Below are 72089 nucleotides of genomic sequence, written 5' to 3'. Positions count from 1 at the left end.
TGTCTGAAAGGAAAAATTTGTTCTTTCGATATTATACACATTTCTACGGTCTGTATATCTATAAATTTTTGTTTGTCTGTACTAGTAGTTTTTTTCTTTGCCCATCTAGTCTATGTGCTTCATGTATCAACGTCGTTTAAGCTTGAAGGAAGAATAACTGGGAAGTATTATATATTTGAACTTCAATTATAGCAATATTCATTTGAAGTTGAATCAATGCTCTCATACGCTAACCGGACAGAAGGATGACAGATCTCTTTTAAATTCACTAGAAAACACTTAAGTTGGTTAGGATGACAGATCTCTTTTCTATTCTACGTTTGATGAAAAGTACGAGATTTTTTTAGGCTACTACTTTTATAATTCGTTATAGCATGCATTTAGTCGATGTAGTCATGGTTCAGCTTCTACCCCTCTTTATAATAAAGTTTGATTCGGAAGTTATTATATCAAGAATGTAAAAATAAATATATAAATACCCAGTACTTCTACTTTTCATTTACGGATATTGCTTTTGTTAATATCGTTTATTGAACTAATAATAAGTGCTTATAGAGTTCAATTTACGTCCAAATTCTATGACAACGCGAGAAAAGAGCGAGTAAAATTATCCAACTTGTGATCTTTGTCTCATCGAAAAGAGGTTTTTGACTCTCATCGTACAAGAAAAGTAAACTAGGAGGTTTTTGACTTTACTAAGAGGTTTTTGACTCTCATCGTACAAGAAAAGTAAACTAAGAGAGGGCATAGCAATTTCTTCTGACACAGCCAATTGATGCTCAACATTGGTATTTATGCTATATATGTGAGGCGGAGTGCTCATCTGAGAGAGAGAGAGAGAGAGAGAGAGAGAGAGAGAGAGAGAGAGCTTACTTTAAACTTGTTCTAGGGTTATTTTTAGACGAAGCGAGGTGTTTGAGAGGACTCGAGTGGACCAAAGAAGGGCACAAGACTAGAAGAAAAGAGGGAAGGTCAGTCTTTGATGCACGAGGACGGTCCTTTTAACCTTGAGGACGCATGGCCCTTAGCACGAGGGTCTTGCGCTAGACCACCCCTCGACGCGAGTGATCGGCCCTAGGCGCATGGCCAACCTTGATGTGCGAGGCCGCGCTATAACAAAAACTTTTAGAAGTGACATTCATTGCCTCGAAAAGCCAAAAATCGATTTTAAAAGTCAATTAGAAGTGACTTTTAGAAGCGATAAACTTCTTATAAAAGTCCGTTTCGAATGACTCGTATACAAATAAATTGGAAACGACTTGTCACTTCTACATCTATTCCAGCCATATAGCGGCAGAAGCAATAAGCCACTTCTAAATCCATTCCCATCAGAAACAAAATTTAAAAGCAACCTTTTGTTTTTAAAGTAATTACTTCTAACATTGTTTATGCGGTATGGTGGTAGTAGATTTAGAAGCGACTTGTTAGGTCAGAGACAAAACCTGGTTGAAAAGATGTAAACTCTTTGAAGCCGAGGTACAATTGATAAATGCGATTCATTCACACTTAGCGATGCTTTTCGAGAGTGAATCGAGACTTGTTCTTAAAGCTTATGATATTATTTTGTAGTTTTTGTGTGTGAATATTTCAGGTTTTTGGGCCAGAGAGAGTATTTGGAGTTTTTGGAGCAAAAATGGGGCAATTGGGAGCTAAACAGCAACGTTTGGGACTTCACAGAACACCAAAAGAACTAAAAGGAAGCACAGTGTACCACGCGTATCAGACAAAAGCTTCTAGAACTGAAGTGGAGAAGTAGATGCACCATGCGAGCCTTATGGTGCAGCACACCCGTATGTTTTCTTTAATTGGCGCAGCGTGCCATACAAGTGGCGCGACGCGCAAGTTCGCAGTCCAACAAATTTTTTCCGCCTTTTTAGTGTTTTTGACCTTAGATCAAATCCAATGGCCTACATTGCTCCGAAAACACCAATTTACTTTAGGTTTATGTTCAGTTGGAGATAAACTTGATTTTGGAGAGAGAGAGAGAGAGAGAGAGAGAGAGAGAGAGAGAGAGAGAGAGAGAGAGAGAGAGAGCATTGAAGCTTTTTTTGGAGAAGAGGAAGAAAGAGAGAGCTAGTTACAAGCATCTCCAACCCATTCCTCACCACCATTTTCTCCATAATTTTATCCATCTATCCCTTCCTCTTTTTCATTACTTGTTCTTGAACTCTATTTTGTTTATTTTGTTTTTCCATTTTAGCTTGAATTTGTGTAGTTGATTTGAGATAAGTTTTGTTGATCTTGATTGAGACTTTGGATTTCTTGTTGAATTGGTTTTGATTGTTGATTATTGAATGAATAGTCTCGGTTTGTGTTTATATGCTCATGCTCATTTTAATATTGCTTTGCTTAATCATATTTATGAGTGGTTAAATACATATGAGGGGTGCAAAGTAATTGGGTGAATTGATTCGGTTATTAGATGATTCTAGGTTTATGCTTAAATGTTGTTTGGTTTGGGGTAATCAAGAGAATTGGGATGATCAATATCATTACTTGGCTTAACTAACTATGTAGTGAATCTCTAGACTCATTTAGACACCGAGATGTTGTAATTGAGTGTGCTCAATCCGTTCTCTCATCCACCTACCTAGCTCAATAGAAAGACTGGGGGTTTGTGTAGTTGTTTGAGCTCCCGTAACAAATGCAATTGTTTGTTTTAATATGATCCAAGCCGAGGCGTTTAAATTAGTAAAAAATTAGGCCCGTTTTTACCCGAGAGAGATTAAATGGGTATTCAAGAGGGTATTATGCTAGGTTTACCCAAACAATAGCCGTTACTAGAATCCTTAGAACCGACCGAATCGAACAAGACATCGAAGTTGCACCCCTTCGCTCTCTTTATCACTTGTCAAGTCTTTGTTTAAATGCTTTTGGTCATTTTTGCATTTAATTAGTTTCAAATAAAAAATAATCAAAAACCTATTTTTTTTTTACGTTTTGCACAACTCTTAAAGATTTTCAAGTTATTTTACATCGAAAAATAGAACGAGTTTCTCGTGGGATCGACAGCCGTGTCTTGTGCACATCTACTATTTGACGACACCCGCGCTTGGGTCGTGTGAGTTTTTCTTTGAAAAAGAAATCTCCACTAACGATTCCGCTTCAAACTCAGCGAAGAGGTCCTCCATTTTCTCTTCACTCTGGGTCGGACTACAACATCACCAAAATTCTTGTGATTCATAATATTGTGCAAAGATTCGTGCAATCCTTCAAAGTCTTTTTCACCAAGGGCCTCCTCTTCTGTAACACGCAAAAATCATGACTCGCCATGATAATTCATTGAGTGTAGCGTTGCATAAACTACTTGGTTATAAGATGCAACTTAACAACTCTAATGTCATGGTATCTTGCGTAGTAGTAATTCTTCCGAGGACACTATATTTCCATCATCCTTTATACTCCAAACTCATTGTCCTAGAACATAGAGTCTTTTACTTCGATTTTCCATTTAGCTAAATGAAGGGAACAACAAAATAAAGTATTATATTTAAAGATAGATTAAGACCGAGAGCAAAGAGAGAGAGATGACAATTGTGATCTTAGAAACACTTGCACATTATTTTTGAATTTCCGATTGTGGAAAGTTATATCGAATACAAGACCAGTCTAGTTGTGAGAGTATGTCATTTTAAATACTACTACTAAAGAAGCATTCGCAAAGTTGGAATACCATTTTACCCTCTATTTTTTTTAACCGTCTGTCCCCGTGATATACAGATATGGTTTTATGGTCATAGTAACACAATAGAACATGTACTAGTTTAATTTAATTGGTTTTATTAGTTCGTTATTGCTCTATTCTCTCTTCAACGTGTTTATTTTTCCAATTGAAATAAAAAGTTTCTATTTTTGTTCCCTTTTGTCTTCTATAACTATGACCGACTTGCTATATTACTTTAAAGTTCAAATAAAAATACTGTGTTCACATCTGAAGTTTTGAGAATTTGTAAGCCTCACTATATTACTTTACAATATGTATGTGATATAAGAAAACACACTCTTTTAGCATAATATAAATATCTCTTAACTTAATTAGCAATTCTTTTTAGGTAATACCTTTAGCTAGATGTATCTATAACAACTATATCACTTACATGTTTAAAAAAAATTGAGATAGTTGCTTTAGTGTATTTTAAACCTTAACCCAAAGAAAATGTAACAATTCATTCCAAAATTTAATTTAAAGTATTTTATTAGTATTTTAAATAGAATAAACGTATAAGTAAACTATATCCCATACATCTTAAACGTTTTGAGATAATTTTACTAACAAAATAGTAACTAATGTATTTTAAACAAATAATGTCATTTTATTATAATTTATGGTCAGAGATAAGATTAATACTTTTTTATTATTATTTATCTTTATCTATATTATTGGTTCATCTTAATGACTTGACAAATAGATTGACAAATTTCTCGCAGCAACGCGCGGGTTGCGCGGGTTTACTTACTCGTTTAGACTAAAGTTAATAGAAATTCTGCAAAAATTAATTTCTCATGTGTTATAAAAAACCAAATACATGTAGTTTCATAAACACTTTTATAACATATCTATAACAACTAGAACTATCCTACTCATCAACTACGAGAAAGCAAAACCTCTCGGTCAAAATATTTTAAGACTAAAATGTATTCATCACAATCAAATAGCTTTTTTTTTTAGGGAAACCTTGCTTTCATTAAACACGAACTGGGCTATTAGCATCCCCAGCAATACAGTCTTTGAGCCACTCTGGGCAAATATAAATCTGAAAAGCAGAAATTACAAGGTTTGCACGATATTTAGCAGCAACTATAGGGCCTTGGAAGCCCATGGTTTGTGTCCCATTAATCATCTGGAGATTGCCCGGGAGCAGTCTGATTCCACCATCGCAACCTGCCAACCATGTTGACGAGCGAATGAGTGGCCCTCTCGGATCGCGCGGCACTCCGCCGTCAGCACTGAATCCACATCAACCACACCCATGGCCAGGATTCCCACCACGTCACCTATATGATCTCAGACCACAACCCCAAGCGCCGCCTGACGTGAGTCCGCTTCCCAAGCCGCGTCCACGCACTAGTGCAAAAAACATCATTGGGTGCGACTTTTTTCGCACCTAAAAGTCAAAAGTCGCACCCAATGATACCTTTAGGTGCGACTTTGGGTGCGACTTTTCCGCACCCAAAAGTTCGCACCTAAAGGTCCTGGGTGCGAAAAGTCGCACCCGATGGTCATGACTTTCAAGTGCGACTTTTTTAGGTGCGGATTTTCGCACCCACAGTCGCACCCATAAGTCAGAAAAGTAATGATAAAAAGTCCGCGGAAAGACCATTGGGTGTGACATTTCGCACCCAATAGTTTGGCGGGTAGGTCTTTGGGTGCGAAATTTCGCACCCAATGATCTTCCCGCCAAACTATTGGGTGCGAAATGTCGCACCCAATGGTCTTTCCGCCAAAGTTTGGAGGGGAATTTCGACCTTTGGGTGCTACAAGTCGCACCCAATGGTATTCCCGCCATAATTTGGCGGGGAATATTGACCTTTGGGTGCGACTTTTCGCACCCAAAGGGCTAGCCGCTTCATTTTTGGGTGCGGATAGTCGCACCCGATAGTATTTTTTTTTACTTTTTTTTTGTTTTGTTATGCTTATAAATTCTATTATTGTAATTAAATAATATGTACTAAATAGTTTATTGATTAGAAAATTCATTAATTAATATGTATAATTATAATAAAAATTATCAGTTTGTTCTTCGATTACAATAATAATTATAATGTACGACAAATAATTAAAAAAATGTTCATTCTTTTCCCTTTCCCTTTCCTCGGTTTGTAAACCACTCCTTGAATGTTTTACTTCCTCTTCCGCCAAATCTTCCTCCGGAACTGCTGCTACCTCCTCGTGCATTGCCGCTCGTACGCTGGTACTCTGCTGAAGCTGGCGGTGTCGTCTCAGCATCTGCCATTGAAACTGATGGCGGCGTTGTCTGATGCATAGGGTGCATCTGAGGCGACGGCGTCGTCTGAGGCATCTGTGGCATCATGCCGGGCGACATCTGAGGCATCTGTGGCATCATGCCGGGTGACATCTGAGGCATATTTGGCATCATGCCGGGCGACATCTGAGGCAAGGGCGAAAACTGCTGCGTGAACGCGAAATAATTTAAAAGTATATACAAATCATCCAAAACTATCCTAATAATCAACTAAACCCTAAACAGAACCTCCGTGGCTCGTTTACAACAAAAATACAATAATCTCAACTCATTTATACAATAACTTAACTAATTTTAATTTCATGATTAATAATTTAACACATATTATTAAACTAATTACAATTTCAATTTGACAATTTCAATTAACCTAAACTAATCAAAACTAAACAATCTAAACATATTATTAAACTAATTATTGTGGGGGTATAAAAACTCAAATATTAAAATATCATTTTAAATGGGCTTAGGCCCAATTGAAGCCCACGATCCATTTGAAGAACGGCCCGCGATATCAATTATGGACCTGGCTTGCTCTCGACAGATCGGCACAAGCCCAACAAGCATTTCCCGGCTCGATGAAGGACTCCAGTTCGACCACGTCTTCTTGATCAGAAGGATCAGTCAAAGAGTAGACCGCGCCGCGAAGAACGGTTCTCGGACGAGTACGACCTCGGCGACGAGGAGTGTGGATCGAGGAACACGTGTCTTCGGCCAGAAGGTTCCATCTCGCCTATAAATAGAAGGGGAGATGACGATTTTCGCACATTCAAGCTCCATATCTCATTTTCCACTGAATTCAATTTTGTACTCTTTTATTTACAGTCTTGAGCTCGACCTGTTGAGTTCGTCACCTCGTCCATTTGTAACCTTCTCCCAAATAATAAAAGTAATTAATATTCGTATATTATTATATAATTCTTTATTATTAACTTGTTTTTATACGACGTCTTTCTAAACCCTTCTTAAATACTTGTCGTTTCATTCTTTATTTGTGATTGTTGATCGATCTGAAAATCGACATCAACAATTTGGCGCCGTCTGTGGGAAAATTCAGAAAGACCAATCTCGGAAGGAGCAGTTCGTAATTTTTTTTTTTTATCATGTCTTCCTCTCCGGCTCATCACGAATCCGGAGAGGAGATCCCCTCGGGGATCAGGGCAATCCTGGATATGCTGACCAAAAAGATAGATGAGCAAGCCGCGACCAACCGCGCTCTTAATGACCGGTTGAATACTCTATCGACTCCTCGAAACATCCCAGATCCTCAAGTGGGATCCAGAGATATGACCGCCTCTGAGTCAGCTCGCCAAGCAACCTCGGTTGCGCAAACAAGCCGAGCTATCCCTCCCGAAGTCCGTCTGGATTTCTCTGGGATACAGGTCGCCCGAGGAGCAGACTAGTCTCCCATCACAAGCTTTCAGCTTGGGGGAACTGCTGACAATTCTTCCGCGGGTCTTTTTATGTTGGGGGCATGGCGTTGGCATTGATCGCAGCGGCGCAAGTGCGCCTCGCAGTCTGCCAGCATGGTCAGCCAAAAGTAGCATTGTCTCTTTATTTTGATGGCGAGCGCTCGTCCGCCTGCGTGATTTCCGCATTCCCCTTCGTGTACGTCTTCCAGGATTCGTTTAGACTCCTCTGTCCCGACGCACTTGAGGTAGGGTCCTGCGAAGCTTCTTTTAAACAGGCTTCCATCTATGATGCAAAATCTCGCGCTTCTCAGCACGAGCTTGCGTTTTGCCATCTTATCGGATGGGACCGTACCAGTTGTGATGTAATGTAGTATTTCATCTCTCCAATCCCCTCCCCTTCTATTGTTATGACTGCGGCGATGGTCGTGGCAATAGAAGGATGTTTGATTGTTTCGACTGGTATAACCCTCTTGAGGCCCGGGTCCGAGGTAGATGCCAGGGCAGCCAATGCGTCGGCCGAAGTATTCTCGCCTCGAGGGATCCTTGTCAGGGAGAATTCTTCGAAGTTTTTGTTAGTTCTTTTACGACTTTTAGGTAGGCTTCCATTCGCTCATCCCTGGTCTCGTATTCCCTAGAGTATTGGTTTGCTACGAGTTGGGAGTCGCAGAAAGCTTCCAGTTTCTTTGATCCAACTGCAGTGGCCAACTTAAGTCCGGCGATTAGTGCTTCGTACTCGGCTTCGTTTTTTGATGCGACGAAGTCGAGCCTGAATGACTGTTCTATAGTCTCACCGTGGGGGGAGGTTAGGTGTATTCCTACTCCAGCCCCTTGTTTCGATGATGCCCCGTCCACTTTGAGTGTCCAGGTGCCTTCGACTTCGGTCACGGTGGGACTTTCCCTCGGGAGTTCGATGATGAAATCCGCTAAAACTTGCGATTTTGCGGATGTCTTCACTCGGTACTCGATGTCGTATTCGCTCAGCTCCACGGCCCACTTGGTTAACCTTCCTGATTGGTTAGGGCTATGTAGGAAACTTCTGAGCGGATGTGATGTCATTACTATTATGGTGTGAGATTGGAAATATGGTCGAAGTTTTCGCACGGCGAAAACGACGGCTAAGGCCAGTTTTTCCATAATAGGGTATCGAGTTTCAGCATCGACTAACGACTTGCTTGTATAAAAGATCGGTCGTTGATCCCCTTGCTCTTCCCTGACGAGTACTCCACTAACTGCCGCTTGAGATACTGCGACGTATAGATAGAGTGGCTCCCCCGCAACGGGTTTTGCCAGGATTGGGGGTGTCGATAGATACTCTTTCAATTTTTTGAACGCTTCTTCGCATTTGTCGTCCCATTCAAGCTTCTTATTTCCTTTAAAGAGCCGGTAGAAAGGGAGACATTTATCTGTTGACCGAGAGATGAAGCGATTGAGGGCAGCGATGCGTTCCGTCAACCTTTGAACTTCACGCCTATTACGGGGCGAAGGCATCTCTCGTAAGGCATGTAATTGATCCGGGTTAGCCTCAATTCCTCGTTGGGTAACTAAATACCCCAGGAACTTGCCAGATGATACTCTGAATGAACATTTGGTGGGATTGAGTTTCATGGCATATTTATTCAATACCTCGAAACATTCCTCCAAATGCCTTATGTGGTCGTTCTCCCTTAGGGATTTTACTAGCATATCGTCGATATACACTTCCATCGTCTTCCCTATCTTTTCCTTGAACATTTCGTTGACTAACCTTTGATAGGTGGCGCCAGCGTTCTTTAGTCCAAAGGGCATGACCTTATAGCAATGCGTGCCACGGTCGGTGATGAAAGCTGTATTTTCTTGGTCATCTGGATGCATCAGGATTTGGTTATATCCTGAGAATGCGTCCATGAATGAGAGTACTTTATACCCCGCGGTTGCTTCGACTAGCTGGTCGATGTGCGGCAACGGGAAGCTGTCTTTGGGGCATGCTTTATTCAGATCGGTGAAATCGACGCATACCCTCCATTTCCCCATTTTTTTTCTTTAAGACGACAGTGTTTGCCAACCAATCCGGGTATTTCATTTCGCGGATTGAATCTGCACTGAGCAGTCTTTCGACTTCGTCGTTGACTACCCGTGCCCTGTCGGGACCGAGCTTTCGTCTTTTTTGTTTTATTGGTTTAAAACTGGGATCGACGTTAAGTTGGTGAGACGTGACGTCGATGCTTATTCCTGGCATATCTTTGGTTGACCAGACAAAGGTGGATTTGTTTCGTTTTAAGAAACAGATCAGTTCTCGCCTGATGCTACCTTTAAGCTTAGTTCTGATTCCTACACACTTGGAAGGGTCGGAGCCATCGAGCTGTACTTGGACCGTTGATTCAGTGTTTGGCGCGTCGAGGGAGTCGGGGTCCTCTAGTGTGAGAACGCTCTTGGCCGACTCCACGCTCATTAATTGCTATTGCTCTTCTTTAATTGTCTTGGCACAATGTTTGTGACTAGTGAGATAGCAAGTGCGGGAGGTTGCCTGATTACCTCGGATCTCTCCTATTCCCTCAGGCGTAGGGAAACGAATACATTGATGAAAGGTTGAAGGCACAACCCTCATCATATGTATCCATGGTATTCCCAAGATAATGTTGTAGGGAAAGAGACAGTCTAGTACTTGAAACTCTACTATTTTGTTGATTCCATGTGTTTTTACGGGCAACCTGATTGTTCCCAAGGATGGAGTAGTGGACCCATTGAAACCTGTTAAATGGGTTCGTTCTCTTTCAATCTCGTCTTCATCGATTCCCATCCTTGATAGGGTATCCTTGAAAATAAGATCTACGGAGCTGCCTCCATCGATTAGAACTCTCGCAACCTCCTAATTAGACACGTCGATCGTGATCACGAGTGCGTCGTCGTGTGGTTCGGTTGTCCTAATTGCTTCTTTTTCGGAGAACGAGATTTGAACATCTTGTTCTAGTCTGATTTTGGTTGTTTGGTTACTCAATCGTCTTTGATGTGTTTTGATGGAGTTAACCGTTTCGTTGCAAAACTTTGAGCCGCCCATTATGAAGTCAACTCTGTGTTTTGCGACAGTCGGCGGGGAGTTTGGTTCCCCCTCCTCCTCGGGTCTTGCTCTCTTGGGGGAGGGGTTGCCCCTTCCCCTATTGTTGCTATTGAAGATTTTCTTCTTCGGCGGGGGTCCTAGATCGACATCTTTCAGTTCCCCCTTCGCATATTTCTCGGCTAAAGCCTTACGCATGGTTTCGCAGTTAACCGTGTCGTGACCGTTAGCCTTGTGGAAACTGTAATACGCATTGGGGTCCCGTGTCCATTTCTTAGCCTGGGGGCCTCCCTCCTTAATGTCATCGTTGACATTGAGCATATAATTAGGAGGGGCGTGTTGCTTTTTGGCCTGAGGTACGGCGTCATGGGGATTAGTCATGCGAGGGTTATTCCCAGCGTTTACGGGCCTCACCCAAGTGTTGGAGGGTGGTTTCTTTTCGGCCACGCGTTGCCTCTCGTAGGAAGCAAATTCTTCTTCGGCCTTTGCATAATTTGCGGCCTTATGAATTGCATCCTCTAGTGTGAGGGGGCGGTTAACAGTCATCTCCAGTTTCAGCTTTGAATCGTGCCTTAACCCGTTCCTCAAAGAGGTTATGGCAGACTCGTGGCAGACGTTAGAGATTTTCGAGAGTACGTCCTTGTAACGGATCATGAAATCCTTCAAAGATTCGTTCTCTCTCTATTGGATCCCCCATAAGTCTGCTATGGTCAGGTCGTCCTCCACGAACATTGAATAATGTTTCAGGAATGCAGCCGATAGCTTATCGAAACCATCAATTGAGTTTGGTTCGAGTTTGGAGAACCATTCCAAGGCAGGTCCGAACAAGCTCTCGGCGAATAGTTGGCAGTATCCTGCCTCTAATTCTCTCTCAGAGAGCATAACTCGTCCCATGGCGACTCTGAAGGACAATATGAAAGTCTTCGGACTTGAGGTGCCGTTGTACCGTAGGAGGTGAACCTTTCCGGTATCTCCCAGTTGCACTTCAGTGATGTTTCTGGCGAAAGGAGTTCGCCTTGTTTATTCTACGAGACGATCTATCTCGGGAGCCGAACTGGTCGCAGAATGAAATTCTGAACGAACAGCTCTCAGCTCGGCCGTTATAGATTCCTTGAACCTGTCTAGTTCGATCATACTGGGTTCGCCACCGTGAAAGAGACGAGGTCCCGATTGTGCCGGACTGACCGCGGTTACATTGGCCGGGCCCTGACGGGTCTGATTCACCCCGCCAAAACGCTGGGGAGTGAATGTTTGATAGATCGCTTGAGGGCGAAGTCCCGCATCAGTCGGGAAAGATCCAGACGGTGCTCCCCCGAGCGGAGGTGGAGGGAGTCCGGAAGGATCAATCGTGACTTCTGTCGCGACCTCACCAGCAGTTCCCCCAAGCTGAAAGCTTGTGATGGCAGACTGGTCTGCTCCTCGGGCGACCTGTATCCCAGAGAAATCCAAACGGACTCCGGGAGGGATAGCTCGGCTTGTTTGCGCAACCGAGTTTGCTTGGCGAGCTGACTCAGAGGCGGTCATATCTCCGGATCCCACTTGAGGATCTGGGATGTTTCGAGGAGTTGAGAGAGTATTCAACCGGTCATTAAGAGCGCAGTTGGTCTCGGCTTGCTCATCTATTTTTTTGGTCAGCATATCCAGGATTGCCCTGATCCCCGAGGGCATCTCCTCTCCGGATTCGTAATGAGTCCGAGTGGAAGACATGATAATTTTTTTTTACGAACTGCTCCTTCCGAGGTTAGTCTTTCTGAAGTTTCCCACAGACGGCGCCAAATTGTTGATGTCGATTTTCGGACTGATCAACAATCACCAATGAAGAATGAAATTATAAAATATTTTTAAGGGGGTTTAGAAAGACGTCGTATAAGGAACGATTTAATAATAAAGAGCTATAATAATGTTACGAATATTAATTAATTTTATTGATATAGAGAAGGTTACAAACGGGCGAGGTGACGAACTCAACATGCCGAGCTCAATGCAATAAACGTAAGAATACAATATAGAGTGTCCAAAACTGAGAAAATAAGAGCTTACGTGTATAAAAATCGTCCTTTCCTCTTCTATTTATAGACGAGATGGAACCTTCTGGCCGAAGACACGTGTTCCCCGATCCACTCTCCTCGCCGAGGTCGTAGTCGTTCGAGATCCGGTCTTCGCGGCGTAGTCTCCTCTTTGACTGATCCTTCTGATTAGGAAGACGTGGACGAACTGGAGTCTATCGAACCGGGAAGTGTTGCTGGACTTGGGCCGACCTGCGGAGAGCGAGTCAGGTCCAAAATTGATTTCGCGGGCCGCTTCTCAAATGGATCGTGGGCTTCAATCGGGCCTAAGCCCATCTGAAGCGATATTTTAATATTTGAGTTTTTATACCCCCACAACTATCAGATGCAACTAGTCACATCTGATACCTTTTTACCCGCATATATAAAGCGTTTTGGAGACATTTTGGGTGCGATTTTAGGTGCGAAAAGTCGCACCTACCTGATAGTCAAGACTTTCAGGTGCGACTTTTCGCACCGACGAGCATTAGGTGCGGAATTTCGGGTGCGACTTTGTCGCACCTAAAGTCGCACCTAAAAGTACTTTCAGGTGCGACTTTTACACTTTCAGGTGCGAAAAAAGTCGCACCTAATGCCTTTTTTTGTACTAGTGGACGGCCCGGAACAAAAGTGCTTTGCGATTCGGAGATAATCAAAGGGAGCATCCCTTTGATCCTATTAGCCAACACCTTTGTCATCACAATCAAATAGCTAAAGCTTACTTTTTGGGAGGAAAAATCAAGAGGGTGAGGAGCCACGAGCGGCTAGGAAGACGAACACCATACAATGAAGTCAAATTACAAAATCAAACCCAACTTTGCAAAATGAAAACTATTCAAACATAATTCCAAAATCAAATTTCAAATCCCAAATCAAAACTAAAAATTAAATATATATATATATATATATATATATATATATATATATATATATATTCTAAAAATCACAATTTCTTAAGCACTAATTAATAAGATCATAATTAAATTAAATTCAATGAAATGAGTTAAACGTGAAATCCATATTAAATGAAATTAAAAAAAATAATAGAATAAAAAGAATTGAATTAAACATTAATAGTAGAAGCAAAAATTTTAAAAATTACTACCTCACAGTGGGCGGCTAGCTGTGGAGGCAGAGCATGGGGGTGTTGGAATTGATCTAGGGTTTAAGAAAAAGTTCAACGCTTCGGGTAAGCGGTGGAAATTTAAAAATTTTCTTTTTAAGTAAAACGATTTTACTAACCTAGACAAAGAGCAGGCACATGTAAATAAAAAATTTTATGAGCATTATAAATTTACTAACCTTTTTAGAAGCTTGATCGTTGAGAAGCTTTTGGAAAGTTGTAACGTTCGTCTCCCCTCGCAACACGTCTCTCTTCTTTCCTCGGCAACACGAACAACCACGATAGTTTCTATCACAAGAATCACTCGAGAGAAAATGAATGAGTGAATGGGCACTTTTAAACACAACGACTCGAGAACAAGTCTCAAAGTCGAAGAGCTAAAAACGCTAGGTCAAATGAGGACCTAGGTGCCAAAACAAAAACAAAAAGAACTTAGAGAGAGAGAGAGAGAGAAAGGATGGGCGGCCAAGCTAGAGAGAGAAGCTCTCAATTTCTAAAACTTGGGATGAATGAAATGAGAAGAATAAGACCCCTATTTATAGGAGAGACTTTACCTTCAATAAGGTAGTTTCCTTTTCTATAGAATATCACATATTCATGAGGAAATATTCCTTATTTCCCTTTCTCATTTGGGCGTGTGACTTGAGCCTGCTAGAAGCAAAATTGTTTCCTCTTTTGCTTGCCTTGGCCGCCCATCATAGTTTCCTCCTAGAGGAAATTTGTTTCCTCTTTTTCTTTGGGCAAGTATCTTCATACATTAATGCACAAAATAAACTCTCTTTCACACTATGGCATGAACGAAATTCAGCCTTCTTTTCCTAGGGCTGGACGTACAAGGCTTCTAGAATAGGTTTCTAGATTTTTCTTCATTTGTTCATGACAATATAAGAAAAGCCCATTAAGAATTTTCAAGTAAAATTCTATGAAATGAAATTAATCTTCAAGGCCCAATAAACTCTTCATGGCCGAGTGTTTTAAGTTTCATTTGTCATCATATGACAATGTCAAAAATATTTATTGACATTCATTTCGTCCTATGTCTAAAAAGACAAAAATACAAAAGAAATATTAAGTGCATGTACATCACACCTCCTACGGTGGTTGCCAAAGCTCCGAGTGAACCCTTGTTTAAGAAAAAGAATCCTAATATTTTTCTTTCTGCCGGTATTCTGTATTTGTATTGGAATTCTTTGTGCTGTTATCAGAGGTTTGGAACATACTGTTATACAGGGAATCAAACCTCTCTTGTTCGAAAGAATCACTTTAGACAATTTTCGTAAAACTTGTCTCGTTCTTGTTTTGACTTAGCTTCTAGTTTGACTATTCATACTCGATATAATTTGTGACAGTGACCTCATGGATCCAAATGAACAAAGCTTGAGCTAAATACTTGGACTCAAAAGTTCACGAACCTTTTCCAAGTTTAGCTTAATGTCAACTGACTCCACTAAAGAGTTGACACTGAAAATCTCTCGGTTCAAATGAATTTATTTTCTACTCAAGAATTCAACCTAATTGTAATGAGTGGATCCATTGAATATTATCTATGTTTACCCTTCATGAATATCATCAGCTAGTCGGGATTTACAAAATTACCATTTTACCCTTCTAGCTGTTATTTCCTCAACTCTTTTGTCGCTTGTGAATAAGTTAGAAACAATGTATTGACGAGGAGCTAACAAGTCACATTGTTTCATCCAAAAGAGTCAAGACTCAATTTGGACACTGGCCAGTTCATTTATTCATATTCCAAGTAAGAAAGCATGAGGTGATATACATTGCATTTCAGCAATCTTGTACATGAATTCCATATCTATGAGAACTTCACAAAGTTACTCATGACATCTTCACAACTTAGTACTTCACCAATAGGTTCTGTTCAGAATCACATAGTGAGTCCGAACTCTGACTTTCTCAAATGAGAATACGTAAGTTTGTGAAATGGCATGTCTCATTTCAGAATTAAGGTAAGCACGATGCAATTCATACGTAGTGACTTCGAGACATAAGAGGTTAAATGGTTTGTTCTTATTTTGTCTCTAGAAGTGCACTGGTCAATTCAGTACCTTCGGAAGATACCTAGAAGAACTATAGAGTCTCCAACTCTCAATGCCCCATAACCAGACATCATAGATTCTCCTAACAATCGTACTGAGGTCAATAGTCCTTTGACCCTTAGATTGCGAATATATCGTTTTAAGCAAACTACGAAGAGTTTGTTAATGCAAATCTACATTTGTCTCTTCGTAAGTTGTTAAGTTTGTTTATGGACTAAATACTAATGTTTTATCATAAAGCTTTAAACAGACAAGGAAGAATGAATGAACGTTTCAACTTTTTATTAATGAATAAGAAATTACAAGCAAGAGTCTTCGTGAGACTTTATTACATCAAATGTACAAAATAAAGACTATAACTCTTCTTGTTGGCACCATTGACAACATGGGGGATGTCGGGTGAGTATGGTTGGGTGGAGGTCAGTGGTTCTTGTTAGGAATCATTTCTCACGAGAAGATTTATTTTTAATCTTTGAGACGTTGAAATTATCAATAAAATTAAGTTATGACATTTTTTATATATATGAATCAAAAGCTTTATTTCTATTATAGATTTATCAACATTCATCTAATTGTTACTCTCCATATCAAATTGAATTACATGCTGGACATCTAAGTTCGGACGGTGAACTAAAACTTGGTCGGTGATTAATCCATGTCTGGATAGCTGGATCTAAAATCGCATATGTGGAACACAAGTGAAGGTTGATCACTTGGGAGGAGCATTCTACACAGGTGATCTGTGTACGGCCTGGAAAGACTTTGATTGTTGATGTATCATTTAAAAGACCGTTACAACACACTAACCAGGGTCGCTATGATGGTCACAGTGAGACTTGATCTAAATCATGAAATGGTCACAGACTTCTAGGTTGTATTACCAGATTTTTTGACTCATTCTTTAATGTATACTTGAAGATGCCTAAATACATGGAATTTGAGATATGATCTGAGCGGAAAGTGATTAATATATACGGAAAACAATCTTCTTGAAAAAAGGTCAATGTTCACTTACCCAAGGGTTAATTCCAGAACCAGTTGATTGCATGCACTTTCGTAGTTAATACGTATGGAAGAATTTTTCGCTGGGGAAGCAACGGTGCTTAGGACTTATATGTATCAAGAAAGGTATAACAGATTATTTGAACTTTCTCGGTACGGGTTGAACCTGTAGGTCTGAGCTCATGAACTGACTATATCAATGGACACTCCTATAATGACTAAAATATAATTCTAATAATAAGAAGAGTGCAATCACGACTTATGTGGTGGAGTGACGACGAGATTGACGAATAGTTTAAATATTAGAAATGACTTTTTTTTTGTCTATTTATTTGGATTTGTGGGAGCTTTTGTTACTAGATCCATAGTCCCCGAGTCGGCTCTGGCAAAGATGAATAAAAACTCTCATGTAGTAATAAGAATTATTGATTACAATCTCACAACTGTAAATTGTCTAGCAGCATTCATTCGATTTTTTTTAGCCGAATTAATTATTTATGGTGGAATTGATTAATTATTGTTGGATCAAGTAATTAATTAATTATTTAATTAAATTGAATTTTAAGTTAAGCTTTTTTGACACTGTAATTCATCCTTTTAATTTTAGGGAGGGAGCGCCAAGTTTTGAAATTCCTAGGCCCAATACCACTAAGATGGGTGCCTACTTTTGGGTATTTATTACCCTTACCCAGTATTCTCTCTTTATTAGTTACTAGATTTGTGGAGAAAATTAGCTTAACTAATAATTATGAAGAGAGAGAATAATAATATATGATATATTCTCTCACCACTAAATAAGGAAATAAGATATTCTCCTTATAAACTCTCATAAATGGTTTCCTTATATTATGGAAAGAAATAAGGAATTATGAGAGTTGAGAGAGAACGTAGGAATTATGGTCAAGATCCATTGGATCATAATTGACCATATATAAAAGGAATGAATAAAGGAATTAAGAAAATATTATTCTTTCCTTAGATATCTTTTTCTACCACTACAAATAAGAGCATGAGAGAGCAACAAAAATACTCCAGCAAGGTAAAAATTATCCCCCCCCCCCATCTCTCTCTCTCTGAGGATCAGATTTTGTGCTCTATTCCTCTCCCTTGGAAATTGTGATTCCATTCCCAGAAACACGACCCGATCCGAACTCCTGTTCGTTGTGAGATAACGAGTGTGCTAACATTTTCTTCGTATTCTTTCCGAGATTATGCCTTGGAAGATTACATTGTCCTCCTTGGAGATCCAAACGACGAATGTAATATCGTTGTTGCTAGAGTTTAAGAAACAAGAAAGAAAATCCAAATCCACAAAGCTTAAAGAACGAGTACTTGAACTTAGAATTGGATTGTGAAGAATTCGAGCAAAGATTCTGTAGTAGAATGCCCAACCCGTAAGTTTTATTAAAATCTATTCTATGCTATTATTGTTTGGTTGATTGCTCTATACTCTTAGTATCCAATTAGCAAATGTAGATCGTTAATATAATCGTATGATTACTTGGCTTGTGTAGCGTAATTATTTATTTTCCGCACGGTTATAGGGACACAAATTCCCAACGATTCTGTGGTGGTTGTTATATTTGGCTGAGGTCAGACTAGGCGGTGGGGATCGGAGGTGGTGGTGGGTGGAGATTGTGTTATGGTGGAGTTTGGCGGAGGTCATGCTGGAGCAGTTGTCAAAGACAATGACAAGGAGGGGGGGGGGGTGGTCGGATCACGAGAGAGAGAGAGAGAGAGAGAGAGAGAGAGAGAGATAGAGAGAGAGAGAGAGAGAGAGAGAGAGAGATGGTTGATCTCCATCGAGAAGCCAAGCAAGAGGACGACATTGAAAAAAAATTATCGGAGGTGCTAAAGATTTGGTAGAGTAAAAAAGAGAGAGGATAAGATTAGGAAGAGAAGAGAAAATGAAATATTTATATTGGCTTTGACCTAGCTTTTAAAAACGATCAATCTCTTCTAAATTAGAAGCGAAAATTTTACTACTAGAAGCAAGTAGTTGGTTCTAACATAATCTAATATAAAAAGAGGGACGATTTAAACCGCTCAAAATTTCATAAAAGAAAGAAAGCGAGACACATATTCTTTAAATCTCGGTAAATGCAATAGAAGCAACTAATCACTTCTAAAATAAAAGAAATTGCTTCTAATCAATAGAGTGAGTAGTTGCTTGTAAAACCTTTCTGCTTCTAATAGTCACATTTGTAGTTGTTCCGATCTTTGGAACGGGGTCTAGACTAGCACGTGGGCCCGACCTTCCATGCAACATCAGTCTTCTACGGCTGTCCTCTTGCATGGAGATGGCCCTTTAGTTTTTTCTTGGCTTGATTTTTGGGCTTTTGGGCTGGCATGTTGTTTTAGAGTGTCAATTTTCGAGTAAAGGCGTCCATTTTCCATCATTTTTCCTCGATGGAAAAATGACGCTATCATTAGACCCTTAGTTTCTCATGCGAAAAAAAATGTATTCCTTTCTTGGCGCTCGTAGGGGCTGAGTTGGGGCTATGTTCTTGAAGCAGTACATTTAAAAAAACCCAAAATATATACATGTTATCAAATCCAAATTATGAAAATACGATTCAAATACTACATATTCATGACGATAAATAAACTTAAAGTAGAAACTACGAAACATAAACTAGTTCTCAAATGCTACAAATTAAGGAAGACAACAAGTTTTCAAACTCTAAATCAATTTTACATATGTTGAATATCGAGATAGTTGAAACGTATGAGGTTGCACCAGCTGGGCTTTACAGTATACTGCCCATGCATATTCAACATTTCGTTGGTCCATGAATGCATATTTTTCACGTAGGTCTTTACGTGCATTTCGTAGTTGTACTGATCCATGCCAATGAAAATGTTGAGTATGGGATACATTGGATAGTAACCGAATCCACGATCATTGAAACCCGACGTATTAGCCTCGGATTCCGAGACCGACATTGAATCAAATCGGGAAGAAATTTGATCAATATCATTACTCGAAACACCCAATATGAGAGCTGCATATGTCGGAGGAGCGCCAAAAAAATAATCAAATGAAGCTCGGATTCACTTCTCCTGTAATCACTATCATATCCATACTCACCAGCAGCATATTCGACACCGCCGCCATGCAAACTACCACTATAAGAACTACCCCCGTGAGTACTACCACAATCGTAGCCAATCTCCTCCGCATCACTCGGTCGACGTCAACACCTAAATTTTGAGCAACGGCAACTACTTAGGATTAGAGTTACTCAAATCATCATCGAGGTGGATAGGTCGAATCCAATTGAAGATTTCCCGATCTAGGTTTTTGTTACCCACCGTCACCATCGATCTTTCTAGAATATCATATGGATCTTGCCTATCCAAGCTATCATTTGCAGCTTCCATATCTTTGAGTTGCAACTTTTAATTGTAACTACAAAATACAAGCTGCTCCAAGCATTTGTAAGCCCAATGGTTTATGTAATAAACAATTTCAAAATTAAAATTTACAACATAAGAATCACAATTTCTAATTCCAATTCACAATTTCAAAATCACAACTTAGAAATTACAACTTGACAGCCATAGTTTCTAATTCAAATTCACAATTTCAAACACCAACTTAACAATTTCTAATTCACATTCACAATTTCAAATCACAACTTAATAATCACAGTTTATAATTCAAATTCGCAATTTAAAAAAAATCACAACTTCTAACCATGACAATTTAAAATTCTAAAAAACTTCTAATTCACAGTTTCACAAAAACAAGTCAATAAACATTTTTCTAAACTAACTTGACAAAAAAAAAAGATTCTGAAAATTTTCTTCACACCGAAAAAATGAAGATCCGCCGTGAAAAGTGGTGGTTCGTCGCCGAGAAATTGGTAACCTCTCCGGAGCTTTGGAAAAGTTGGGGTTCGGAAAGAAAATCATCTTATAATCTCAAATATGGAAAAGAAATTCCACAAATTCGTCTTAAACCATTGCAAAAAAAAAAAGCCATTTCAAAACAATCAAATAACCCTAATTTTGTACCATACCGGATGATATACCAAAATATTTCGACGATGGGACATAAAATCGCCACCATAGCCGAGAAGATAGAAGAAGGAGAAAAATCGTCGATATACCATAAAATTTGGTCTTCCATCGTCGATATCCTCTTGTACGCTCGCGGCGATATTTTTGGATGATTTTGAGCGATTTTTTCAAATATACACGTCCAATATATCGCGAGATTTTCTCATCACGTCGATATTCTCTATTTTTTGGCGATATTATATAAAACGAAATGAGATATACACGATATATTATCGTTTCATCTCTGGTAGCGATATATCGTGAGATATCGTTGATATTTTGAACTCTGAGTATACCCATGATTTCATTTTATGAGATACCAGGATTACGGTGTAGAAGGTATTTCAATCCCTAGAAATTAGGTAAGAAAAACATTAGCTCTAAGATTTTGTTTACTCCCATTTACTTAGATGATAGGATTTGGTTACGTTCCCATTTCCTAGCCGTTTCGACAGGCTTTCGATATTGTTTGTTTATTTTATGTCCATCTCAATCCCATTAACTTCGCTAATTTGACCTCGCTTTTCTTAATTCATCTTTTTGAAAATCAGCTGGTTAAAGTAAATAGTTTTTTTTTTTCTTTTTCGAGATTTTCTATTTCCGAGAAGGGAAAAATACCTACTTTATTATGAAGTCAATTAGAAGATTTGATTTCTAACCATAAAATTTAAATGAAAATAAAAAGTATGGGTTGACCGTAATTTGGTTTGATATCGTTTTATGGATACGATATGACTATATGCATGTGCCTAGATATCTAATTTAAAATCTACTCTAGCGATCTGTTCCCATCGTGAATCACACAACTTTTCTTTGAACTACGTAAACACATTTGTCTGAAGGGGATTGGCGATACTTTTTACTGGTCTAGTCCGAATGGATTATCAGATTACAACTCACTCATAATCTCATACGGACACTTCTATTTATTAACAGGTCTTCTGTTCCCTAATTTTTTATTTTTTTTATTTTTTTAGTAGCTCTTTTGGTCCTTTTTTTTAATATAATTTATTACTTTCAATTTTTTTTTTTTACTTAATTAGTAGCTCTTTTGGTCTTTTTAAATAAAATTTAATATATTTTTTTAAGACAACTTTATCGCGAGTATGATTGAAGTATTGAACACGCGGTAAAATTTAATATTTAAACTAGTTACAAATCAACTTCAAACATATTTACTAATTAAAAATTATATATATATATATATATATATATATATATATATATTCAACCATATACAGCGCGGAATATATTATTAATTCCCATATACAAGTAGCTTGTTTCTTTTACATATACTAAACTAATGATTGTGGAGGAGGAGAGGTAATGGCTTCCTCTTTCTGCGAGTGGTTAAAGAATCGACTCATATTACATACGCGTAAAAATTGCATATATATATATATAGTTGATAAAAATACAGTAGAAAACATTCAGAATCATTTTTTTTTTTGGCATTAATCTTACAGAGATCACTAACTAAAACAAAAAGTTATTAGGTAACTAGCTAATTAAAATGTTTGAGATTGTTATATAACTAATATTTCGTAAATCTTAGGTATATAATTATAAAGATGACGTTGTATTCTTTATTTGTCTTTTCATTGAAATAAAAAAAGTGTGATATTTACATTAATTTACGCGTGTAAATACATGGACGTGACTATTTACTTCAGATTTACGAAACATTGACTATATAGTAATGTGAAACTGTAAATATGACTATATACCTTGTTGACCTGAAAAATTAGTACAACAATATCTCACAAAAGACACAAGGTACCGAGAACGCAGTCTCGAGGATTCCGAGTGTTTGGGAAAGACTTTTCCTAACTACAGACTTATCTCATACACGTGTTTGCTTTGTTTTGACTAGTCTTTGACCTATCAGCTTCTCTTTTCTTCGAAGTTCTGCTCGGTACGGTTCGTTTTTTTACTTATGAACGGGTCGTTCCTTAACGTTCAAGAATTTTTGGACCTACTTGATTCAAACTCGGTGTTGGATGGATCTTATTCTCGGGACTCCGAATAGCTTTCTCGGTCAGTTCGGATTATGTAACATACCTAATGGACCCTAACTAATGCATGTCAATAATATCATTATTAGATAATGCAAGTTATGTAACAAACTCTTTATCTAACGTCTCCAAACCAGTTTCGTTTACTCAGCCTATGAAATCTCTCTTTTCTTCGAAGTCATGGCATACTCTCTATATTCAAGTTCAACTCGTAAATGTAATCTGTATATATATATATATATATATACAGAGAGAGAGAGAGAGAGAGAGAGAGAGAGAGAGAGAGAGAGAGAGAGAGAGAGAGAGAGAGAGAGAGAGAGAGAGAGCTTCTGGAGTAATATATTACGTGTTTTTTTATATTTAAAAACTAGGGTTGGAAGTTCTCACCTGGTTGGCCCAACAATTAAGAAAAATAAATTATTTGGTCGATGATTATGGAATATGTCCATGATCAGCCGACCTTTAATCGCGCAACTACTTACAGTCACGCTTGTACTACTATAAGAATAAAAATAAAAATCATATCATAATTTCTTCGTTTCGATAATGGTAAATAATTACAAGTTGTGCGCAGCAGGATGGAAATTTAAAATGTCTTACAAATTTCTATTCCTTAATTATAAGTTATAACTATTTTTTATTGAAAAATATACAATAAAGCTATTTGAAATTAACTCTTTAGAAATATAACTAACGAGTGGTAATTAGTTTGATTTAGTGGTAATCTTACACATACCTCGACAAAGAGATCTTGAGTTCGAACCCATGTACTAAATCACGTAATCTTGGACAATAATATCATATGCGCTTGCACTGCTAATATATCATATAATGTAATCTTAGTCAATAATGCCATTTTTTTTAAATAGCCAATGTTATAATTTTTAGCAAAATAAAAAATGTTTCAAATTTTATTTAACAAAATAATCAAAACACTATCTTAATCTTTTTCACACTGTACAAGGTATCTACCTCGATATATATTTTTTTTTACCAGTGTGAATTTTTACTGATCCTTGGAATTGACTAGTTTTTTTATTATTTTTTAGGGTCCCTCCATCGACGTTTTAAATATATAACAAATAATTAGCAAACCAAGACACCAAAACTAAAGAAATCTCTAATTAGCTAACATTTTGTAAATTTTAGATAAATAGCCAATTTGATGATGTGACATCTTGTGAAATGTGGATGATTTAGGCTTTCCAATATTGCCATTTTTATTTTTTCACCTCTCATTGAATTAATTTGGACAGTTTTAAATTTGAATTGTGAATGGCCATTAAAATTGGTTATTAATATCAACTATCTTCAGATCTGTTCATACTCTCTCTCTCTCTCTCTCTCTCTCTCTCTCTCTCTCTCTCTCTCCACCGAGTCATTCCGTGCGACAGAGTCCTCGATCGGCTGACATCGTTCTTCATCCCGCTCGAGTTCGCCATCGCAGCTCGCACGAAGAAATCACAAAACTCTCTTCTTCTTCTTCTTCTTCTTCTTCGCATAATCAAATTCGAAAACTAAGAGTATGGTTTCTTCAAAAACCATCGCCTATGTTTTTTTGTTTAATGTTTTTTTTTAACCGATGTGCTTTTTGTGGTTTTGTTCGAAACTACAATGAAATGGAAAAAAAATCGACGATGAAAGATTGGAGATTAGAAAACAGAGACGTTTTTTTCAAAGATCTGCCTTTTCTTTTCTTCTATGTTATTTTTTGAGCAACTATTTTTTTTGTTTTTGGTATAACTATACATTAGCTTCTATTTACAACTATTAATCGGAGCAAAATTTTTATGGCGTGGAGCAAATCGTGGCAGGGAAGGGCATCTTCTGGAACCAGGTTGTCCGTGACGGAGAATCGGAGCCAGAACATGTCTCTTGAAGCAGATTCAAATATTGATGTTCAAAAATACGTTGTAATTAGTATTAAATAGTTGTAAATAATAGTGTTAATAACACTTAATACATGTACCAGATACAGTGTAAAGCTTTTTTTTTGTCCATTAATAGATAAAAAGTAATATATTTTAGCGAGTTGATGTTGATAATATGTGAAAAAACCTACGTTTAGAAAGGTTGACTGCAAACATGTTTGTTAAATACTGGGTAATAGTTGTAAATAGTTGTTAATATACAAGAAAAAAAAATAGCCATAAATAATCAGTAATATGCAATATATAATAATCATCAAATTTTCTCAAAATTTTACAAATATCGTTTAAAAAAAATAATTGAAATATCAATAACCCTTAGTAATCGTAATAACTGAATAATCAACTAATTCATTTAATTTTACAAATAAAATTCTACAGAGTACCGTTGTAGAAAGATCTCGCCGCAGCGAGATCACAGCGTAGCCGCGACGGAATCCTACAACGGTACACTGTATCGTTGTAGAAGGTTTTAAATGCGTGATTTTTTACAACGGTCAACTGTACCGTTGTAGGATCTCGTCTACTTCTACAACAGTACAATTAGTAGTAGAAGTTCTGTTGTATAATCTCATATTTGTACTAGACTACTAGTGGTAGTAACTGGTCACGTACAAGCTTAAATTTTGATAAATAGCCAATATTTTGTTAATTTTACAAAGTTTTCATTAACATAAATTAAAGGTATACAAATATAAAAAAATATAACAGAGATTAACGTAAATTAATAAATGTAGAGCGAATAATAAATTAACACACGAAATTACATAGGCTCATCAACCACCAATTATGGTGTTACCTTCTCTATTGATAGGAACAATAATGTCTATCCCCGATTTGGAAAAAGATCAAGAACTTAGGGTTAAAGTTAGCTTCTCTAGTGGAGCCCAAGAAATTAACGCAGGTCTTTGACACTTATCCCATATTTTAAACATCATTTCCGGAGGGATGGTTGGTTGTAGTTGTGAAGGGTGGCTTTAATAGATGTAAGCCCCGCTTTGTTTCTTTTGTTTTGTTTTAACCTCTGCGTTGTTGATATAATGTACGCAAAGAAAAGAAACATAGAGAGTGAAAAGTAGTGGGTTCGAGAAAGAAAAAAAAAGGGCAAAAACACACATTGAACAACTAAGAAAAAAAATAAAATGTTGAGGGCCTATTTGTTTCTTAATCTGAAAACTATTTTTGACTTTTCTAACTTGAATAGTTTTATGAAAAACTGAATTCATTGTTTGTTTGATGATTATCAGAATACAACTCAAAAAAATTTCAAACTGTTTTCTGTTTTAATGAAGAAAATCAGAAAACAGTTTTGATGTGTTTTCCAATTTTTTCACTCAACTTTTTTACTTTTTTTTTTAATATCTCCTCTTGACATCTCCTTCTCTCCTATCAACATCTTTTCCTTTTCCTCACTTTTGATTATAAAATTTGTTTTCGTTCCCTTGAAAACTTAAGTTTTACAATTATGGCAAACGTTAAACAATCGGAACTCTATTTTACAAACTGTTAATTGGTCGTGATCCTCTCGTCGAGCACATAAGTTTTCACTATTCTTAGTCAATATTAGGTATCAAAATTTGATATTTGTTGTATTGACTACAAAGACAAACGGTGTTTTCCGATGAACTTGTGAACAGTCATTATAACTAAAGGTACGACCATTATATTTGCAGCAAAAACTTTCAATTAGTATATATCTCGACGCCTAATTCTTATATGTGAATTATTACACTACAATTACAAAAAAATGAATAAAAAAACTGAAATCCTTACCAAACAATTATTTGAAAACAACTGCAAAAAAATTTTAGACTACAATTATATGAAAACAAAAACAAAAATAATTTGAGTGAACTACCAAACTAGCCCTCAGTGATTGTAATTTTTGTAATAATTTTTTTTAGTGGAATTACTCTCTAATCAAGACGTATGATGTATTTGGTCTGAACTTTGGGTAATATTCATCATCTAAATCTTTATTATTTTCGTTGATTAATCTGTCTAGCTTGGAGCCACGGAAGTATGTATATTATTGTGCTAGTATATTTCATATTCCACTGGTATCCAACCGAATAGTTTTCACAAATCGGTATCAAAGCAAAGGTTCTTTGAAATTTGGTGGTTATGTGTGCACACCAAGTGTAGTTCAATAAATTGTTTACTTGAAGTTTTGGATTGTTTTGTGATGACGTCAACTTCAAAAGTGGATATTGCAAATTTTATGGCTCAAATAACTTTGGCTTCTGTAAAGTGAAGATGTCGGTTCACCTCGAGAACATGGGTCTCGAGAAAGCTCTAGACAGGGTCGATAATAAGCTTCTGCCAATGTGGGATGCGACGAAGAAGGAAGAGGTGTTAGAAAGGGCTTTCAATACGTTGATTGTTAGTCTCGGTGATAAGGTGTTGCGGTAGATGATACAGTATACGTTGGCAACTGAGATATGGATGAAGCTATAGAGTTACTTTATATGACGAAGATGTCGTTGAGCCGATTATTTGTCAAGGCGCAGTTTTTCACATTCAAGATGACGGAAGAAAAAGATTTGCTGGAGCATCTCGACGAGTTCAACAAGTTGATTGTCGATTTAGAGAACATTTACATGAAGTATGAAGATGAGGATCAAGCATTGATTTTGCTTTATTCTTTGCCGAGGCCGCACGAGCACATAGTTGACATTCTTTAACATGGTAGAGAGAAGATTACTCTCGACGAGGTTGTTGAAGCTTTGAAGTAAGAAAAAAAAAACACAAACGATGGATATAAATGGAGAGTACCAGCGGAGATGGCTTGGTCGTGGCTCGAGGTAGATCCGACAAGAGAGACACTAAGGAAAAAAAAAGTCACGGTCGAAGTCTCGGAACTCAAAGAAGTTTGTAATTAAGTGTTACAAGTTATATTATTCAGCTTCATTTTTTTATAACCGTTTAAAATTAGCCGAAAGATAAATATAATCGGCTAAAAAAAAGGTATAAAGTAAAAAATGATTTTCATGTTTTGAGACACGGGTGGGTCCCACGGGCTACTGTATTTTACCTCGATGAAGGAGTTGAGGCCGAGCTGGACTAGGGCTCTGTGGATGTTGACCATGGAGGGGACGAGGCTGTCCACGTAGGAACCTCTCTCCCGACGGCGATCCCAGTGATGGCTGTGGCCGAGAAGTAGGGCTTGATTCAGGTCGTGACCCACTGAAGGGTCCGACCCGGGTCCGCCAACGTGGCGAGCATCTCATTCTCCACCGTCACCGTCAACTCCAATCCGGAGTTCGCGAACGCCATTAGGATCTTCGGGTTCGTGTTGTAGATCCTAGCCTTGCTCACTCTCAGCGCGCTCAGAAGGCCCAGAACCTTCTCCGGCTCCGACGAGGAACCGAAAGTCAATCTCCGACGAGACAAAGACGGCGAGTTAGAGGATTGCATCACCATTTAACTTACGTAGAATAATAGGTTCTGATCCTAGATCGAACCATATGTAATTTCAAGTGTTGATCCAAAAACGACACTGACACTCGTTATTTATTGTAGTAGTTATAGAACCGGATATGGAATTAAAAATAACCGATTTTCAAACTGAATATGAATTTTCCAAAACTAGAAACCAAATTTTTAAAACCAATTTTTTAAACTGGATATTGGATTTAGAAAAATTGGATAATCGAATATTCGGATAACTGAATTTCAGTTTAGGACTAAATTAGACCGGTTAATGGACCAATTTTTTTAAAATTGAAAATTCGAATTTAGATAACAAATATGGCAAAAACTGAAGCAAACGATTCAATTTTAGCCTATTTAGAATGTGAAAGAGGATAAGATTATGATTCATGAAATGAGACTATTTAAAGGACAATAAAAGCAAATTATACTCAAGATGATCAGCGCAATAATGTATTTCATTTGTTTTAATTCTTTAAGATAAGATATCAAAACCTCGCCTGTGTATAAGATAATTTGTAACTCTTAAACTAATTTTACAAATATCAATGTAAGGAAAATATTAGAATAATTAATTATGTCTACTTAATACAATATTTGACAAAAGAGAAGGCGTACGATAAGATCAATAAAAATGGTCCCAAAAAAAAAAAAAAAATCGGAGGCCGCCTGACTAAGTTCTATTTTTTTTTCTTTTCTGCATATGATTAATGCTCTGTCAAATATATTGGGCTGATGAAAGAGCACAAAGTCCTTGAAAAAGAAATTATAATAGAAAAAAATACAGGAAAGAGTAGGTAAGATAGCACACTGTCAATAAGTGCCAAACTCACATCTAAAATGAAATTTCTCATATATATATATATATATATATATATATATATATATATTTAGGCGTGTAACTGCGATGTTTGATAATAAAAAATAGAGTAGAAACTCAGATGTTTGAGGTGTCTTGCTTTGACTATACACACTGTCAACAAGTGCCAAACTCACTCACTTTCTTTCGACACAAATTTCTATTTTTTTAATATTTACTTTCCTTGGTCAATCACGCACATGCGAGGAAATACGAGTTCTCTCCAGTATTTCTAGGCTGTCACACGTGCGTAAAAATCCCAAATTGTTCATACGTGCGAGCCGCTATAAATACCAGAACCTCACTCGTCTATCGGTACACCTCTCGAAAGCTCAAAACAAATTTGAGAAAAACAAAGAACGAAGAAAAGAAATTCGGTTGTGATCAGCCTCATCTCGGCCGTCCATTTCTCCTCCAACATTCTCTAACCACCGTACGATCCGGAGGAAGACAAAAATGGACGTCAAAAGAAGCAGGCTATCAGCAACCGCAATTAAGCCCGAGCCCGCCGCCGAGCCGTTGATTCCGATCAAGCCGGCGAAGCTCCTCGAAGACGACGTCGTTCCTGTACACCCTAGGGCATTGTACTTGACGAACGGCGTGTTCTTCCTGGTCTTCTTCTCCGTCGTGCACTTCCTGCTCAGGCGGTGGCGCGAGAAGATCCGAACCTCCACGCCTCTCCACGTCCTCACCTTGTCGGAGATCACCGCCGTCATCGCTCTCTTCGCCTCCTTCGTCTACCTCCTCGGCTTCTTCGGCATCGAATTCGTCAAGTCCGTCCTCCGTCCCTCCGCCGACGTATGGTCCACCGACGATGAAGAGGAAGACTCCGACGTCATCCTCAAGGAGGACGCCAGAAAGGTCCCCTGCGGCGCCGGACTGGAATTTGATCCCGCGCCAACGAAGGTCGCTCCGGTTGATCCGATTTCCGTACTTCCTGCATCTTCGGAGCTGAGCGAGGAAGACGAGGAGGTCGTGAAGGCGGTGGTGGCGGGGAAGATTCCGTCGTACTCGCTGGAGTCGAAGCTCGGCGACTGCCTGAAGGCGGCGGCGATCAGGAGGGAAGCTCTGCAGAGGATCACGGGGAAATCGCTGGCCGGTCTTCCTCTGGAAGGTTTGGACTACGCGTCGATCCTGGGACAGTGCTGTGAGATGCCTGTGGGGTACGTGCAGATTCCGGTGGGTATTGCCGGACCGTTGCTTCTTGACGGGAGAGAGTACTCTGTTCCGATGGCGACCACTGAGGGGTGTTTGGTTGCGAGCACAAACCGCGGCTGCAAAGCCATCCATCTCTCCGGCGGAGCTTCAAGCGTCCTTCTGAGGGACGCCATGACCAGAGCTCCCGTGGTCCGCTTCGCCACCGCAACCAGGGCCGCTCACCTCAAGTTCTTCCTCGAGCATCCTGACAATTCCGAAACCATCGCCGCCGTTTTCAACCGGTAATAAGTTCTTCCTCATCATATATATTATTAGCGACTGTTCAAGCTGTTGAAACTAGGATATCCAGTTATGATGCATTTGTTTTTAATGGTATCGAGACTCTAAAATTACTATCGTTGGCAAATAACATTAAGCAAATCTAGTTGATAAAACTGTCCACCCATGAAATACCAAGTGCTTTTGTCTGAGATGTCGTTATATGTTCGCTTTACTTGCTTAATCATGTCCACTTTTTTGTACAGATCGAGCAGATTCGGAAGACTACAGGGCATAAAGTGCGCAGTGGCGGGGAAGAACCTGTACATGCGGTTTTCGTGCAGCACCGGAGATGCCATGGGAATGAACATGGTCTCGAAAGGCGTCCAGAACGTGATCGACTACCTCCAGACCGACTTCCCCGACATGGACGTCATCGGAATCTCCGGAAACTACTGCTCCGACAAGAAACCCGCCGCCGTGAACTGGATCGAGGGCCGCGGAAAGTCGGTCGTCTGCGAGGCCGTCATCAAGGGCGAAATCGTCACCAAGGTTCTGAAGACCACCGTCGCTTCTCTGGTTGAGCTCAACATGCTCAAGAACCTCACTGGCTCTGCCATGGCCGGGGCTCTCGGGGGATTCAATGCCCACGCAAGCAACATTGTCTCTGCAGTGTTCATCGCTACCGGGCAAGACCCGGCTCAGAACATCGAGAGCTCTCACTGCATCACCATGATGGAGCCTGTCAACGATGGCAACGATCTTCATGTCTCTGTCACCATGCCTTCCATTGAGGTAACCTTTTTTTTTTTTTTAATCCGAGAACATTATATGTTAATCATGGTTAAAACCCTAACTAATACATGTTTGTATGCTAAAATTATGTGTTTCGGTTGATCTCAGGTTGGTACAGTTGGAGGTGGGACCCAGTTGGCGTCTCAGTCAGCGTGCCTAAACCTCCTGGGAGTGAAGGGAGCGAACCGCGAGGCTCCGGGGACGAACGCGAGGAAGCTGGCGTCCATCGTCGCCGGAGCAGTGCTCGCCGGAGAGCTCTCTCTCATGTCCGCTCTCGCCGCCGGTCAGCTTGTCAACAGCCACATGAAGTACAACAGATCCACCCAAAACGTTCCTTCCCTTACCTCTTCATAAAAAAGAAAAGAAATAGAACATAAAAGATATCCAGGAATAATGGAGAATCTGTAGTATCAAGTCTTGATGTTTACATTCATTTCAATTTTCATGTACATATGTATTTTTCTTGTAGTTTCAACGAAGTCGATGACCACAAAAAGCAATAACATTTTTATACATGGCCTATGTTAAATTCACCAAGCTCTTTATTCTAAGTTTCCTCAGAGTCGAGATCAGCCGTGATAAAAACCCGGTTTGAGCCAAGTGAGTTAAAGTCCACTTGAGTATACTTCTTAAAGAAAGTAGACATAAATTTAAATATTAAAAATTTGTCCATTTTTTTTTATGAGTTCTTTTTATCAAGTATTATCACTTGTGTCAAATAAGTGTCTCGACCTTGTACGGTTACAATTTATTTTGCCATATTTTGCCAAACTAAAACGTATGCGAGGATCCAACAATCTCCCCTTGACATTTTTGGCAAAAGAAGCAAAATACATCTCAGAGTGTTTCAAGCAAATAGCTCTAGCAGTTCTAATCAGCTCAAAATAAAGGAAATAAAGCAATTGTTTAACTAGCTATTACCAAAAAAAAAAAAAAAAAAAAAAAAAATTAGAAACACTCAATGAAAAATACTCCTCATTTTTGCTACAAAAAGACGAGCCAACGGAACATGTATGTCTAGGTTGAGAGAAAACTATTGAAAATACTGAAATGAACAAATACATGAAAAGAAATACATTCTTCTTGACACAACGACTCCCATCTTGATCTCCTTCTTCATCTTCAACATGAACTTCTTTGGCCGGGTACTTAATGTCTCTCGGGAGGTTGCTGAGCAGCCTTCTAGATTTGGTAATCCTCGTGATCTCTGATGTCTTGCACTTGACCTCAGCTTCAAGATGCCTAATGATCTTCTCCTTCATGGATGAAGAGATAGATGATGTACCTGCAAGAGATGAAAATGATATGCCTAATGATCTTCTCCCTCATGGATGAAGAGATAGATGATGTACCTGCAAGAGATGAAAATGTTGAACATCTTCTTGAACTTCTGGAACAACTTGCTCCTCCTCGATGTCATTCTCGTTCTTTCCGGTGAACATCTTGGAGTCAGCATGTATGAACTTGGGTTCTCCAGAAAGGTCAGTGTGACTTGCCTCCAACCATGTGCTACACTTTCATCACCAGCTCATAAATGAGAGAGGAAAATCCAATTGGATGGGTTACCTTCTTCGATGTGCCATGAGCAGCAATCTGGTTGAAGATGATAAGGCCAATGTCAACTGAGCCTTTGTTTCCAATCGCATATAGCAGCTGAGCCATGGCTTTGGTGAGTGTGCCTCTGTGAAGTGAAGGGAACCAGTTCTTGATAGCTATTCCATACAGCAAGGAATACTTCATGGTTAGTGTTAGGAATTCTTGCTGACGAAAAGATGCTTATGTAAATTCTCGTTGAAATTATTAATAAAATAAAGTTTCATCATTTATAATTTATTCGAATCGAAAGCGTTATTTCTTATGAAAACCCAATGATAACCACGACACAAGTTCCAAGTTATTTCAAGCATGGCAAAGCAATTAATTAAACAAGCAACGCAAGCATGGTTTGATTCGGTTTGATCGTATCCTATTATTTGACTCTTAATAAATAAAACAAGACGAACCCAATATCATATTGGCTCATGGATAAGTTATGGGCTCATATCAATGTCCCATTGGAAAATAAATCATTATCAAATTATTTATTTTTCCATTTTTTTTATTTATTAAGTGGGCCCGTGGGCCCACTTGGCATACAGGCCCAAGCCCGGATTATCCTCGAGTCCACCCGCCACGGTGGGACTCGACCCGAGTGGTCGGGCCGTGTGCCAGGTGGGCCACACGGCCAAAGAGGCACGGCTGCAGAGGGGCGGCGGACGGGATGTCCGCCCCTTTTGGTCATCGGCCGTAGAGGCCCTCTTCGGTCCTTCACTTCTCTTCGTTGTGGGTCCGTCTCTCGCAGATCGTTTTGATCAAGAACGTCGCTCGTCGGATTACAACAATAATAATAAAGTTTAAATAAAAACCTAAACCCTTTGAATTTTTGGTTTAACATAAAATCTAGAAAAACGAGAATCAAATATTCTACGATCAACCCCGAATGAAAATTCAAATAATCATATATTGAATTGCATGAGAAACATAATCTAAATATTTTTTTCATTCAAACCATTTAAATTAATCACATGAACGAATCAATTAATAACGTAAATAAACTAGCTCTGATACCACTTGTTGGTGATTATTGCCTCTTGATAACCGTATTAAGTGCAGAAAAGATTAATTACACTAACAAGAGCTAATTAATATTATGGTTATCTAACAAGATCTAGAGTTACTTATTAATTATTCATGAAAGCAATGTCAAGCAACCAATAAGAGCTAGGTTCAGAGATTCAGTAATACTTACATTATTTGGATCAGCTACTGAATCTTCAAGCTTTGACTCCTCCGTCTTCAGTCTTAAAAGACTATCTTCAAGCTTTAGCTCCTCGACGCTCTGAACTCGTCAGTGATGACACCATAATCTTCCGAGACTTAATCTCCGAGACGAATAAGAAAGATGAGTGGGCACAATCTTTATCTCACTACGATCTACAACGAGGTGTTTAGCTCGCACCATGTTTATGGGATTGGAATCACGGAGTTCCAATAGGGGAAGAGAGAAGTCGGCCAAGAGAGAGAGGGAGAGACTCTTGGTCGAATTTTCTGAATGCAAAAGCGCATATGTTGCCTTCTTATAAACCCCTATTTATAGTAGTGGAAATGATATATTCTTCGTAGTTTTCAAAATATATTATTTCATTTTATTGTGCTCACACTAGTGAATCAAAGCTTGACCATTGGATCTCATCTCATATATCCTACTTTCTCTCTTAGCGTCAAATCAATATCTATGAGATTATATTTTCTGTTTAAATATATAATATTTATTAATGAGAGAATAAAAGAAATATCTTATTTCCTTTTAAATATTATTATCTCCTAATATTCACGAGAGATAATAAATGACAATATCTTATTTTCTTTTAAATATTATTCTCTATAAATATTCATGAGAGAGAATAAATGACAATATCTTATTTCTTTTTAAATATTTTCTCTCCTTTATTTAAACAAATAAAGAGAAAATATTGGAAGTACCAATATGGCATGGACGAATTTTGGCACACGGCCAGGTAGGAATTTGCACAAATCTTATGCCGGGATCCTCAAAAATTCGTGCACCTCAATATGTGTAAGGCCTAATTGCTTAAAACCCAATTAATTATTTATTTATTTGGTCCAACAATAAACAAATAAGTAATTGATTAATTATTTACTTGATCAAACAATAAATAATTAATACTACTATAAATAATTATTTAATTCTGCAAATACCCATATTTCAGAATTGATGCTGCCCAATTACAACTAGTGAGATTATAATAATGAAAACATTATTATTCGAAAGTTCTTAACCGCCTTTACCAGAGTCGAATCGGGGACTATGGACCTAGTATTAGAAGCTTAACAAATCCGATGAAAAGATGAAAAAGTGGCTTAACACTCGAACCATGTTCTGCAATGCTCCCAAGACAAAAGTTGTGATTAGCATGATAGTCGCTTCCTAAAATATCTCTATCGTACCACTATAAATAAGAGTCATGTAGAACACAAAATGACACACGAAAAACAAGAGAAAAATTCGACCACTCTCTCTCTCTATTGTGGCCGATTTTTCTCTCTCTCCCTCTCCATTGGAATTTATGATTCCAATCCCAAAAACACGACACGAACCGAACTCCTAAATCGGTAGTTGTTTGTGAGATAATGAGAGAGCCATACTTTATTCTTGTTCATTTGGAGATTACGGCTTGGAAGATTACGGTGTCATCTATTGGAGATCCAAATGGCGAGAGTCCAGTCGTCGTTCCCGAAGCTTCAAGACCGGAGACCAAAGCTTGAAGATCGAATACCAGAGCTCATAATTGGATCTTGAAGAACTCGAATGGAAGTTTCTGTAGTTGAACCCAAACCCGTAAGTGTTATTATATTTCTTTCATCTCTTATAAATTGGTTGCTTGAATTGCTCTCTAGTGTTTACTACTCATTTAAACAAATTTAGATATAACCATGCATAATGTAAATAATTACGCTATCTAGCTAATACGATTATGTGATCTAGATTTGTTTAAATGAGTAGTAAACACCAGTGAGCAATTCAAGCAACCAATTTATAAGAGATAAAGAGAATATCATAACACTTACGGGTTTGAGTTCAGCTACAGAAACTTCCAATCGAGTTCTTCAAGATCCAATTATGAGCTCTAGTTACTCAATTTTTAAGCTCTGGTCTCCGGTCTTGAATCTTCGGGAACGACGACTGAACTTTCATCTTTTGGATCTCCAATGGATGACACCGTAATCTTCCAAGCCGTAATCTCCGAAGGAATAAGAATAAAGTTTAGGCTCTCTCGTTATCTCACAATAACTACCGATTTAGGAGTTCGGGTCGTGTCGTGTTTTTGGGATTGGAATCACCAAATTCCAAGGGAGAGGGGGAGAGAGAAAAATCGGCAGCCAGAGATAGAGAGAGAGTGTGATTGAATTTTTCCTCTTGTTTTACGTGTATCACACGGGTGTCTTTTTGTGTTCTCCATGGCTCTTATTTACAGTGGTAGGATAGAGATATTTTAGGAAACCATTAGAGTTTCCTTATTCTCCTATATTCTTTCATATTTTATAGTTAAGCATGAACCATTGGATTTTGACTACAAATCCTACTTTTTCTCTCATCCATTAGATCAAAATCTAGGATATTATATTTCTTTACTTTTGTCCTATATTTAAGGAATCTAGATATTTGAAAATATTTCCTTAGTTAATGGAGATGATATATTTACCATTATTATTCTCCTAGATATTAGAAATGTATTCATGAGAAATAATAAATGGCAATATCTTATTTCCTTATTTAATGAAGATAGAATATATCAACCATTATTAATCTCTCTCTCTTATTTATTTAGTTACCTGATTTCTTTTCCATAAATCTAGCAACTAATCAAAAATAGAATATTGGGTACTTAAATCCTATAGTAGGCGGCCAACATAGGTGTACCGGGCAAATAAATTTTTGAATTTTACAGTGTCCATGAGGCTCAACTTAAAATTCAATTAATTAAATACTTGTCCCAACAATAAATAATTAATTCTATAACAAATATTTCATTCAACAAATATACAAATTTCCGAATGAATGCTGCAAGCCAATTTACAGCCGTGAGATTGTAAACAATAAATCTTATTATTACTTGGGAGTTCTTATTCATTTTTATCAGAGCCGACTCGGGGACTATGGACCTAGTAACAGAAGCTCCTACAAATCTAAGATGAAAAATTCATTTCTCTTATTTAATCGATTCGTCAATCTTGGTGATACTCCAAAGACAAGACTGCACTCTTCTTATTACTATAATTATATTTTACTCATCGTAAGAGTGTCCTTTGATATAGTTAGTTGATGAACTTAATTCTCTAAGTTCAACTCGTACCCAGAAAATGTCAATTATTCTGTTATATCTTTCTTGATACATATGAGCCCTAAGCATCGTTGCTTCCTCAGCGAAAGATTCTTTCGTATGTACTTACTAGAAAAGTGTGCACAATCAATCGGTTCTAAAATCAACCTTAGGTGAGTGAACATTGACCTTCTTTCAGGAAGGCTGGATTCCGTAGCTGTGAATCACTTTCCGCTCAGATCATATCCCGAATTCCCAAGACATAAGTGTTCTGACATCTTCAAGTAGCCATTAACGAATGAGTCAAAGAACCCGGTAATACAACCCACAAGTCCATGACCACTTCGGATTTATACTAAGTCTTACTGTGACCATCATAGTGACCCTGGTTAGTGTGTCGTAACGGTACTTAAACGACACATCAACAACTAAAGTATGTCCAGGTCTACACTTACCAAAAGTGTAGAACGCTTCTACTAAGTGATCAACCTTCACTTTCATTCCACATATATATTTTAGATACAACTACCCCGGCATTTATCAATCATCGACCAAGTATTAGTTCACGACCCGAACTTAGATGTCCAGCATGTAATTCAGTTTTATATGAAGACTAAGGATGATAATTTTTATTGATTCTAACTAGAAAACAATTCACTAATCAATAATGTTAATAAAGTAAACTTCTTATTAAATTCAGTCATCATTCATGTTTATTATTATCTTCAGTGGGCAATATTCCTAACAATTGTTCCAAAAAAAAAAAAAGCAGCCTCCAGATGTACTTTTTCGATCTTCTGTACTACCAACTCAGTCTGCATCACAATAGCCCACTAGACTTAAGCTAGTGTCTTTGGTGTACCGGATTCCATAATCAATTGTGGCACACACATACTTGCTTATTCTTTTGACATTTTCCAAATGGCTTTCTTTCGGATTAGCTTGATATCTTGCATACATCCTACTGAATAAGAAATATCAGGTCTGCTTGCAGTTAAATACAACAAACTCCCAAGCATACTTCTATAGAGTGTTTGATCAATTGGAACCCCGTTGTCGTCCTTATTGACCTTGATATGAGTAGTTATCAAAGTTCTCTTATGTGAAGCTTTCTCTAATTCAAACTTTTTCACCAAGTTTTTGGCATATTTACTCTGTGAGATGAAGATACCTTTGACTTCTACTGGACTTGAAGCCCAAGGAAATATGACATTTCTCCTACCATGCTCATTTTGAACTAAAATTGTATCTGTTTAACAAACTGTTCAGCCATCTTCTGCAAACTCGAACTAAATATAAAGTCATCAACGTAAATTTGAGTAATGATAAAGTCTGGCCTGGTGTGTTTCACAAAAAAAAAGTTTTTTCTACTCCCCATCAAGCATAGCCATGATCGACCAGAAACACAGTCAACCTCTCATACCAGGCCCTAGGCGCCTGTTTCAACCATAAAGAGCTTTCTTCAGCTTGTAAACATGATCTGGATGATGTGGATCTTTGAAACCCTTTGGTTGAGCAACATAGACTTTCTTCAGTGAGAAGTCCATTCAGAAAAGCACTCTTCATGTCCACTAGGTGCAGCTTGAAGTTTAGATTACTAGAAAGAGCAAGTAGCAATCGAATGGCCTCCAGACAAGCAGCTGGAGAAAAAGTTTCTTTGAAATCAACACCTTTGATATGTGAGTATCCTTGAGCCACCATGCAAGCTTTATTCTTAGTGGTGTTTCCTTTCTCGTCGGAATTATTCTTGAAAATCTATTTTGTGCCGATGACGTTGACGTCTGGAGGATAGGGAACCAGATCCCACACATCGCTTCTTTCAAATTCACCAACTTCCTCTTACATCGCCACTACCCAGTATTCATTAATGATATCTTCTTTGATGTTTATGGGTTCAACACTAGAGATAAAACATGAATTATTGATCATATCACGATAGTTAAGAATATGATTATCTCTGGTTTTTCTTCCGTCTAGAGGATTGCCGATGATTGATGAGATTGGACGATTCTTCTGAATCTTGGAAGTAGGTTGAAGTAGATGAGTGTCTGGAGCATCTTCATTCAAGTCCTGAACAGATCCATCATCTGATAAGCCAAGAAATAGATCTCGAATATCCTTTGAGGAGTTTGTTTGACCAACTTCTTGAACAACCTGGAGGGGGCTGGTTAGTTCAATAGTTTCTTCATCTTCAGTGTTTCTCTTTTCTTCGATATCTTTGATAATGACATTTATAGACTCCATGGCGGTGTTAGTTTGCTTGTTGTAGATTTGATAAGCTCTGTTAGAGGTAGAGTAGCCAAAGAATATTAATTCATCACTTTTCGGATCTAACTTCTGCATGTATTCTATGTCATTCAAGATATATCATACACTACCAAACACATAAAAGTATTTAATAGTTGGCTTATTTCCATTCCACATGTCTTCTCAGTTCCAGATCGAATGGAGACTCTGTTGATTATATAGCATGTTGTGTTCACTGCTTCAGCCCAGAACTTCAATGGCATTTTCTTTGCTATGATCATTACTCTGGCCATCTCATGGATTGTAATATTCTTCCTCTCAACTACACCATTTTATTGTGGAGTGATGGGCGATAATGACTGATGTGCAATGCCTAGAGCTTCACAAAAATCTTTGAACCCCTTATTCTCGAACTCTCTTCCATGGTCACTTCGGATAGCCATGATGTGTTCACCACCAATCTCCTTCTCTTTATCTGAAACCTTGTGCATAGAGTGGTGAATGCCTTGATTGCATCTGATTTTTCCCTGAGAAAATCTATTCACGAATATCGAGAATAATCATCAACACATACGAAAACATATTTCTTACCACCAATGCTTTCAACTTGCATAGGACCCATCAAGTCCATGTGTATGAGCTCTAGAGGTCTCCTGGTGTTGATTTGTGTTACGCTTTTGTGAGCTATCTTAGTCTTTTTTCTCATCTGACAGTCTCCACACACAATGCTGATATATCCCTGGAGTATAGGAAATCCTCTGACAAGCCCTCTTGTAGAAACTTTCTTCATGGTTCTCATGTTGAAATGACTCATTCTCTTATGCCAAAGATCTATCTCATTTGACTTGCTCATCTGACAAATTGTTTGACCAACTCCTAAGAGATAGCAGTTGCTTAAAGACCTCTTCCATTCCAGGACACACTGATTCTTCTTGTTGAACACGTGGTTGTATTCCTTAGTGAATAACACATGATTTTCTGCATTACACAACTAACTCACACTAATCAAGTTTGCCTTCAAACCACCCATAAGAAGAACATTCCTAAGTTGTGATAAACCTTCTATCTGAAGCATTCCTTTCTCAACAATTCTTCCTTTTGCCCGGTCTCCAAATGTCACATTCTGAGTCTTGAATGGCTTAAGGCCGATGAGACAGTCTTTGTCACACCGGTCATATGCCCAAAACAATCGTTATCTGGTGTACCTCTAGAGTAGAGTTGTAAGGTACAAAACAGTGATGCTGCCTCACTCTCCATTTATGTCTAACAGAAGTTGGCTTTCTTACTCTGTGTATTCTGAGATCTGCGAGATACTTGAAACAACAAGGTTTGATATAACCAGGTTTATTTCAATAGAGACATTCCCACTTCTTCTTATGTCTGCTAGTCATTGGGGTGACATGTTTTTGTACTTGCTTGAACATTTTCTTGGACACTTCATTCCGCATGTGCTCCCCAGCTTTCACAAACTTTGCCTGACCCTGTGATGATTCACCATGAAATCCAAGTCCTCTGTTGCTTCCACTTCTTCTTCGAGATGGAAGGATTGTGTCAAGATTGCTGGAGTCTGAGTTGAGCATCTTCACATTTTTTCTTCAGTTGGCTCAATTCATTAGAGGCTTCCAAGTAGGCTCACTTGCCAGTTATCACTTACTCCTCCAACACATTTACGGAATCAATGAGCTTTGTTTTGTCAAAAATTAGACCAGCTACCTTCTTCTATAGGGCATTCCTCTCAAGCTTCAGATCAACAACATTCTAATTTAGATTTTTGGTGTTCTAGATTACTATGACCCACTTGTCATGCAGCGCGAGTAGTTCTTGATGATATCAGCTTCTGTTACTTCAGCTTCTTCATCACTGCTCCAGTCATCAGGAAGAGGTTCAATCAACTACTGGTATGCTCCTGTAACAACATTAAAGGGTAAATAGTTGGAGGTTTCATCATCTTGTTTCTTGCTATCAGAATCTTGATCACTCTAATTTGCAACATAAGACTTGTTCTTCTTCAGAGTGTTAGCACATTCAGCCCGGATATGACCAAATCCTTCGTATTCTCTACATTGGATTCTTTTAGCTTTGTCTCCACGATTCTCTTGGATGTTGTCGCCAAGTATGTTTCTATTTTGAAAGTCATTGCCTCTTCTGTCCTAATTATTTGGAGTTGAATTTTGCCCTTGATCTCCAGTTCTTCAATTGATCCTCTTCATGAATTTTTCAAAGTTCTTGGTGAGCAACGCCATCTGTTCTATCAGATCTTGATCTTCTTCTGCTTCAGTGATAGCTTCTGCTTTCAAGGTCACACTATTGTTCTTCTTATCTGCGTATTTTCCTTTAAAATTCATCTCGAATGTCTTGCGAGATCCCATTAACTCGTCAAGTCTATAATCTATTCTAGATTGTGTGTTTCTTCTATAGCAGTCACCTTCATAGCATATAGTTCTGAAAGAGTTCTCAGAACTTTGCTCACTAGCTTTGCATTATCAATAGATTTTCCAAAAGCAAACGATTCATTAGATATATCATGGATTCTAGCACTGTATTCAGAAATTGTTTTATCTTCTTTCAGCATGATATTCTCAAACCTGATAGTAAGAATTCGGAGATGTTGAGCTCTGACCTTGTCTGTGCCCTCATGAGCGACACGCAAAGCTTCCTTAACCATTTCACAGTTGGAGATCAACTTGAAGATATTCTCATCTACAACAGAGAATATGACGTTCATGGCTTTAGAGTTTCACATGGCTTTTCGTTGTTGCTTTTCAGACCACTTATCCTGATCGGTTCCTTTGTCATTAGCAACTGTAGGAAGAGTCTACCTTTTTTCCATGGCCACCCAAGCCTTCTCATCAATAGCCTTCAAAAACGCTTTCATATGTGCCTTCCAGTACCCATGGTTTGGACCTTCCAAGAGTGGAGGTTTACAAATATTGTGTCCCTCCTTCTTGTTCATCTTAACACAGAAAACACGTCAATAGACAAACTGGATCACACTCAATGACTCGAGTGACCCCTCTGATACCAATTGAAATTACGTGATGTGATGTTAGACAGTTGTTTAACTAAGTTGTTGAACAACTCATTGATTGTAACATGATTAATTAAATTAACAACCAATCAAAAATTAAACTTAAAGCAATAAGGACACACAAAATTGGTAACTCTGTTCGGTGAAATAACAACTTCTCAGGGGACTAATATGGCCGAGGTGTAAAGCAATCCGCTAACTTAAATAGTCAAAGGTACATGAATATTAAGTTTGACGAACTCCCTTCTGCAAACACATTCATCTTTGACTCACTTATGTGGATTATGGAATCTAATCTCCTCTTAGATTTGAGACTCCCTCTCACTTTCACTCGATCTTCTCCCGAAGATTGACAAGCACGTCAATGCAAAAATACGATCTCACCACTTAGTACGATGGTACAAAAATTGCAAGTTTTTTTTAGTTTGTTGTCGTTGATGATCTCCAAAGCAGAGAGATGACCACAAAGATATGACTGCATGAATTACTCAAACAGAAAAGTAAGTCAATCAAAATAAAACCGTAGGTGAGTATTTATGTGATTCACTCCTAATCTCTCGCGAAATCTATGAAGCCGAATTTGTATAAACAAATCTGATTTTATTCGTCCATGACTATCGGAACTAAATAGCTTGTTTAGTTATTATTTCGCGCGGGAGGAAAAAAACTTTAAGTACTCCGAAACTTTAAGTCGCTTGAATAATATCTTAAAGCTTTGACTTGTTACAATTTGCTTTGTCAAATTAAAATCTATGACACAGGGGATCCAATATTATCTGTTGTGTTGAACATATCAACAAAATAAAATACACCGTATAATAAATATATAGGAAGCTAGGAGAGGAGAAAACGTGTCCCACATTTTTTTTGCTCTGAAGTGTCCCACATTTATAATGTTCAGAACCGCCGGTTTTCCTAGAATCGGCAGACGTGTAGACCCACGATACCTCAGACTTTGAAGAGAATTACGATACATGAAAACCCCATTGCCATCAGCTTGCTTAGTAAAAAAAAATCAGTTCATTTAATTAAAAGGACCGAATGAATCCAATATGGACGAAACATGAATTTTATGGGGATTATATAATAATATACGACTACTTCTCACTGCTTTCCATTAGCTTTTAGGTAGTAATTGAAGAAGGTGAAATTTCAAAGTACCTTCTATGTAAATCATATTTATTAATATTGAAATCTGGAACACCCGAGCAATAACGATGGTTAATAACGCGGAAATATATCGATATATAAAGTGTAAGCAAACATAAATGAATAGGTACAAGAAAGTATTCAAATAAAAATAGACCAAAAATAAGTATTTGCAGACGTGTTATCGTTATTCTGCCTCCACTCTTTTTAAACATGTCTAATCAAAATACAAAGACGGGAAGCTTTACAACGGGCGCGAATCAAGAAACTAAAATATGAAAGTAAACAAGGAAAACACCCAGACACAACTGTATGAAATAATTAAATAGTCACTTTAAATTATATAAATATTAAAAAAAATAGCAACATGAATAATTAATATATTTATAAACATACACTTAAATATTTTTTTTTCACGACAAGAATACTTAATGTTAAATTTCAGTTGCATCTTTCAATAAAGTCCGTTAAATTTAACGACAATACACGTGGCAGGTTCTAATTAAACACGATTTAATGTATTTTTTTTAATTATTTAAACACTAATAATATCATTTTTATAATAAAAAAATTAATTAAAAATGACATTTATGTATAATTAAGCATTGATGATCTTTTAAAAACGCTTTAAGATTTATTTCTTAAAATTAATCAGGTATTAATGATATTATTTAGAAAAAATACTTAATCAATTTTGTTATATTATATACATTTTTATATTAAAAAAATTATTATTTTTATTTTACCATTTTTAGAAAATTAATTAATTATTTTTTAATTATAAAAATAATATTATTGAAAATTATTTAATATTTATTTCTTATAATTAATCAAGCATTTATAATATCATTTTTCTAAAAATGCTTAATTAATATATTAATATCAAAACATTTTTAATTAAATTCGTTTTATATTTATTTGTTATAAAAATAATATTATGTCTTCAATTAAGAAAAAATAATCGTGTTTAATTTGAGGTTGCCACATGTATTTCCGTCAAATTAAACTGACTTTATTTAACGGTTTAGTTGAAACCTAACATTAAATATTTTTATCACGAAAAAAAAAAAGTATTTAAGTGTATATTTATGAAAATATTAAGTATATTTATCAGCACTTCTTCTATAAAAAATACAATTCAAATAATATATGTGTCCTTCATCTCATATTATGATGTATGTGATTTGTTTGAGTTTGAATTGCTTTTATAATTAAATGAATGTTAGGCTATACTTTTAAAATAGGCAATATACATAGCTTCGTCTTCCTTAAAATGAAAAATATCATATTTATCTCATATATATAAGTGAAACATGACGATTATTTTTTGGATGTCCAAAGTATCGCGTGCATCGTTTTATTTTACTGTTTGTAAGTAGATTATACGCTAAAACTAATTTTATGTAGAAAAATTACACGGACTAGCCAACCTCAAACATTGATACTGTAAAGTAACCGACGTTTCAAGATTTTTTTAATATCTAGTCAAATCGCTGACATGGCAAGATTAATCTCCATAGCTTTTTACGTAAATATCCTTTTGTAAGAAAATCATAAAAGTAACATATTGATGAGTATTCTTCTACATTTATTTGGTCAATAAAAAATCATGCGTGAAATTGAAAATATAATTAGAAATAAAAGTGAGAGTTTTTTTCTCTCTCAGGTTCTTCAATTCATCCACGGCTTCTTCTTCACCATTCATGTTCTTTGCTGTCGAGGCTTCCAATCATTCCTTGCGACGTGATTCCTCCGCTTCCTCAGAGACTCATGCTTCCGATCCTCAAACGACGCAATCGATGAGCCTCCGATCGTTGAGTATCTTCTTTCTCGCAGAGGTTGGCGATTTCCCCGATCCACGAAAACAGAGAGTTTGTTCTTTGAAGCTTTCTTTCTTGCTCTGACCACAACGACTATCACCGACGCTCGTCATCGACCACGAAGTCAGATCTGAGCCACCATCGTCGAGTTCATGCTTGTGGATGACTCGTCATCGCTTGTCTTCAACCACAAATTCAGATCCAATTAAGATCAATAGTCTCTCTCTCTCTCTCTCTCTCTATCTCTCTCTCTCTCTCCTCTCTCTGACATGGAATTAATTGCTTTAATTTTAGCAAATTTGTATTGATGATTACAGAAGCGAGAGACAAAGAAGAATGGAATATCAAACATTTATTTGCGTTAATATGTGTTCATTCGTGTTAATGCATGTTAATTCGTGTTAATTTGTTTATTTATGTTTATTTCATAAGTAATTCGGGTTAATTATGAATTATTTCATGTTAATTCGGAATTAATTCATGTTAATTCGGTTTATTTATGTTTATTCGTATTAATTTCGATTTTTTTGTAGGAGAATTGATGACTTTGTGTCTTCGGTCGGAGAATCGGAGGTTCGAGACGGATCATCAGTGATGATCGTTTTGTCAATGGTGCCTACAAGAGGAGTAGTAGTCTTTAATGTACATTTGATGTAATAAAGTCTCACGAAGACTGTTGCTTGTAACTACTGAATTATTAATAAAAGTTGAAACGTTCATTCATTCTTCCTTATTTATTTGAAGCTTTATGATAAACTATAGTCTTTAGTCCTTAAACAAACCTAACAACAAAAAAAGAGTCAAATATAGATTTGCATGAACAAACTCTTCATGGTTTGCTTAAAAAAAAGTATATTCACAATCTAAGGATCATATGGCTATTGATCTCAGTATGATTGTTAGGAGAATCTATGATGTCTGGTTATGGGACATTGAGAGTTAGAGACTCTATAATTCTTCCTAGGTACCTTCTGAAGGTACTGAATTGACCAGTGCACTTCTAGAGACAGAATAAGAACAAACCATTTAACCTCTTATGTCTCGAAGTCACTACGTATGAATTGCATCGTGCTTACCTCAATCTTGAAATGAGACATGTCATTTCATAGCTTACGTATTCTCATTTGAGAAAGTCAGAGTTCTAGATTCACTATGTAATATAGACAAAACCTATCGGTGAAGTACTAAGTTATGAAGATGTCATGAGTAACTTTGTGAAGATCTCATAGATATGGAATTCATGTACAAGATTCCTAAAATGCAATGTATATCACCTCATGCTTTGTTCCTTGGAACTGGTCAGTGTCCAAATTGAGTCATGACTCTTTTGGATGAATCAATGTGACTTGTTAGCTCCTCGTCAATACATTGTTTCTAACTTATTCAAGAGCTATAAAGGAGTTTAGGAAATAACAGCTGAAGAGTAAAATTGTAATTTTGTAAATCCCGACTAGCTGATGATATTCATGAAGGGTAAACATAGATAATATTCAGTGGATCCACTCATCACAATTAAGTTGAATTCTTAAGTAGAAAATAAATTCATTTGAACTGAGAGATTCTCAGTGTCAACTCTTTAGTGGAATTAGTTGACTTTAAGCTAGAACTTGGAAAAGGTTTGTGAACTTTTGAGTCCAGGTATGCTAGCTCAAACTTTTTTCATTTGGATCCATGAGGTCACTACCACAAGTCATTAGAGTAGGATTAGTTAAATTAGAATCTAAGCCAAAACAAGAACTAGACAAGTTTTACGAAAATTGTCTAAAGGGTAATTTTGTCCTTTTGGACATAGGATGGCATGAATGTCAATAAATAAGTTTTTTTGACATTGTCATATGATGACAAGAAATTTAGATCACTCGGCCATAATGAATAATTGGTCCGTGAGGATTAATTTCATTTCATGGAATTTTACTTGAAAATTCTCAATGGGCTTTTCTTATGTTGTCATGAACAAATAAAGAAACATCTAAAAGCTCCTTCTAGAAGCCATGAAACCGTCCAACCAAGAGAAGGAAAGATGAATTATTTTGTGCATTGATGTATGAAGATACTTGCCAAAAGAAAAAGATAAAACAAATTTCCTCTATGAGCAAAGTAGATGGGCGGCAAGGCAAGAGAGGGCAAGCAAAAGAGGAAACAAATTTGCTTCTAGAAGCATGAGTTGGGCGTGCAAGTGGGAAAAGAGGAAATGAATATTTGCTCATGAATATGTAATATTCTATAGAAAAGAGGAAACTACATTTTGAAGGTAATCCCCCTCCTATAAATACCGTCACCTTATTCACAACTCACAACACACAATTTTGAGATTGAGAGCTTTTCTCTCTAGATTGTTTGGCCGCCCTTCTCTCTCTTTAACCCTTCTTGTTCTTTTGTTTTGGCACCTAGGTCTTCATTAGACCTAGCATGTGTTTTAGCTCTTTGGCTCCAAGACTTGTTTTTGAGTCATCGTGTTTAAAAGTGTCCACACACTAAATCCAACCATTCTCTTAAGACTATAGTGGTAGAAACTTTCGTGGTTGCTCACAGGTTCAAGAAGACTAGTGGGAGAGGCGAGCTGCGTGGGGAGACGAACGTGTCTACTTTTCTAAGGCTTCTCAACATTCACAACTCACAACACACAATTTTGAGATTGAGAGCTTTTCTCTCTAGATTGTTTGGCCGCCCTTCTCTCTCTTTAACCCTTCTTGTTCTTTTGTTTTGGCACCTAGGTCTTCATTAGACCTAGCATGTGTTTTAGCTCTTTGGCTCCAAGACTTGTTTTTGAGTCATCGTGTTTAAAAGTGTCCACACACTAAATCCAACCATTCTCTTAAGACTCTAGTGGTAGAAACTTTCGTGGTTGCTCACAGGTTCAAGAAGACTAGTGGGAGAGGCGAGCTGCGTGGGGAGACGAACGTGTCTACTTTTCTAAGGCTTCTCAACATTCACGCTCCATTCGAGGTTGGTACCGAGTAAAAACTAAATGTAGTTTTAAATTTTAAATTATATGTTCATGCACTTTATCTAGGTTGTAAAATCGTTTGACGTGTTTTAAAGAACTTTATTATATTTCGCCGCTTGCTAGAAGTGATAAAACTTTTCTTAACCCTAGATCCATTCCAACAAAATCGGCGGAAAATTGTACAAGTTGACTAGGCGTTGAAGACCGGAGATGAAGATCGACGGTGAAGATCTCATAATATCTTTAGAGAATTTTTTAGTCTATTAATGAAAGAGTTATTTATTGTAATATTTTTCATTTATTTATTTGTTTTTGTTAACTAATTTATATTTGGTAACCTTCATTTTAAATGAAGGGTATTATTGTCTCTTCAAGTGGGTTTATGTTATTTATGGCTATTGTACAAAACAAACCTAACGTTTGACTTTTTTGACAATTTTATGTTTGGCAACCCTTCATTTTAAATAATTGTTGTAGAATATTGGACCTTTTATAGCGGTATAGTTGTCCTGTTGTAAAAAATGTACAAATTTAGACATTATACAACGGTAAACTGTACCGTCAAACAAACTCATACCAGCGATGAGTAATTCCCTTTGCGCTCTTCTAGCTCACTTCTCTCTCTTTTTTTTTCGGTGACGATTAGCCGAAAACCTCTTCCGGTGAGCCAAAGGGATTTCTTCATCGTTAGACCACTGCACGATCATAAGGTCCGGCTCTCATTCGAACCATGGTCGGTTCTAATTATTGATCTATTTTTTGGCATTAACAAATAACATACGTGATAACGAGACCCACATCGACTGTTGGAATAGTCTTACAATTGATGAGTTTGACTACCACTTCGCAATCCAATTGCATCACCACCTTAAAAAAAACCTCTGGTGCGAGCTTCCTCCAACCCATGTAAATTATCCATCGCTTTCGTAAACAAGGCCGGAAGGACAGGGATTAAGAGCACTATAGACAAGATGAAAATACCCATATAATTTTGGAAAATACCTCCAACCCCGCAAATCGCCCTTCTCTCTCAACGGCAGTTACGACCATCATGTCCCGAAAAGAAGGTGGCCATCGAGTGCATCAAGGAGGTGACGGCCGAGTGACTCTTAGAGGGTTGCGCACTTATCGGAACTCATCGAGGAAATCGATTGCCCTGCTCATGACGTCGGCTGTAGTCGTGGATCATGTTGTTCCGGCAGTTCCACAGACTCCACATGATCATCGCAAAAGCTCAAAATCTTATGGAGATAAAAGAGATTTGACATGAATAAGGTTGTCATGAGTCTTTGACCAATTTTCACCAATCAAGTGCCTTTCAAATTTGCACACTCTCTCGACACTCCTCTAAAGCATGGAAAGTATATTCTTTCCCTTAACACAGAACAAGAGGGGTTGATCTTCATCTCCGATTTCCTATGTGTGTGTGAGCCTCTCCATCTATTCTAGACATGTCAAAATATTATATTTTTTCTTCAATGCCCTTTATTAAGATTTATAAAATATAGCTAAAACATGATATAAAATAACTTTTTTTTTTATAATAAAAATGATCTTATTTCTATATACATAAAAAAAAGCTAGAAATATCCAAAATAACGCAATAAATGCTTTGTTCATTTCCCATCCTTCTAGCATGTGAATAGCCAAGTCCAACAAGGTCTTAAACAATTAATTTATCATGCTAATCCTATCTTTTAGGAAACATGAACTTAAATTAAACATGTATACTATTGTGACATAAATGCTATAATTAATTTAACTCAGACGTATATATTTTCGCCATAATATTTTCTCAAAGTTCCTACACGTGCAATACCCATCCTTATACACTCACTCGTGCGAAACCCTATAAATACGAGAGCCCCACAACTCTCGCTACTCCACACAAAACAAATAAAACAAAATAAAATTACTAAAAGAAAAAGATTCTGATTATTCTCTCCGATCCCGATCCAGCTCATCCCACCGTCCGAATCGCCGGTGACCTTTGTTGCCCCTCCGGCGACGAGCGATTCAATCAGCATGGGTGTAAAGAGCAGGCGATCGACGGCCGGTCCCATGACCACCGAGCCAGCCCTCCTCCGGCCGAACAAGATGCTGACCGGCGTCCATCAGAATCCCAAGGCCTCCGATGCTCTTCCTCTTCCGCTCTACGTTACGAACGGCGTTTTCTTCGCAATGTTCTTCTCCGTCGTGTACTTCCTTCTGACGCGGTGGCGAGAGAAGATCCGAACCTCCACCCCTCTCCACGTCCTCACCTTCTCCGAGATCTCCGCCGTCGTGGCTCTCCTCGCCTCCTTCGTCTACCTCCTCGGCTTCTTCGGCATCGACTTCGTTCAGTCCGTCCTCCGCCCCTCCGCCGACATCTGGTCCGACGAGGAAGACGCTGACGTCATCCTCAAGGAAGATTCCAGAAACGTCCCCTGCGGCGCCGGACTGGACTGCGAGCCGGCGCCGGCGGTGGATCCGGTGTTTGTGTCGGTTCCTTCAACGCCGGTGGAGCTGACGGAGGAGGACGAGGAGGTCGTGAAGGCGGTGGTGGCGGGGAAGATTCCGTCGTACTCACTGGAGTCGAAGCTCGGCGACTGCCTGAAGGCGGCGGCGATTAGGAGGGAAGCTCTGCAGAGGATTACGGGAAAATCGCTGGCCGGTCTTCCTCTGGAAGGTTTGGACTACGCGTCGATCCTGGGACAGTGCTGTGAGATGCCGGTGGGGTACGTGCAGATTCCGGTGGGTATCGCCGGGCCATTGCTTCTGGACGGGAGAGAGTACTCTGTTCCGATGGCGACCACTGAGGGGTGTTTGGTTGCGAGCACAAACCGCGGCTGCAAAGCCATCCATCTCTCGGGCGGAGCTTCAAGCGTCCTTCTGAGGGACGCCATGACCAGAGCTCCCGTGGTCCGCTTTGCCACCGCAACCAGAGCTGCTGACCTGAAGTTCTTCCTCGAACATCCCAACAATTCAAAAGCCATCGCCACCATTTTCAACAAGTTAGTTTTTTTTTATCTCACAATTATTACCAATTTATAAATTGGTTTTTTGTCGTTATTATGCGCATTTCGGTAATGGCTTTTTTTTTATTTATTTATTTATTATTTTTTTTATAACTTAATAACATTAAAAAAAAGACAAAACAATAAAATTAATATTTTACAGAGAAAACTATCAAACAAAAAAAGTGCCACCCATTGTTTTGAATTAAACTCGGTGTCATAAAACTACCAACCCCCTACGAACGTGCACTCAAACCCCACTAATATTATTATTAAAACAAATCACGATAGAGTTAAATGGTCATATTGTATATATTTAATTATGAGCTATAAATTATTTTTTTAAAAAAGTATTCTTTTTGCTTTATATTTTTTAATTATGTCAGGGTAAGTTATTCGAGTTTGTACGTTTTATGAATCGGACCCGAAATCTTCGGTTTGTCATTTTTATAACTCAATCCAAACTAGTTATGGTACCGAAATCAAACCAATTCAACTAATAATAAACTGGTTGTTTTTGTTTGGTTTATTTCGGTGACTTAAATCGATTTGTTCGGATTAATTTATCACAACAAAGTTACAAAATTGAACTGATATCAAATTCAACAAAAATTGTGCAAATAATAAAAATAAATAAGTCATGTCTCATCTCAAATTTCATACTCCATAAAAAATCTATAGCTCATGAAAAATCCATAAAATAATTCAAAAAAATAAGCGTTGTAAAAATTTAAATAAATAGATCTTTATGGTCACAAGAGTCTACTTATATTATCTATTTATCAATTGTCGTGAACACAAAGATACAGCTACAAAATCTGTTAAAAAAGGATACAGCTACAAAATAATTTTTAAATTTAGAAAAGCATTTAGATTTTCATTATCTAATCATAAACCAAATGGTGTATTTTTATTTATTTTACCTTGATAATATTTTTAATTTTCTCTTAGAAAAAATTCTTAATCTAGTTAACGGCATCATGATGGTATTGTTCAACCCATTCTCATAAATATCAAAAACTAAACCAACCCGAAATATTTGCGGTTAGGTTTTCGAGTTTTAATGGGACGGGTTACAAAATAATGTTATTTGATTTAGACGATCGGATTGCTTAGTTTGGCGGTCCTCGTGAACTGGTTACATTTCTTAAATAAATGTATTCCCTTTTATGATTTTGTGTTTTTTTGTTGGGTAAGGAGTTTATATTAATTAACTTCAATCACCTACCATTAGAATATATGTCTGACCGCGTCCATGTGTACGGATTTTGTACAGATCGAGCAGATTCGGAAGACTACAGAGCATAAAGTGCGCAGTGGCCGGGAAGAATCTGTACATGCGGTTCTCGTGCAGCACCGGAGACGCGATGGGAATGAACATGGTCTCGAAAGGCGTCCAGAACGTGATCGACTATCTCCAGACCGACTTCCCGGACATGGACGTCATCGGAATCTCCGGAAACTACTGCTCTGACAAGAAACCCGCCGCCGTGAACTGGATCGAGGGCCGCGGAAAGTCGGTCGTCTGCGAGGCCGTCATCAAGGGCGAGATCGTCACCAAGGTTCTGAAGACCACCGTCGCTTCTCTGGTTGAGCTCAACATGCTCAAGAACCTCACCGGCTCTGCCATGGCCGGGGCTCTCGGGGGATTCAATGCCCACGCAAGCAACATTGTCTCTGCAGTGTTCATCGCTACCGGGCAAGACCCGGCTCAGAACATTGAGAGCTCTCACTGCATCACCATGATGGAGCCTATCAACGGTGGCAATGATCTTCATGTCTCCGTCACCATGCCTTCAATTGAGGTAATAATTTAATTTTAGATTGAACGAGATTTTATCTCATTTCCTAAGCAAATTAATTTTAAGGTGGGGCAGTTAATTCATAGAGTGATTAATTATGTCAATTTATATGCCTGCTTTTTCCTTCCTTGTCCAAATTGTCTTGTGACGGGGCCACAAAAGTAAATGATTAACGGGTTTATTTTTTAACTAATTGTTTTTAGTTTCTAATGATTTTAGATACCAAATATTCATCAGTTAAAGTAAATGGTTTTTTTTCTATGAATTTTATTTTAAAGTATACTAGTCTAATCTATCCAACTTTATTTTTAAAATTGATTTTTTAATGGGTTTTGTTATTTTAATACAATTCATTGTTAATTTTTTTTTTTTTTTGAAACGTGACAATTCATTGTTATTTGTTACGCTCTATTTTAGCTTGAGAATCCAAATCCAAATCCAAATTTTAAATATGCTCAAATCTTGGGAATCCTAATCCTTTGTGTTACGGTTGATCTCAGGTTGGTACAGTTGGAGGTGGGACCCAGTTGGCGTCTCAGTCAGCATGCCTGAACCTCCTCGGAGTGAAAGGAGCGAACCGCGATGCTCCGGGGACGAATGCAAGGAAGTTGGCGTCCATAGTCGCCGGAGCAGTGCTCGCCGGAGAGCTCTCTCTCATGTCCGCTCTCGCCGCCGGTCAGCTGGTCAACAGCCACATGAAGTACAACAGATCGTCCCAAAACATTCCCTCCCTTGCCTCTTCATCGTAATGGTAATAATGAAGAACATAGGGTAAAAAAAAAATCGCTTGGCAAAGTCAATATAAACTTCACTTGTATTCATTTTAGCTTTTTTTTTTCGTGACCTGTTTTCCATGTGAAAAGTAGTTCGTAAATGTTTCACGTGTGTGTAAGAACCAGAACAAATGATCTGGAAATGGAACTCTAGAAATTGAAAATGACGCGAAATGTCTCAATGCAGCTTTTGCTTTGGTGGTTGTGGTAGTGGTGGTTGTCTTGTCTATTATTAAAAATGTGTTTCACGAACCTTTTTGACCCCTTTCATTGTTAGTCCACATCTTTCTGAATTTGGTAAGCTTCACTTTCTTTTTTTTTTCTAAAATAAATAAATGCAATTTCCTTGGCCATAAACGCGTTTGGAAAAAGTAAGGAACCTAAAAGACGGCAACTACTTTATCTAAGTCATGATTTCGAATTACCGGGCTTAAATACCCCCAAGAGAAATAGTTCTTTGGAGGGTTATACAAAAAAAAGCTAGTTATCTTTTTCGGTAGGCGAGAGAGAAATTCAAATGTGTCTCGACATCTTTGTTAATTCTCTTAGGAGTTTTAATTATCTTATTTGATTATTTCGTACTCTTTCTCTAAACCGTTTCAATTATTTGTGGGAGTTTATCTCCGCTTGAATTCTGCATTCAATATTCATCGAAATCATCAATAATAATCAATAATGCAGTTTTCGTTAAAAATAAAAAATAAAAAAGGCGTTTGGAAAAGCAACATCCCAGGCCGGTTGGGGCAATCCTCACCGGTATAGAAAAATCTTCGATCATAATTTGTGCATAAATAAATGTAATTGATTACAGATTATATATAAATGTGCTATGGAAGAATGAAATAGTAAATAAAATTTTCTCATGCAGGGAAGAAAATTGGTTATAAATTAAGTGTTTTGCACTACAACTTTGTAAATTGTAACTTCGTGGGAATCTGAGTTTCTAGTAACAGATTCAGAAAATTATATTGTTGGTGGACTGGAAGACCGAGACAGACTAAGACGCTCCTTCATTTTCTAATAAAATTTCAACTTTCGTTGTCAAATGAGTCGCAGCAAGAACCTTAATGGAATATCTGACTTTTGTCTTATTGTACTCTTACGTCACCAAAATTACACATACATTGCTAATTTTACAAGCATAGATTGGTTTTGAATCGTCTCGTTAGTCGTTACTAAGAATTAAATTCTGTCATATCTCATTAATTTCCCTTTGTACGTGTACAAAATTAGTTGAGGATGCAAAATAAATCATGCATATTGATTAAATTGCAAAAAAAAAAAAATTCTCTAAACAAAATTAATAGATAAATCTAGCTAATCTCATGATAATTGTTAGATATCTCACATTAAAAGTGAATGAGAACTAATAAGAATTTATAAATGTCATATTTTTTAAATGAAACTCATGATACTTTCACATGGTATCAGAGTCCATAAAACCCAAACGGATATCCGATTCAATTGTTGAGATTCGACTCAAGATGAGCGAACGCAAAAAGTCGCTATCTTGGAGAGGCATGTTAGGAATCCCCCATTAAAAGTGAATGAGAACTAACAAGAGTTTATGAATGTCATGGTTTTGAAATGGAACCTCATGATACTTTCACATAGTATTAGAGCTCATAAAGCTCAAATGAGTTTCCGATCCAATCGTTGAGATTCGGCTCAAGATGAGCGAACGCAAAGAGCCGCCATCTTGAGGGGGCATGTTAGAAATCACACATTAAAAATGAATGAGAACTTACAAGAGTTTATAAAAGGTCATGAGTTACTCGTATCATCGTCAATTAATTGGTTCTGGGATGGAAACCCATATACTTTCACAATAATAAAGTCTTATGGACAAAACCTCTCGTATTTGTTGTATTTGTGAGGTGATTTTCTCGACAAGAGGATGAAAGACTTTCATGTTAATTTTTTTTTTAAGGGAACGACAGGGCTTTCATTCGAATACGGGTATAGTACCAAAAACACAGACATCACGCTCCTTCCATCAAGGTAAGGTAAGACTTCAAGCCGTACAAGATTCAACACTAAATTTAGAGCAACTCCATGACTCGCTCAAAAATATCTCGAGGATTTCCCGAGTATCACTTACTGAGAGAAAGGACATATAAAAATCCGCACCACCAAAACTCCAATAGAAAATCCTAAAAGAGGGGTCCTTATTCATCCTTTTGGTTTTCAACTTTGATAATGAGAATTTGAATTATTGAAGTCGCATAATTTAATTATGGGAACGACTTAAATTGCATGTCTTCTAATCAAGGATTGAAATGCCTATGGCCGATTTCGTGCCGATGGCCTCAAAAAACGGAAATTGCGGTGGCCGATGGGAATTGCGACGGAAAAAATGTGGAAATCTGCTTAAAAAAATGTCGACGGAAATTGCGTTGCCGACGGAAATTTCGATAAAACACGGAAATGCCGACGGAAATAATGTTGCATAATTCTTAATATAACAAATAAATTATTTTCAAACACACACATAATAAGTTTAAACTCCAAATTCAAGTCTCTAACACATGTAATAATTTCACATATCATAAAAAAAAACATAAACAAAAGGTCTAAAACACTTAATAGGTTCAAAAACAAAGATAAGTTCAAAACACATACTAAGTTCAACATAGATAAAAAAAAAAGACTCAATAGTAGGTTGACTCAATAGTAAGTTCAAAACACATTCTAACTTTGACATCTAAATCTCAAATGTCAAATAAATTTGGATTCTATTAAAAAATAAATTGAGAAAAAACATATGTGAACCACACAACATAAATACACATCTTTCATTCAGCAAGATTTTTCCAAAAAATTAAAAAGATTTTTAGTAGTGTGTGTGACTTCAAGCAAGTAAATTTTTTAGTTTGTGCCAACGCACTTTCTTATCCTATTAGACTTAGGGTAAACTAGCAACGTAGCCATTTTGAAACATGGTTTTTGGAATCTAGCCAACGTTTGGTAAATTTTGCAATCTAGCCATTTACTGAAATTTACGGATATAAAATACCTAATTTACCTTTTTTCTTATACTTACTTGATCAAAGTACTAGCCCACGTTTGACCGGTTTGAATTGTATACAGCCAATTAATTTCAGATTTTTTCGCAATTTAATTGGATATTTAGCTATTTTAATAGGAGATTCGGTGAAGTAATTAAAAGAGAAAATTTAATGCAATAAATGCACAAAAAATTTACCATAATTAACAGAAATTAACAAATCAGCGGAGATTAACAAAAATTTACAAACATTTACACTATATTTGCTTACACGGCTATAATTTCAGCAATTTAATTTCAGCTTTTTGAATTCATAATAGGAGATTCGGTGATGTAATTAAAAGGGAAATGAAATATTTACTTGATTGAATAAGTCAAACAAGATAATGAATACACGTAATTATGATAAAATCCCGTTTAAAATTAGAAAATAAATTTGGAAAACAAAAATACCGTATTAAATGCGTATTAAAGTAAAGGAAAGAAATCGACTCTACCTGCACATATGTAAATTTACCATAATTAACAGAAATTAACAAAACAACGGAGATTAACAAAAAATTACGAACATTTACACTGTATTTGCTTACACGGCTATAATGTTCATTAAAGAAATAAACGCTCAATAACCAACTTTGCCAAATATAGGATTTTTTTAAAAATTCGAAATATAAACCGAATATAACAAATTCAGCTACAAAACCAAGTTTCAAAACGTGGGCTAGTATTTTTGAAACCAAACCAAGGCTAATATAGTAAATACCATCTTACATAAATATGACACGTCATCAAATTTGGCTAGATTCGAAAATTAAACGAAACGTTGGCTAGATTACAATTGCAACGTTTGATGTGGCTTAGATCGACTAATTTCTTTCACTCGACAGTTTTTGTCCTTATTGTTGGTTGGAGTTAAACTTATTCATTGTCACTCGTCGTAGCTAACTTTTTAGATCATCAAAGAAACAAATGTGGTATTTTATGTTGGAAAAAAAAATATAAAGAGTATTTATTTTCATTGATTGGCTGATCTGCAGAAAATATTTAAGAGGGGTCTACTTATCGAATTGAGATTTAGAGAAGATTTTTAATCGTCGTAGCAGGGGTATAAGATCGATTATAAATTTTTCAAAATCAAAGCTAAATTGAAGAAATTGTGTTGAACAACACCAAAATATTGTGAAGGAAAAAATGTGTTGTGATTGTTTTGTACATACAAAAATCCCACATGGAAGAAATATGTGAATTTTGGATAAGATTATTGGCTCACAAAGGTGCCAATTTTGTAAAGCAGCCATGATGTGTGCGTCGCTGGTCTGTGAGGCCGGGTCGATTCCTTATAATTTTTGCTAATTAAAATTATTACCTGTATTTTCTTCACAAATCCAAAACTATCTTGGAGCGTTTGTAATTGTACAAAAAATTTGTACTTATTCCGAAAGAGAGTTGTAACCTTGAGCATTAAGGTGCAGTAAAGAGGCCGTGCACTAACGATTACAATTTATAACAGAGCTGCTGGTTGCCTATATAAAAGGAGTGCTAAGCTTCTCGTTTCTAAAATACCGAATGCATTAAGTATTCTTCAGTTTTTCTCCTCCAAAAATTATCATGTACGCCGATGTATCGTGAAAAGTGGTTGTTTGCCTAGTCCAACACCCATGGGTGAGCAATATCGCTTTAAAAAAACTACCCAAGAATTTTTGGCGCTTCCTTCCCGTTTGCGTTGTATACCGGTTGAGTTCTACTCTGATTTTATTTTTCTGTAATTTATTTTTGTGACATTGTTCTCTTATTAGTTTGGAAAATAATTTAATACAATTTGTCTGATTATTTTTCCCAAAAAAAAACAAAATTGATTTATAATATTTATCTAACATTTTATTGGGCTAGGTAGGTTGTAGTTCATTTGAGAATACTTGTTAACAGATATAGATAGAAGCTTTAAAAATTAAATAAAAGTCTATCTTCTTCGCTTTCAAAATTCGATTCGAATGTCACGCTAAATTAAAAAAAATATATATATCATTGATTATGAATTGGTATTTACTAGTGTGAAAATAATCATATAGTCAAAACTTTAGCATTGATATTATATTTATTAAAAGTATCGGTTTAGATCACAAGTTATGCATTGTTTTTTTAGATTAAATGAGGAGAGAAATAAGACGTTTGTTTAATGTATAGAAATAGTTGACAACTTATGTAGACATTGATAATGAAATTTGCATCTAATTTTTTTTCTTCTTTCTCATAGTACTCTTGTCTATAAAAAAAGAGAGTAAAAATAGGTATGTAGGCATCACAGAGCTATATATGTAGGTAGTTATCTGTACCTTTTGAGCGTCTTAATAATGTTCAACTGTCCTCTAAACTCTTTTTAATTTGGTTAACAGCGACTTTTGATTTGTAGATACTGGTATATATTATCCTTTACTATTTTTTAGGATATTGTTCACTGGTCTATTGTATTTGTTTCCCCAATAAATTTACGTTGCTAGCTATGCAAAAGAGAAATTTCATTTTCTAGACCTAAAAACAATAAAAATATCAAAATTAGACCCATTAGTTTAATAATATCTGAAATTGGACTTTTGGACACTTTTCGGACAAAAATGTCCTTGAAATTCAAATAACACATATTCCTCTCATTTTTAAATCTTCTTCATCACAATTCTTGTCACCTTCGAATTGGTTGCGCTAGGATTAGAATTTTCGGTGGTCGAATCCGACCGAATCCGATGGATTCCGATGGTCTTCGTCGGAATCCATTGGAAATTTCCGATGAAGACCATCGGAATCCATCGGATTCGGTCGGATCCGACCGAATCCGATGGATTCCGATGGTCTTCATCGGAAATTCCCAGATTTAAAAAAAAAAAAAAAAATCACCTCCAAATCTCATTCAAATCAACCTTAAAAAAAATAAAAAAATTCACTTCCAATTCGGTCGAATTTGGTTGAAACTCGTCGGATTTGGTGTGGTTGGGCGTTGGAATGGGGCTCACGTCGGATTTGTTGTTCATTGGTGTGGAGAGAAAGTGAGAATGAGAATGAAAGAGATAGAAATAGATGGAGAGATGGTTTTTTTTTAATTAAGGGTATTTTCGTCCAAAATTGGTACAAAAGTCCAATTTTAGATATTTTTTAACTAGCGGGTCTAATTGAGATATTTTCATAACTTTTGGGTTTAGAAAATGAAATTTCTCTATGCAAATTCTCTAGCTATGCAAATTTGTAAACTGTTTTTCCCAAAAAAATTAGTTATACAACGGTGTATCTAAAAATTAAACTGTGATGGAAAGGAAAAATCATTGCAACCAGTCTGTCAGTAGTGAGAGGTAAAATGCGACCAAATATAGTATCTTAAATGATGATGAAATTCATACACAAATTTGAAATAAATATACATATTATTATATATTATATATTATAAAGGAGAGGACATAGACTCAGATTACTGTTCAGTATATTTTTTTATCATAAATAAAAAAATATTTCCAAATTAATATATATTAATTATTTCGGTAACGTGCGGAACATATGATTTATATAATAAAAAGTATGACTCTTAGCTAATTAGGCAATTGATGATTAACTAGGAATTTGGATATATGACTTCTTTAGACTATAAATCTTAGGTAACTATGCGATTAGTATTAAACGTTTTAACAAAAGCAAAGGACTTGGAAAATTCATATATGGAAATTAACCAAAATAATTAATAGAGATGTGATGGATCAACGTTTTCTGTGTTTTTCTAACGACAATGAATTCTTGCGTTATTATGTAACATTGGGCTGATCCTGAAAAGTCAACAACTACGGGTTTGAGATTTACAAACTATAATGATATAATTATCAAACAGTGAGAAACTATATTGGCAGTCAAATCTTTTGAATAGGGTCATTTTTATATATATAAAAAAAAAAAGAGAGAGATTGTATCTTGTACATAAATAAATGTCAGAATAAGATGAACCTCGAGTACGTACGAGAGAAGTGGGTAATTGCATAGAATTAGTCAAAACATGAACAAAAGTCGCCACTAACGGATAATTTTTCAAATGCACAAACAAGACAATTATCACCAAATAATCATAAATTAGTGGATCAAATCAACTTACCAATTTCTAAAATTTACTAGTACAAACAGCAAAGCTATGTGACAAAATAGCGGACGCTCACATACACAGCTCAATTTTTTATTCTTCACCAAGTCAAACAATTTTGTTCGGGTCAGAGAAGTCTTCATCGAACTATTCTCACTACCTTGTTACTACCATCAAAAGGCCTTAAGAAGCGACAAATATCGCTTATAAAAGTCGCAATATCGCTTCTATTTAATCATTAAGAGCGATATGATCATTATAAGTGAAAAGTCGCTTCTAAAAATTCGCTTCTAATGGTCAGTCGCAACAAAATTAAGAGCGACTTGTCATTTCCATTAAAAGCGACATGTCACTTCTAACATGTTCCCACCATTTTGCGGAAAATCTGTAGATGCGACATTATAAGCGGATTGTAAAATATTATTATTTTCTGAAAATTTAATTTGCATATTTTATTTAATTTAATTTACAAAAACATAAAAATCAAAATTTTCATTCATAACAAAATGTATAATAACTCTAAACAAATTACAGATTTAGTTTCATGGTTAAAATTAAAAAGCCTAAACAAAATAAATAGAAACATAATAAGACGTCTAAGATTCTATGCGTCCTCCGCCTCCTCCAAGTATTCCAGCTGGTCCATGTTTGGGGCCAGGCTCATGGCTACGATTCCTATCCTCGGGTGATTGTCGTCGTGCCTCGGGGGTGCGCTCTAATGTACGCAGGAAGCTCGATGACGGCGACCCATAGCGGCTCGCAATCTGGCTCAACTTCGATGCAAGGCTCATGTTAATCGGTCCGGCACTATGCATAGACAAGATGCCGTACGCTCCAGCTAGGTCTCTCACTGCTCCTCGTAGTGATGACATCACTTCCTCCCGTGCGGGCTCCTCGACTTGGGCTAATGAAAATCCAACCTCGATGATGTGAGCTTGAGCTTCGAGCAGACGGGATAAATGGCCCTATCCATGTAGCCCAATCAAGTGGCGTGCCAAAGAACTTGAGCCATTGCAACCTGTTCCATAACGTCCTGATCAGGGGATTCCTCTCGCACCTCAGCTTGTCGTCGTATATTAGCGAGTTGATCTACGATCCAGACCTGCATACAGTCGTTAAAAAATAAATTACATTAATTGAAACATGAATCATTAGTGTAAATTAAATTAATCTTACATGATACTCTCAAGCAGCAGGTGTAGTCCAATCCCCATTAGTGTCTTGATGGAGCTTCTCCTACGCATTGAGTGGCTCGAGCATTAAACCATTAGCTTGCCTCTGTGAATGTAGATACGAATTAGTATACTTGTTAAATAAGTTGAATAAGTTATATTTTAATTAAAACTTACGTTTATCCATCAATATTGAGCAAATGACACTACATTTGCCGACTTTTGTGGTCCTTTTGGCTTGGTTGGCTTTGTTCTAATGGAACTTTTTCTGCAAAATAATAATATTACGAGTCAGAAAATTAACCAAGTGTGAAGGTTTGCTCTTACATTTCTCAGATCCTCTATGCTCAATCTGACACGTCTATGATAAAAATGTTGGCTTTGATGCCCACAAGAAGAGTAGTAGTTATTACTTATTGCATTTGATGTAATAACGTCTCACAAAGACTCTTGCTTGTAACTGCTGAATAATTAATAAAGAGTTGAAACTTTCATTCATTCTTCCTTGTTTGTTTGAAGCTCTATGATAAACCTTAGTCTTTAGTCCTTAAACAAATCTAACAACAAATGAAGAGTCAAATACAGATTTGCATGAACAAACTCTTCATGGTTTGCTTAAAACAGTATAATCACAATCTAAGGATCAAATGGTTATTGATCTCAGTATGATTCTTAGGAGAACCTATGATGTCTGGTTATGAGACATAGAGAGTTGGAGACTCTATAATTCTTCATAGGTATCTTTTGAAGATACTGAATTGACCAGTGCACTTCTAGAGACGATGTAAGAACAAACCATTTAACCTCTTTTGTCTCAAAGTCACTATGTATGAATTGCATCATGTTTACCTCAATCCTGAAATGAGACATGTCACTTCATAGATTACATACTCTCATTTGAGAAAGTCAGAGTTCTAGATTCACTATATGATATAGAAAAGACCTATTGATGGAGTACTAAGTTATGAACATGTCATGAACAACTTTGTGAAGATCTCATAGATATGGAATTCATGTACAAGATTGCTGAAATGCAATGTATATCACATCATGCTTTGTTCCTTGGAATGTGAATAAATGAACTGGTCAGTGTCCAAATTGAGTCATGACTCTTTTGGATGAATCAATGTGACTTGTTAGCTCCTCGTCAATACATTGTTTCTAACTTATTCACAAGTGACAAAGGAGTTGAGGAAATAATAACTAGAAGGGTAAAATGGTAATTTTATAAATCTCATCTAGTTGATGATATTCATGAAGGGTAAACAAAGATAATATTCAATGGATCCACTCATCACAATCAAGTAGAATTTTGAGTAGAAATCATATTCATTTGAACCGAGAGATTTTCAGTATCAACTCTTTAGTGGAGTCAGTTGACATTAAGCTAGAACTTGAAAAAGATTTGTGCACTTTTGTGTCCAAGTATGCTAGCTCAAGCTTTGTTCATTTGGATCCATAAGGTCATTACCACAAGTCATTAGAGTAGGATTTGTTAAACTAGTAGCTAAGTTAAAACAAGTTCAAGTGTTGAACTAGACGAATTTTACGAAAATTGTCTAAAGGGTAATTTTGTCCATATGGACATAAGATGGTATAAATGTCAAAATAAGATTTTGGACATTATCATATGATGATAATGTGAATTAATTCACACGGGTAAGATTAGTTTTGGGCCTTGAGGATTGAATTTCATTTTATTGAATTTTATGTGAAAATTCTACATGGGCTTTTCTTGTATTGTCTTAAACAAATAAAGAAACATCTAGAAGCATGTTCTAGATGACAATTTCGTGGCCTCCATCAAAAGAAAAAGAGAAATTATTTTGTGCATTGATGTATGAAGATACTTGCCAAAAAGGAAAATATGAAACAAATTTATAGCACATGGCTATTGTTTCACACGTTCTAGGAGAGAAAAAGGGAAACAAATTTCCAGCCTTGGTATTATTATGATAGGAATGGGAAACAAATATCGTGCTCATGAATATGTGATATTCAGTCGTAATGGAAGAGAGGAAATCGCATCTTTTGCATTGATTCAAGGCAAATCATTCTCCTATAAATACCACACCTCATTCACAATGTTAAAACAAGTTTTTGGTGAGCCTTTCTCTCTCTTGTTTGGCCGTGTACCTTCTCTCTCTCTCTCTCTCTCTCTCTCTCTCTCTCTCTCTCTCTCTCTTCTTCTTCTTCTTCTTCTTCTTGCTCTTTTGTTTTGGCACCTAGGTCCTCATTAGAACTAGCGTTTTGTATTAGCTCTTAGGCTTTAAGACTAGTTCTTAGGTCAATGTGTTTAATAGTGTCCACACACTAAATCCTTTCCAAATTCGAAGACTCTAGTGGTAGAAATTATCGTGGTTACTCGGATTCAAGAAGACATGAAAGAGACAAGCTAAGTGGGGAAACGAGCGATTCAACCAATTCAAAAGCTTCTCAATTTCAAGCTTCAAGCGAGGTTGGTACCGAGTGAAAACCCTTTTATAGTTTTAATTTTAGATTACATGTTCATGCACTTTGTCTAGGTAGTAAAAATCGTTTTACATGTTTTAAAGAATTTTTATATTCCGCCGTTTACAAGAAGCGATAAATTATTCTTAATTCTAGATCTATTCCAACAAAAAAAGGTTTTACAAGTTCTTGAACAAGTTGCTTAGGAACTTGTAAAGCCTTTTTAACAAAGACGTGTCAGATTGAGCATAAAGGATCCGAGAAATACAAGAGTAAACCTTCATTGGGTCAATTTTCTGACTTTTAATAATATTATTTGTAGGAAATGAATGATAATTGTTACCTTGAAGTCATCGGACCCCATCCTATCAATGATGGTTGTCTACTCAGCGTTAATCAACGCCTTCGGCTTGTTAGCTAGCATAACATCTCATTTTCCGCCACACAGACTCATGAATCGCAAACTGTATTTTTCCTTTCCGTAGCGGAAACGCTTCTTCGCATCGCAGATGATAGTCTTATCGATGAAAGCGCGATGGCAAACAGCCAGTCGAAGCTCCCCAGTCTCCATGTCCTCGTACACAAAGTCGAACTCTGCGTGATTACTAGACAGAATCGCCGCTTGTTGTTGTGAAACCCCGAAACTTAGCCATCAAAGAATTAGAAATTTCATTAGATGAAATTTTGATTTAGTATTTATTTATTTTCTTGTGTTATGTATGTGTATTTATATATATATATATATATATGTATATATATAAAAGTGACGTAATGTTCAGCTAATATACTGCCTTATATTCTTTTGATTATGTCAGTAACAAAATTTGTGTGTGTTTGATTAAGGAAGTAAATAAATAGAATGGATAAGAAGCCGGTGTATACACTATGTATATATTATATCATGCATATATAAGGAAGCTATGAAAAAAATAGCTACTGTAAATATACAGTATAATTATATATGTATTTATTAAGTAAATGTATCAAAATACGTTTACTATCAATTATAGCTATTAAATTTATATTGAATATTCAATCTGTAGTAAAGTCTCGTGCAAGGTTTTTTTTTTTTTTTTAATATACAATTGGAGTCAATCACGATCTTTTTTCTTGCTCAGCAAAGAAAACAAATCGTCAACCCAATAATGCACCATTAATGAAATTAAAGTGTATATTGCTTGTTACGGAATGAGAATCTGTAGCTAAAACAATTTTTATTTCTTAGCCTTTCTTTACCCACGCCTATTTTCTCATATGCTCTCTAAATTATTATTTTTTGGGTAATTAAGCTAAATAGCCTCCTGAAAATAGGAAATTTATTTTTAGCCCACGTTTTGTTAATAAGTGGTAAATAGTCAGGGGGATTTATTTACAGCTAATATAGGACGAGACTACCCTTATATTTTCCCGCCCATTAACCTCAGGAAATTTAATATCATTAAACGCAATAACTGCCGTGTAATTATAACCATAGATCACGTAATCTTCTCTCTCATAGAAACAGAAATTTCAAACACGAAATCCCACTCCTTCTCCTTCTTCTCTTCTGCGCGCGGCCACCAGCACCAGCCCGAGCCCGAGCTTCTCTTCCTCGCGCGCGCCATCCCGCTGAGACCGAGCGCCGCCGTCTTCTTCTCCTTCTTCTCTTCTGCGCGCGGCCACCAGCACCAACCCAAGTCCGAGCTTCTCTTCCTCGCGTGCGCCATCCCGCTGAGACCGAGCGCCGCCGTCTTCTTCTCCTTCTTCTCTTCTGCGCACGGCCACCAGCACCAGCCCGAGTCCGATCTTCTCTTCCTCGCGCGCGCCATCCAGCTGAGACCGAGCGCCGCCGTCTTCTTCTCCTCCTTCTCTTCTGCGCGCGGCCACCAGCACCAGCCCGAGGCCGAGCTTTTCTTCCTCGTATTCACCATCCCGCCGACGAAGAGACACCGGAGAATAGGTGGAATTCCAGCAGTATCTTTGAATGTGGGTTGTGGCTTCATGAAAGTGTTTGGCCGTGTCGTTGATTTTGAGTTTAGGCCGAGTGGTGAATACGAAGCTTATTTACAGTATATATACTGTAAATACGAAGCTTATTTACAGGCTTATTTACAGTATATATACTGTAAATACGAAGCGTATTTACAATATATTCATTGTAAATACGAAGGTTATTGACGAAATATTCTTTGTAAATACTAAACTTATTTACATTATATTCGTGTAAACAAAATTAGAAACTAATAACCTAAAAATATGCGCTCATAATAACTACCTGCACGATTTCAAACTTGCCGGAATTGTTTTCAAATTTCAAACAAAAAAACTGCCTAATACGAAACTGATTTACAGTATATTCATTGTAAATACGAAACTTATTTACAGTATATTCATGTAAACTAATAACACGAAGTTCAACAAATATCAACTATTAATATTTTCAATAAATATAATTATTATTAACAGATTTCCAGTGAATAATTTGTAACAAAATTAGAAACTAATAACCTAAAAATATGCGCTCATAATAACTACCTGCACGAAAATTAAACTTGCCGGAATTGTTTTCAAATTTCAAACAAAAAAACTGCCTAAAAAAGAAGTTACTAAATCGGTCAAACAAGGGCAAATCAGTAAAAAAATCCTTCTTAAATGAGCCGCCACGTAAGCGTCTAGGCTATTTACGGATTATTAACAAAACGTTGGTCAATTTTAAATTGCAACACTTTTCGTGGCTTAAGCGGCCAATTTTTTGTTATTTTTTTCCTCTCTACTTCTTACTCTTTGAGAAAATTTTACACAAAAACAAAATAGTTGAACCTTTTGTTCGTGGACCTCTAAGAAGTATTAAAGTTAAGGTTTTCATCACCCTCAAGGTATTTTCGATGTTTTCTTTTGTTCATCTCTCTTTTAGTGTTCATGTTTTTGTTAGGTATGATTTAGTTATGAAGAAATATAGTCTTAAACATGTTATGATTCTGGAAATGTTCTGCGCAGTAAGAAAACTTATTATTTTTAATTAGCTACGAAATGTTTTTTAATCTAATATTTTTATACACGAATTTTCTGATGTTCTTGATACGTTGTTAAAATTTCATAATTTTTCCATAAACATTTTTTATCCTAAAAATTATTTACAATTAGTGCGCAAACATTTTATTTATGTTTCAAGCAACGTGGTTTTATATTTTTTAAAAATACCTAAAAACCGTATTTTGGAATGAAAGTTTTATACATAATACTTTTATGTGTTTTTATTATATGATAAAATTATGATGAGTTTTTAATTAGTGGAACTATTTCTAAATTTTAATTTTGAACCACTGCCCAGACATGTTCCAGAATTTTTATAAAACCTCTTTTTACATTTTATGCCTTTTATTTAGTATTCGTTATTATGGAGTCCGAATTTTATCTTGACATTGAAGAAGAAAACGTTCAAATTATTTTTCTCTAGCTTATGGAATTTTTCCAGAATTTTTCTCTAAAATTAATATTTTGCCGAAACCCTAGGGCAAATGGTATTTTTGTCTTTCACTTTCGAGTTGTGAAATCCCAAATTTTTAAGCTTAATTAAAAAGCTAAAATTTTGGTGTTCGAGTGACGTTAGTTTTTTTTAATAAAGTAGTAATGAATGATTTAGTTATGTGGTAGTTTTTGAAGTTTTAGTTTTTATGTGTGTTTTTGGATTTTAATATACTATTTAAAATACAAATTATGGATATATATTGTATATAAGTTATATATTATAACTATGTTATGTATATATATATATACTATATACTTAATTAATTTGTTAAGTTATTATATGTATGTACGTACATATATTTATATACATAGTAGTTAAGTTATTATATGTAAGTTATTTGTTAATTTGTTGAGTTATTAGTTTTTATGTATCTACCATATATTTTCTAAGTTATGTAAGTTATTATATTTATTATATTATATAATATAATATAATATTATACATAGTAGTCATGGTCACGTAATAATAAGTGAGTGTTAGGATATATCTATACAATAAAAATAATATTTAATATTATTAAGTTGTCACGATCCGCGAGCGACAACTCGCACACGAACCACGACTGATCAACTCAAATCTGTACATAACTCATAATATAAACACATAAATTAAACATAATATCTCATAAGATTATATAATAAAATAGTTTGCGAAAATTCGGAAAAAAATTTCGCTTTTATAACTTAGAGTCTTATAGCGACTCATATACAAACATGTTCCAGAACGTTTTATCAGAAGATACTAACCCCCGATCAAGAAACCCCATAGCCCAGAGGTCAATGCAATACGCGCTCGGTCTCGGTCTTCAATCTTGTTTCCCCGTTTACGAGCTTTTCCCTTATCTACATTACCAATGGTCATAAAACTATGAGTCGATTGACTCAGTAAGTGAGAGTCTATCTATAAAGTAAAACGACTAATGCCATGTGACGTGCAAACCAACACATAAGAATGCAGAATGCAAATGCATATGATTCAAGAGGATGCATATGATTCAAGAGCATGCCTAACGCGGGGGCCTCGCTCTATGCTATCAATTGCCATTGCACAAGGTTATACCACATCCCCTGCTACAACCCTTGGAATGACAAGAAGCCAACCTCAGACTTCGAGCAGTAGTCATCAGTGGCTTTAGTGTTTTAAAACTGTCTGGGATCCACTAGTGGTACCATCTTCGTTTGGGCGTCGGCGCTACGTGCCGTCATGACACAGGAAATGGGTTCGCCGTGGCGACCTTTCCCATTGCCAGAACGGGGTGCCCTCAGCAGCTCCTGTAGAGTACTCAGCGCCATCAGGACCGTCTTAGTCCTCAACACGAGTCGGAACTCGTGGGTACCACCGACAACATTATTTATTATTTGGATACTCTAGATTATAAAGTATACAACTAATTACAAACAGGAGAGCGTCTCGGGATAAATCCCGAAAGAATTATGGTTTCCCTTTCATGCTCGTTAAGTGTTTTAGATTGAAGACTCAAGACGTGACTCCCGGTACTTCTACCCTTGGCTCGAATCCGAGAGTCCAACATGCTCTCATGTCACCTCAGATCTAGCCAAACTCTATGGTTAGCAGGGGGATCTAACTACAACAAAGCAGCAACGTGGCTGGTTCAAGTTAGCATTTGAACCTAACGGACGTACCCGAACTAAGTTTTCAAGCAAGAGTGGCCGAAGCCTTAACTTGTAAGTTTATTCATTTTAGGACTTTCACGTACTCTTGTTTACTAACAAACAAATGCACAAACAACAGGGTTATTCCCTTGGTAAGTAGTTGACTTAGGTCTCCTCACTTACCCGGAAAAGATCGACTGGAAATTTGTTGACTTCCAGAGTTTCCTTGCTTTTCACGCTTCCCGCGACTCTACACGTCCTGGAGCATTAACACGTTCTGAAACGTCGAGAAACTAAAACCCAAAGTTGAACTCTCATTAGTCAATGATTCGGGAGGTGATGACAAGCTTAAGGTTTGTTATCAGGATTCACTGCGAATCGGTTCAGGGGTTCGAGAATTTAATTCACTTATTTCTTGGTTTTTTTCGGAATTTAAACTTATTCAAGACTCGTACGAATTCGTACTAGAGAATGAGTACGAAATAAAATCCAAATCATTATTTTGACGAGTCTTAAATAATTAAATAATCCGAAACCATACAACCGAGAATTCTAAATTCATTAACCAAAAATTAAATTCTCGAACATTCTTAATTAAATAATTAATAATCCTTGAATACAAATCTTAAATCCAAAATTAAGACTCGAGCCTAATGCTATAAATCGATAAACGACTCACGAGTGAGATCGAGGTTTAAAAACTTTTTCTGAATTCTCTACTTTTTTTTTCGGCTTCGACGTGTTCAGTTCTGCCGGCTTCCGTTCGATTCCCTCTGATGCGTGACTGAGCTGTGAAATAATTTTTAAAGGTTTTTATTTTCATTTACGTCGAAGTTTCAAAGAGTTTTATATTTTGGTTTAGATTTAGATTATGAATTATGTTTTAGTATTTTTGCTGCTATGTTTGGATTTAAATTCGTATTTTCAATTTTGGTTAAGTACTTCTCATGAAGTGTTCAATATGCAATTTTCATATTTTTCTTAAATCCTTTTGTTTCTTTTTAAGATCTTTAAAATTTTAGTTCGCCTTGATTCAATGTGTTTTAAAAAAAAAAAATTTCCTCCAAGTTTTCTAAAGAATTTTCTAAAGTTTAAAAAGTAAGATAAGTGAGACGGTCCGAAAAGTCGGGTCGTGACACGAGTCCCGTCTCTGAGTTTTCCATAAAATTTTTATGTCCATAATTGTTTATTAGAACCTAATTATTATTCCTTCGACTAGGTCCTGAGCGAAATAGCTTTTCCGATCGTCCGAAAATCTAAGGTCATACGGTTTCGAAATAAGGTGAGAATAATGTCACTACAACACGGATTCGTTCAAAGTTTAAATTTGATGAGTGTGTGATCTGATTTGATTATTATGGGTTATGCGATTGTTTGTTTGTTTGATATGTTATATATGTGGTTATGTGTTGTTGAGTTGATTTGCATTGATTATGATATGTCTCGTTATGATGAGCATGTATGAGTTTAGTTAAATTTTGCATAACATGCTATTATTCTTAGTCATGTTATTATTTATTTATGTCATATGTCATCTTTGTACGCAACGCAAATAATCAAGTGATAAGATAAGTAAGAGAGTCGTACCGCCTCGAGCTACAGAGGTATTAAGAGAATTTTCTCGAGCCGACCTACGGGCTCATAAAGGGAGTTTTCTCATAAGGTATATGTTTATTAGATGGTGCGAACTATGGGAGGTCGCAGCCCCGTAGTTCATTTCCAAAGTATACATTGAAATTGATACGACGACTTTAAGGGCGCCCCGAATATAATATGATAAGATTTATGATATGAAAGATCATGACACCGTTAGAACTAAAACACTAATAATCGGTTCATGCATTGCATTACTCATCTTTTTGTGAGTCATAGTTATTCTCTTTGTGCGTAGCTCATATTATGTGTATTCGTCTGTGTGGTAGGTAAACAACAAATGAACAAGTGATGAGGGTGGATCAGCGGCGTTCGATGGCTAAGGGGTTGGGTTGTGGTTTCGCTCGTTATTTTTAAAAGACTTCCGCTACGCAAATTTCTAAACACTCGGTTTGAGATTTTATGGTTAAGATATTTTTAAAGTTTAATTAGCTTTGCCAAACTGAAGTTGAATTTCATGGTTTTAGTTCCGTTAAGTATTTTTCGATCATCTATTTGGTTTTGAATTCCGAATTAATTGTTCTCTTATTTTTGTCAAATGATTTTGTAAGACATTAAGCATTGTGATTATATTCAAAGCTGATTTATTTTAAAGTCTAGACTTTATACATAAATGAAATGATGTTTTTTTAAAATAAAAAAAAAAAAATCATCCACATTTTTTCTAAGTAAAAGAATTAAGATAAGTATGACGGTCCGAAAAGTCGAGTCGTCACAGTTGTTGCGGCGTAACTTCAGTTCACGATGACATGTAAGGAGGAGTGTTCGCTCA

At 36.8% G+C, this 72089-nt stretch overlaps 4 protein-coding genes across 4 annotated transcripts in view; 3 read left to right on the top strand and 1 right to left on the bottom strand.

Moving 5' to 3' along the window:
* The window catches only part of LOC149389377 (SEC7-like guanine nucleotide exchange family protein), an 8705-nt gene extending 8612 nt beyond the window's left edge, over positions 1-93 (top strand). Inside the window, exon 11 of the mRNA XM_089621834.1 lies at positions 1-93. This exon is cut by the window's left edge and continues 820 nt beyond it. The gene's annotated coding sequence lies outside the window, so the exon portion shown is untranslated.
* A 10145-nt stretch (positions 94-10238) lies between these two features.
* On the bottom strand, positions 10239-11078 carry LOC149389376 (uncharacterized). Its single transcript, XM_089622612.1, has one exon. It carries the CDS (start codon positions 11076-11078, stop codon positions 10239-10241), a length of 840 nt encoding a protein of 279 aa, XP_089478738.1.
* An 18191-nt stretch (positions 11079-29269) lies between these two features.
* Positions 29270-31715, top strand: LOC149389375 (3-hydroxy-3-methylglutaryl coenzyme A reductase-like). Its single transcript, XM_089622086.1, has 3 exons — positions 29270-30389; positions 30633-31161; positions 31270-31715. The coding sequence occupies exons 1-3, from the start codon at positions 29407-29409 to the stop codon at positions 31513-31515; spliced, it is 1758 nt and encodes a 585-aa protein (XP_089478212.1). The 5' UTR covers positions 29270-29406; the 3' UTR covers positions 31516-31715.
* Positions 31716-50092: 18377 nt separating this feature from the next.
* Positions 50093-54015, top strand: LOC149389374 (3-hydroxy-3-methylglutaryl coenzyme A reductase-like). The gene is made up of 3 exons (XM_089621820.1): positions 50093-51227; positions 52507-53035; positions 53533-54015. Exons 1-3 carry the CDS (start codon positions 50260-50262, stop codon positions 53779-53781), a joined length of 1746 nt encoding a protein of 581 aa, XP_089477946.1. The 5' UTR covers positions 50093-50259; the 3' UTR covers positions 53782-54015.
* The last annotated feature ends 18074 nt before the right edge of the window (positions 54016-72089 follow it).

The sequence above is a fragment of the Urtica dioica genome, chromosome 8 (assembly GCF_054948205.1).
Source record: "Urtica dioica subsp. dioica isolate 48M chromosome 8, U.dioica_male_clone48M_v1_H2, whole genome shotgun sequence".
In the NCBI taxonomy this organism is placed as follows: Eukaryota; Viridiplantae; Streptophyta; class Magnoliopsida; order Rosales; family Urticaceae; genus Urtica; species Urtica dioica.
This window is presented reverse-complemented; position numbering and strand designations above follow the sequence as displayed.

Excerpts from the sequence above, each read along its gene's own strand:
- LOC149389376 (XM_089622612.1), bottom strand. The coding sequence starts at position 11,078 with ATGATCCGTTACAAGGACGTACTCTCGAAAATCTCTAACGTCTGCCAC.
- LOC149389375 (XM_089622086.1), top strand. The coding sequence starts at position 29,407 with ATGGACGTCAAAAGAAGCAGGCTATCAGCAACCGCAATTAAGCCCGAG. Across the intron at positions 30,390-30,632 it reads ATCGCCGCCGTTTTCAACCG|ATCGAGCAGATTCGGAAGAC; the intron begins GTAATAAGTTCT and ends TTTTTTGTACAG. Across the intron at positions 31,162-31,269 it reads TCACCATGCCTTCCATTGAG|GTTGGTACAGTTGGAGGTGG; the intron begins GTAACCTTTTTT and ends GGTTGATCTCAG.
- LOC149389374 (XM_089621820.1), top strand. The coding sequence starts at position 50,260 with ATGGGTGTAAAGAGCAGGCGATCGACGGCCGGTCCCATGACCACCGAG. Across the intron at positions 51,228-52,506 it reads ATCGCCACCATTTTCAACAA|ATCGAGCAGATTCGGAAGAC; the intron begins GTTAGTTTTTTT and ends GATTTTGTACAG. Across the intron at positions 53,036-53,532 it reads TCACCATGCCTTCAATTGAG|GTTGGTACAGTTGGAGGTGG; the intron begins GTAATAATTTAA and ends GGTTGATCTCAG.